General features: G+C 45.8%; 2 protein-coding genes and 1 long non-coding RNA gene across 3 annotated transcripts; 2 read left to right on the forward strand and 1 right to left on the reverse strand.

Moving 5' to 3' along the window:
* Positions 1–3,370: 3,370 nt before the first annotated feature.
* Positions 3,371–17,982, forward strand: LOC125943495 (uncharacterized). Its single transcript, XM_049662839.1, has 5 exons — positions 3,371–3,451; positions 4,006–4,378; positions 5,552–5,626; positions 7,937–8,307; positions 16,240–17,982. The coding sequence occupies exons 1-5, from the start codon at positions 3,371–3,373 to the stop codon at positions 17,698–17,700; spliced, it is 2,361 nt and encodes a 786-aa protein (XP_049518796.1). The 3' UTR covers positions 17,701–17,982.
* Positions 17,983–30,267: 12,285 nt separating this feature from the next.
* LOC125942378 (uncharacterized) lies at positions 30,268–41,769 on the forward strand. The gene is made up of 4 exons (XR_007465052.1): positions 30,268–30,771; positions 32,146–32,258; positions 36,110–36,166; positions 40,833–41,769. It is a non-coding gene; the product is annotated as an uncharacterized LOC125942378 (long non-coding RNA).
* A 7,619-nt stretch (positions 41,770–49,388) lies between these two features.
* On the reverse strand, positions 49,389–60,268 carry LOC119445048 (monocarboxylate transporter 9). Its single transcript, XM_037709378.2, has 5 exons — positions 60,167–60,268; positions 58,195–58,457; positions 52,430–52,573; positions 50,791–51,636; positions 49,389–49,642 (listed from the first exon to the last, which is right to left on the reverse strand). Exons 2-5 carry the CDS (start codon positions 58,448–58,450, stop codon positions 49,389–49,391), a joined length of 1,500 nt encoding a protein of 499 aa, XP_037565306.1. The 5' UTR covers positions 58,451–58,457; positions 60,167–60,268.
* Between the last annotated feature and the right edge of the window lie 2,439 nt (positions 60,269–62,707).

A 62,707-nucleotide genomic window follows, 5' to 3' on the forward strand; every position in this document is an offset into this window, starting at 1 on the left:
TGTTAACAGTCATCCCACTCATTTGTTCTAATCAGTATTCCCTCTTGCACAGAATTCTGGGAATGAAAACTTTAAGGCCGACCACGCTTCAGCTATTTCCATAATTTACAGCGCTGATCTCTACATCACGAAGACTGGTTCTCGACGTATTACAGGGAAGATAAACACAATATCGTTGTTAGAATGAGTGAGTACCCGTCTTTGTGCATTAATATATGTGATCCTAAACTGATAATTCTGCTGGGGGACGTGCGAAATCATTACATAACATACACAATGTTGCAGTTGTGAAAAATATTTCATTTCTGCTCAATAAATGAAGTTCATGCAGTTCCCTTTGAATAATCGTTATTCTACATTTACTGTAAGACATAATGATGGTGCGAGAAGTTACTCTTACATAGGATAATATCAGTCTAAAACCTGAAGACGAAAGAAACCACGGCAACATCGCTACCGTTTGTAGAATTATACGTACAGCGACAAAATAACATTTATCAAATCATGCCCGTCGAACGAAGACTAGGGCACTCACCAAAACCATGGTAACACTTTTATGCAAGTATGTTGCAAAAGAAAGATCAGTTCAAAGTCTCAAATTGGAAGTACAACGTATAGCAGCGGCATAATTATTTCATTTCATTTATTGAGCATTCTTTTTCACACAGTGATATGTTAAAATACAATGCTGCAATATTCATGCAATGATAGCGGTTACACAAAAACAAATGCAATGAAACAAAGAAAAAGACTCAAGGACAGGAATTAAAAGCTGCTTAAATGGCAGCTTGACAGGATTCCTGACCCTAACATTTTAAAGCAGTTTTGGCAGCAAACAGTGCGAGGTAACAATACATATTACATAGAATATACATAGAACAATACATCAATACATAGAACAATCATCCCACTTTAGTACTTGATATTAATGCTACATAGTTAACATCATGGCTGCGCAAAGACAAAATCCCCCCAAAATTTGACAACATAATTCAAATAGTGATTATACGTCTCAGTAACTGCAGCTCGGGGTACGAAACCAACGTGTAACTATAGCTACGCCATCCGACTCTCCAGCAGCAATTCGATATGTATGTCTCATTTGACTGAAATTGAAATAGTATGCGAAGATCACGAAAACAATGGAAATCGTTGTTGACGTACACCTAAAGATATATTCGTGCCCTTCCTCAAAATTGACAATCAGAGAGGACATGCGAAAATGCATAAACACGAAGCCTTATTTCGAATCAAAATATTAAAATGCCAATTCATGTACTGGACTGCGTAAAAATAATACTGAAACAAAATTCATCACCAGAGAACGAGGATGTCACCTTGTTAGACCTAGGAAGTTCTACAAGAAGTCCGTTTGAAGTGGCGAATAGCAAGCTAGAATTACACCACGAATTTCAACCTCCGTCGTCCACAACTTCCGTTGCCGAAGCAATCGATACTTTTGTCCCACTCAACAGGGTTGTCTCTGTGCGTATGTAGCAAGGCCAGGCAGGTTTCACTCATCTGTGATCGCAGCCATATTTTTAAGTGACAGAAAGTGGACAAAGACATTTCGATGCAGGCAACGCTGGCATAGAGAGTCGCCTGTATTTGCAACAGTGTCTTGATCGAAGGGAAGAGGTCACCGTCGCACAGCAGTTGCAGTATGGCCGCTCCTTCGCTTTAGCCCTTCCACTTTTCCCGCCATAGCCACAGTTCGGCTTCAATAACAGTAGCAGTTATCGGGGCATGCGTTTCAATGAGTCACCCATACCGCGGGGCAGTACTCCGTTACTATTTTCGCCTCGTCTTCTGTTCCGACGGTATACAGCTGATACGGCACCAAGACAAAGAGCCCGCAGACTCCAAAAGTCTCTTCGTCAAACCTTGATTTGAGGTCTGCCAACACATTATGCGGTGGTGGTGACGCGGAGCGTCCTCGCTTTTGCAGCAATTTTGGCATGACGTTGTCGCAAGTCATGCCAAAGTGGGACTAACTTGGAGCAGCTACTCCGCGTGGTAGCTACTCCGCCTGGCAGCTACTCCTCCTGGTAGGACCTATCAGGAGCTTTACGGGCGCGCAAACGCTTCAGCACGACATTGAGCCGGGTGTTTTGGTCGTCACACCATCCTGCTGTCATGACGCTGAGCCGCGTACAACTTCCGGCAAAACTACTGAGACGGAGAGGCGGAAAGAGACGGCCACTCACAGTCGAATCAACACCGGCATCAACGGTGGCTGGCGTACCTGCAAGGTGTCATCCCCCCCCCCCTTGCCTGCGGTCCCAGGGCCTCAGACAAATGGTGAGCACTTTGCTGTCCACCTTCAGTCTCCTTAATGCCCACATTGATAAAGGCTCATTCACACTAGGCCGACACGACACCGATTTTGGTCTGCCGACTGTTGGCGACAGCAGTTTACAGGACGGAAAATGCTGTGGCCAACGGTTTAAAGGAAGGAAATTGCTGTCGCCAGCAGTCGGCAGACCAAAATCGGTGTCGTGTCGGCTTAGTGTGAATGGGCCTTAACGAACCATTGGTGGCGGTAGGAATGGCCGCTCTACAAGTGCCTGCTATTTTAGACACCGGCTCAGCTATTTCTGTTTTCGGCCATTGTGTCAAAAACACCTGCGAGACGAAACGTCGACAGTTACGAAGTGTAAACACGAATCTTCGCATGGCTTCTACTCACGCTACGTCTGCTACCTCAGCAGCACGTTTAACGGATACCATCAGCGGTCGAAAACTCCGGCAATGATTCCTACACCTTCCCGGATTTTCCTGGTCAGAGATTTTGGTCCGTAACTTCATAGCCATAGCAGGAGTCCTGCTCGATCTCTATAGAGGTACCTACTGGTACGACATGCATGCATATCCACTCAACTTCATGACTAAGCCACTGGAACCACAGTCAAATCTGTTTACCACAAATATATCTCCTGTCTGCGAGACCGGTAGTGGTATTCTGACTGTTCTGCAGTCTTTCACAGGGTTGCCAGCGGGAAAAGCCATAATCGAGACCGAACTTATGTCCTTTGCCGCAATGTTCACGGATGTTCCTGACACCACTTTTTTTTCGTGCTCACGTTGGTTTCGACGGGAATTCAGGGCGCAGGCTCCTTTCCCAAGCGTATCACCCCTGAGGGAAGCCGAACGCCAGGCCGGGGTACGCTTGTACCCTTTTGAACCAGTGGGTGCCCGGCGGCGGTGGGAATCGAACCCACAGCCTCCCGCAGCCGAGGCGGGCGTTCTACCACTAGGCCACGGCCTTGCTGACACAAGGATCGACACCAGCTGCGCCGGCCCAATCCGTGTCCACCCGCGGCCCCTGAGCGTCCACAAGCGAGCAGTACTTGACATCGCTCTGGACGAAATGGTCGCCGCCGGTAAAGTAAGACCATCCAAAAGCCCCTGGGCGTTTACAACTGTTCTGGCACCTAAGAAAGATGGCAAGGTGCGGTTATGTGTCGACTTCCGTCGGTAGAATGCTGTCACATTTCGAGACTGGTACCTCTTTCAATCAATCGAGTCTGTGATGTACTCACTTGGGTCTGCAAAGTCTTTTACTACTCTTGACTGTACTTTCATAGTCACGCGTCAGTTAACTCACCGATAATTCCGTTCTTTCCTTCCCTCCTCTCTCTCTCTGTCATCTTTGTATTCCCCTTTCCCATTCCTCCGGTGTAGGGTAGCTAACCGGACGTTATTCTGGTTAACCTCCATGCTTTCTGCCTTTCTCTTTCCTCCCACCTTGACTGTAGCAGGGGCTTTCTGCAAATTGCGAAGAATGCGAAGACTGCATTCACTTGTCATTCGCGATTGTTCAAATTTGTTCGATTGGCCTTCGGTTTGTGCAATTCACCCGCGACGTTATAGCGTGTAATGGATATTGTGCTTCGGGACGCCAAATTCATCTGTGCGGTGGCCTACGTGAAAGACGTGGTAGGGTTCTTGGAAAGCCTGGATGAGCATCTCATTCACCTAACCACTGTTTTACAATGAATGCAGGACACAGGCGTCACCATCAACCCCCGGGAGGTTCAAATTGTTTCAACCAGAATCAACCACCTCGGTTTCATTGTCGAGCAAGGCACAGTGCGGTCAGACGAGGAGAAACTCCAGGCCATACTGCAGCTTTCACCACCAACAGATGTCAAGAGCCTGCAGGGGTTTTCAGGCATGGTGGCCTTCTACCGCCACTTCATCCCTAACTGCGCTGACCTGGCAAGGCCCCTCCATGAGCTCCTCAGGAAAGGTGCCTGTTGGCACTGGACTGACGTGGAGCAGGGATCAAATCAGGCTCTGTCAACGGCTATCGCGGATACCGCACGTCTGCGGCTTCCCAACCTCAACCTGTCCTTCTCCGTGCAGACGGATGCAAGTGAGTATGGCATTGTTGCAGTTTAACTTCAGGAGCATCAAGAAAAACTTTGCCCTCTGGCGTTTGCGAGCCCCGCTCTCACGGGAGCAGAACGGAAATACCGTAACAGTGAAAGAGTGCTGGCAATTGTATTTGCACTAAAGAAATTTGACATGTATCTGTATGGGGCTGAGTTTACTATTCAAACTGATCACCAGGGGCCGACGTTGCTATCAAAGTTGCAAAACCCAGCCGGACGCTTATTCCACTGGGCTCTCGCTCTTCAGAAGTGTAATTACAGGATGGAATGCAAGACGTTCACCAAAGTAGCCGACACCCTGTCCTGAGTGCCACTATCCGGGGCTGGCGAGCCGGCACCCGAAGTCCTTGCTGTGGCAGTGCCTGTAGACGCCTGGGGCACACTGGTCTCCCGCCAGCAGCTACTCGACGCTCAGGTAAGCGACGACCAGTGCAATCAGGCACGCAAGGCCTTGGGCAGCACCAACCCTGCCGGGAGCATAGTGCCTACCGGCAGCTACGACTGCTACTTGAACGCAGACGATGGCCTGCTCTTGCGGTAGATACCTGCTACCGGTATGGATTGTGGTGAGTTCCCATTCCGTGTCGGTGTGCCTAGGAGCCTGCGCAAACTGGAGTACTTTCGCGACACATGCCTCACTGGTCATAGCGACGGCAAGAAAACACTTGAGAAGTGGTGTCGCGTCGCAATATGGCCGCAATTGAGAAAGGATGCCTTGAAATACGTTCACACTTATCCTACCTGCCAGGCTGTGAAAACGAGGGGAACGAAACCACTGGGGTTAATGCAACCCGTGGAGAGCCGACACCCATGGAAAATTTTGGCCTGTGATGTAATTAGCCCATGCCCCAGACCAGCTAAGGAGAATCAGTACTTGTTAGCGGTCACTGATCATTTCTCGAAAGGGCTAGGACGGTGCCCGTTACGCAAACTAGATTCTAAGATAATCTGGGATAGTCTGGTGAAAACCTTCGTCCGTTTCGGTTTCCCTGCGCAGCTTATCACCGATAATGCCACATAGTTCCCGGGTAGGACATTCATTGGCACTTTCAAAGCTCTTGGCCTGCATCACAAAAGGACGACGCCCTACCACCCTCCAGCCAACATTACAGAACGTGTCATCTGAAACCTTAAGACACAATTTGCTTGCACAGAGTGGCACAAAGACTGGGACGTTCGTATCCAGGAGATGGCCTTCGCCACGAGGACCACGGTAAACCGGTCGACAGGTATTACGCCGGCGGCTATTCTCGGTCGTGAGCTCCGGTTTCCTATTGAGCATGCTTTCACACAAGCATCTGTATTACCAGCTTGCAATTGCTCTTACGTTCACTCAAAACCTTTCCAGACCCACACTCTAAAGGAGGCCAGGGAAAGCTTGGACCTTTCCCGACTGGAACATGGCAACCAATACAACAAGGGCAGGCGGCCCCTGGAGTTCGCGGTCGGCGACGAAGCGCTCCGCCGCACGCACCCACTCAGCGATGCAGCAAAAGGGTTTGCTGTCTCCCTCGCGCCACGATGGGATGGCCCTTTCGTGATCGCGAAATGCATTTCTAGCTTGGTGTACCTTCTACGGAAAAAAACATGGCGGTAGATCAATAGGGCCCGTAAGAGTATACGACCTCAGAGCTACTACGAGCGCCCATCAAGCGCCTAGCCAAACTTCAGTCATTACACAAGTTCAAAACGTCAGCTCGGCTGAGCCCTTCATCCGTTGTCTATTATTCTCGACATTTTTACACACGCTACCTCCGATATGCTCGCCTTACGCAGAATTCCAAGCTACAACAGGCGTGGCCATCCTGGCTGCTACGGCGGCTCCCCGGTCCATCACTACCGCCATCGTCGACCTCTCCCCGAGGAGGCCATTTGTACGCTAGTGCCGGTTGTGTGAAGCGTGCATCACCTCTGAAAGAGGGCTCGCTTCGAGCTCAAGTCACCTCGAGCGGTCACATGGAGCTCCAAACGACGCCAGACACCGCATGCGGGCCCCGTCATTGCAGCCCTCACTGAGAACCATCACGTGCCAACAGCCCCGAACGTTTCGGCTAGCCATACCCCTGACCTACTCGATTTGGACGATGCAAGATGTTGTTGGACATTATGTTCTTGGATATGATGTTGTTGGACACCCAGGGGCATGTCCAGTCTTGTGAGCGTGTCTGTGAGGGGGGGGGGGGGCGAAGTATCGGGCATTTGGGCTCTCCTCTGCAGCACGCGTGGTAGATACCCTTGAAAAGCGCCACAACAGCACGTGCCGCATAGACCATGCGCACCAATCGGCTTAGCTTAGGAAGAACTCACGCGGGGGGCTGCCGGGAAGGCGCCTGCTCGATAAATAAGGCAACGGAGAATGCATGCATGGGCGTTTGAGGGTGGGCCTGGTGAGGCGCTGGTGGGCGTGACCTGTCTATAGGGTTTTTTCCAAGCGTGCTGCGGAGCGAGGGAAAACACTTTGCTGAGTGTCCGCGAAAACGAGGGCTTTGTTTTTCGCCTTTGCCAACTACCCGTGTTTGCCTGGCCGGTTGGGCGCTTGATTTTTCGCCTTGACAGTTCTGGGATGTATTCTGCGACGATCGCCTCGGCGATACTACCGCCTTCGCGTGGAATAGGGCTCAACCAGCCAATCAGCTCATCTGATTTTGCTCAATCAGCCAATCAGCGTGCGCCTGACTGCGAGAGAGAGAGAGAGAGAGAGAGAGAAGCATACACTCTAAAAAAAGTTTACATCCTTTGGGTGGTTTCTTGTCCCGAAACAATAATCGTCATCTGTCTTGTCCGCATTTCCTTTCTTTAACGCGGCGAGCCCGGTACTTCCTAGTCCCGAACGGCACGCGCGTTATCAACGTGACAATGCATTCTCGACAGGAAAGTAGCGAGCGCCGAGTTTTCAAGAAAGGAAACGCAAGCAAGGCAAATGACGATTATTGTTTGGGGGGGGTGACAAGATACAAACAACCCAAAGGGTGTAAACTTTTTTAGAGTGTATCCTGTGGCGATTTCACAGGAACTTGCGATCGGGATGTTGCTAAATTCTAAAGTCGTGTAGTTGATTGTAAAGAACACGCCATGCATATTCAAAAGCTCGTCTTAGGTTTCATTGCAGTGCTCAAAGAATGGGCGATGGCAGTGATTGAACTTCTAGCGCTTATCATAAATGAAGTTACATATCCAAGACTGAAACAATTCAATTCTGCTTGTAATCAAAGTTATATTTTCCTGATGTAGGCCTGCTGTAAACTGTTCCTCTTGAATTAGGCGTTATCGTACCAATTACACTTATGGGGATGACATTGGCGTACGATCAGCGGAGATCGGCAACCTTTTTGCCGGTATCGCTGCTGTAGTAGTTTTACTTTGTGGGCACAAGTTCGCACAACTGACGAGTTTACACCTCTCAGCTTTGTGGTCACCTGACTTTGTCTACGTGACAATGTTTCTCTTGGAGAAAAAGATTTTGCGTAAATTTAACATAATACGTCTTAGACGTGAACTAATACTTCCTTCTGACTTCTTCTTTTTTGATAACTTTTCAGGGGAAGGCATCGTGGAGCAGGCGACACTCGTCTTCCCGGTCCAGGACGTACGGTGGTTGCTGCAGCCGCGACACAGCAACCAGGTCTCATCGCTCCTGTGGAAATGGCACAAGGAACTTCCAACAAGATTGAAGCTGGCGCAGCGTGTGTTCCCAGGCGCTGGTGCTGCTTGTGGCGTGCGCGAGTTCCTCGCCATATCCCCACGTAAAACTTCCATGTGGTTGGCTTACCATGTGCCTTCGAGAATAGTCTCAGTCATCAACATCAGCGCTGGCGGCGGTGGTAAAGGAGTCCAACGGAATTCAGCTGCACTGTTGCCTTGTCTCACCGTCAAGGCCAAGCTCACCACGCCTTCCGTCCACGGGTACGCGGTATTCCACGGGCCCACACACTCTGTCGGTGGCCCAACTTGGCAGAATGATGGTCTCGGAGCGTCTTGTAATTCGCTGTGAGTTAGCGAACGCCCTGATATTCCTGTCAACCTCATAAGACTCTACAAAGTCGACTGTGCTATAGACTCGGGGTTGGAAATTTGCTCGGCCGCGCACAAGCAGTATATGCTTGTGCATGCAACAAGCACATGCTGACTCTCGACGACCCTATGGAAACGAGCGTAGCTTGACATTGACGGGGACATTTGTTGCTTCTGTCGCTGTAATTAGTTTATTAGATTGTATTTTTCTACTTTAGTGATAACGTTAGAGGTTTCGTCGCATACGTTGCAATTTATTACTTATTCTAAGTGAATATTATACGTGCCTAATGTAGCCATCTCCTAGCTTATTTAGGGAATACATAAGGAAGAACGAACTATAAGCTCCGTCACAATGATATGTGCGTATTAGCAGTACAAGTGGAATTTCATTAGATGGACGAACGCCTGAGCTTTCTCTAGATACTGTACAACTCAACAAAGAAATTTGATAATGTAAACATGTTTAGGGTTATTGGTAACTATTCTTATAGCATTATCACATTAATTATGGACGGCCGTGAGCAAGAGCGTAATGGCCATGGTTCGGGGAAAAGAGAGAACTATTGCGTAGATTAAGCATGTAACCTGAAATACTACTGCATAAACTTGGCATCGAGAATTGTTGGTGAAATAAATACATCTAGTGAACCACACTGTGGCGTGCATTTGCATCTTTTTCCATGCCTCGTCGGGCAGATGCATCAGTAGACAAATAGCGAAGCTGTTTGGGGGAAAACGACGACGAAGCGATCACTGTTGCAAGTTTATACCCTTGTTACACGAGCGGCATCAACCGCGGTTTCTGCCTAGAGACTTGTGTAATGTCCGCGGAAAAAGCCTGAATTTATATGCGATGCTATCGCATTAATATTGCTTTTAATTCTATGGCATTATTTTAATGTGATTCTATCTATCTACTTGTCTATCTATCCTTTTACGCCGGTCAAGTATCCCAAGTTCCCTAGCAGCTTCAGCCACTAGCTATGTGCTTGTGGTCGTGATCGAGTCATGGTTATTGCATCGTTGTCATTCTAGCTTTGTCATCCGACTGTGGTCATGCCATCGTACTTACGCCATCCTCTTCACACAGCCATCATGCATTCGCTGTCTCACCGTCGTCGTGAGGCCGTCTTGGTCGTTCCATCGTCATCAATCTGATTTCTTCCTCCGACGTCGTGGTCACGCAGTCGCCTACTTGCCTTTGTCATTATGTCGTCGTCATCACACTGTCATATTACTATCGTCATGACTTCATAAACGTCATCCCCACCATTGTCATGTCATCGTCGTCACACAGCCTTCGTAATTCGATTGACGTCATTTCTCGTTCGTCATTCTATTGTAATCATGCTGTCGTATTTAATCGTAATTATGTCACCGCTGACCTCGTCATTTCGTCATCGTCAAACAGTCGGTGTCATGCATACATTGTCATACCATCGTCGTCATGTTGTCATTATATCACTTTTATCGTTCAAGCGGCGTCACTCATTCTTCGTCATTCTATCGTCATCACACTGCGCCGTCAACAGTCGTCTTCATGGTCATTAGTGACCTTGGCAAGAGAGTGCCCCAGCAAAGTGGTCTGATAACGGATGCAACGTATGTCGCATGTAGAACGAAGCGGCAGAAGTCTCAGAATGACCACTACAGTTATTAAAGAAATTATTAATTAAGGTATACAGTATATCGCCATATTGCACGAATGCTAATCGGATTACCGTGAACAGTCATCGAGAGATGAGGTCTGGAGTCGCTTCATAGACCTCCTGCGGAATCCACGAAAGTTCTCGGCGACAGAGCATTTTCCAGACTCGTGGTTAGGCGAAAGAAAACTAGTCCTTGCGCGATGTAATTTAGTGCAGAGAACAAGTAGGGCAGCCGTCAGTTTTTGCGCTATGGTCCAAACTAAGCTCGGCACGCCTAAACTTGCAGAAACATGACTGAGCGACTGAATAATTCAGTGACCCCGCATGGGAAGCGTATGTAACAGTCTGAAGAACGCACGCATACAAGAGGTATGGTGAGAGACTTGTGCAGAGGAGGCTGACATTGGTACTTCATCGGCCGGGCCGGGCCGGCGATATGCATAATGGCTAGAAGACAGTATACCAAAACATGACCCACGGACCCACATAGCTATCGCACTCCAGCACACAGTTGAAGGCCTTGGTCGCAGCGGTAGTGAAGGTGTTGTGTATCAAAGCTAGAGCCACATCCATGCAGGAACACCGAGGAAGAAGCGCAGCGTTATGTATTCCTTTAAATGCATGCCGGCTAATCTTGTGGAATGGAACTTACAGCTAGCAAACAGTGGTGTGCAGGCCTGCTTCTCAAAATCGGAACTCATTGCATTCTTACCTTGTCAAGCAGAGTATACTACTATTAGAAAGCTTTCCGAGCAATAGACACAATAAACACAGCAGCGACCAGTACCTGTGTCCTACGTCTACGGCGTCTACGACGGCGACAGGCGGGAGTCAAGACTTGGCAGCCGGAATGGAAGTGGGTCGATGCAAAAATCCGATGCGAAAAAAAATTGCCGTGTGACAAGTTGGATCTCATCATGTACAGCGCACCACTGGCGTCTGTCGGGCACATGCGATGCACAGCATGCAAATTCTTCCTCGTTTATACTTCATCAAAGAGTGGTCAAGTTAATTCTAGGTTGTTAGTACCGACACCACGGTATGATTATTGTGCACGGTGTCGCTGGGGAATATTTTTGACCACCTGGGGTTCTTTAACCTGCATGCGATGCACGGTGCATGACCGTTTTTGCATTTCGCCCCCATCTAAATGTGGCCACCGTGGCCAGGACTCGAACCCGCGCCCTCGGGCTTAGCAGCCTAACGCCAAACCCAGTACACCACCACGGCGGGTCATCAAAGAGTGGCACGTCGCAGATGCATAGAGCCAACCATGTGACGCCTCGGAGCCCGCTGAAAACGCAAATATTACTATGTTTACAACGCGCACATGCGAACCTAGGTGTTTCAAGGACTGTAAAATAACATTTGTAGCTGAGCATAGAGAAACGCTTATGCGCTCAATATTTATGCCCTTACGACGTCGGTATTGCGGATTTAGTTCAATAACTACATCCATGAGTCTATAAAAGTAGGGGAAATTCTCCCTCACCGAATGGCAGTCGCGAGAAAAATTGCAGAACTTGTCGGTAATGTTAGATGACCCCTAGCGCCTGGTATTCTGGCAGTCATAAGCGACAGTCGATGAGAGCTAACGAGAGATGTGTAGACAGATGATTACCGAAAACTCCATACACGACCGTTACCACTCATTACATCGACGACCAATCGAAGTGGCTCTCGCACGTGCTCTTTGTATGCGATAGTCCAAGCGAGAAGTGCTGAGAGAACATCGCGAAAAAGTTACTGTAAGTATGCCCAATTTAGTATCCACAGTGAGAGGTCTACGTACAACTCAAGACTGTATGTTTGTCACCGACCAGTGCGGGAAAATTTTGGGACAGTTCAGATAAGGAGAGGGGGGTTGCCAACAACTTTTCTAATTTCAACGAAATCTTTATATCACACAGTAAAATCCTTCTGCACATCAGGACCAAGCTTATTTTTTTCAGCACACGTCTTCCTTTTCAGCATGAAAAATAACTTGGTCATGTTGGGAAATGTGGCCTGCGCAGTTGCGCAACGTTCCCGACTTTGAGGGAGTCTAAAACCATAATTAAAATTGTCTGTGCGTTAATGCTTTTTATGCCTACGTTACAAAGCGTTTTCTAACGAAAATAAAATACACTGTATTGTCTGGGCAAGCCGCCCAAAAAATGCCAGACACAAACAAAAAAAACTGACTTTGCTTTCAACAATAGGCTAAAAATTAGCCATATTTGGCAATTTTTTCATACGTCTTAGGGCGTGATTCTATCGAAACCTTTTCTGTGCATACCTTGCTACATGCTAGATGTGCATGATAGTGTATTTATTGTCTTTTACGTACTGGTACCTTTAATTTTGGCGGTGAAAGTTAAGAGATCGCAAAAGTTCGTAAATGTCACAGTTTTCGTGCACCAACTTAAAAAATAAGTTATCTTCAATTTCAATCCAATTTTCCCCAGGACAATTTACTGCCACAGGTTATCAGTTATATGCAAAAACAAGTTTCGTTGTTTTGTTTTGAGCACAAAAGAAAGTAAATAATAGGCTGTGGTGCTACACCATGCAGCCTGTCTTCTTGAATGTCGCGCCGCGCAAGCGACAGGTTTTATTATAACTTCCGTTTGCGTCACGAACTAATAAGCAACTTTATTGCTAGAGAGAGAACACAAGTTCTTTTTTATAAGAAATACAAAGGCATGAGTAGTTCTAATTATGGCGCATTGGATATGGCGTTCTGCGTCTGAAAACGATATCGCGGGTTCAACTTTCTGCCGCGGCCGCGGTATTCAAATGGAAAAAATTCAAAGACACCCAAGTACTTTGATTTAGATAAACGCAAGTAGGGCAGGTGCTTTATTACAATCCACAGCCATCTACTGCGGCGTTTCTCATAGCCCCATTGTTGCTATGCGACAATGAAAACGTTCTATGAACCAAACAATCAACCATAAATATTAAATATATCAGTCGATTGTTCTTGTAACATCGTGTATAATTAGTCTTAGCATGATGCAAATGAAATGAATCTTAACAACATGAAAAGAGACTGGCGGGGAATGGCGGAGGCCCTTGAAACGCAGCAAACGTTGTCACGTCTCGTGCACAGCGTTGTGGCATAGAAGCACCGTGTCTTGCAATGGCTGCTACTTGATGTATTGAGAAGCAATTCTCAATGGTCAAATAAAAAAGAAGAAAATAGATTTAAGCACTTAAAAAAGTAAAGGTGTGGCTAATGGTCGTAGAAATTCACCTGAAACGTCTAACACTGGCTAACTTGAAACGCGTGGAAATCCGTGTTAGTCACCATACGACCCGATCTAACGCTATAGATAAAAAAGAAATATGTCAAAGTTTATTTACGCTGCCTTTCTTCTTCTTCTGCTTCTTTTTTTATGCTGTTGCTCTATAAGTAGCAGTAAGCTGTTGCTCTGTAAGTGCTTTTTTTTCTGCTGCTACGTAAGTGCCCAATCGGTCTGAAGTGGGCAGGCCTATAGGCAAGCTAGGTTCCGCCGTGACAGGCGATGACACAATTTTCTTTGCATCGTGCAACGGAAGTCTTCGGAAGACTTTGAAGCGGTTGCACAGAGTGTGCAGATCATAATGCCGCCACCATGTCATATTCGTGGTGCGTATGCACCATGCTAATCTACATAGGAGAGCATGCGTCGAAACCACGAGCGCAGATAAGAGATTAAGAGCAGCAACAAATTAAGAATGCCGAGTTGAAGTTTTCTTTTTTGCTGCCACTCATTTTTTATCGGCACGCATGGTTTCGACACGTGGTGTCATGTGTATCTTTGCACAACACGATTGTGACATACTGATGCAATTATGAGTGAAAACTGATATCGCGCTGTGGGAGGACAGCACCGATCCCATGTCCACTAGCGTCGGTGTGCAAACAAGTTGTTGCATTCTCACCGAAGTGACAACGGACGGGGTCGGATGTTAAGGCTTCCTTCAGGGCTTGGAAAGAACGTTTGCAGTCGTCTGTCCAACTGAAAGCAGTGCCCGACGTCAGCAACTTGTGCAGTGGCGACGCCATGGCAGCAAAATGACAGATGAAGCGGCGGAAGAAGGATGCCAGCCCCAAGAAACTCCTTAATTGTTTTTGATTTTCGGGGAGAGGGAACCGAATCACGGACGCAACCTTGTCAGGATCTGGTCGAACACCGTCTTTACTGATAAGGTGGACCAACACTTTCATGTTCTTTCTGGCAAAATGACATTTTTTTGTGTTGAGTTGGAGTCCAGTGTTGAAAATGCAAGTCAAAATTTCGTCCAGACACTCAGGTGCTGACGAAAAGTTGGAGAAAAAATAAACATGTCATCTAAGTAACACAAAGAGGTATTCCACTTAAGGCCGCGTAAAACTGGGTCTATCATGCGTTCAAATGTGCCAGGAGCATTACATAAACCGATGGGCATTACGTTAAACTAATCAAGTCCGTCTGGTGTTGCAAAGACTGTCTTGTCCTTGTCCGCTTCGTGCATAGGCCTGTATTTGCCAATACACGGACCAGAGGTCTAGACTTCAGAAATATACAGCGCCTTGGAGGGTCAATAGCTTCGTCGATTCTTGGCATCGGATGTACGTCTTTGCGCGTGACCTTATTAAGGGCTCGATAAGCGATGAAAAATTGTACAGAGATGTCTTCCGTACCAACACAACAGGGGACGACCAAGAATTGGACGACGGCCGAATGATGTCTCTTTTGAGCATGCCATCAACGTTGTCCGTAATGACTTTACTTTCTGCGGAAGACAGGCGATATGGGTAGCGGCGTACAATCGAACTGCCTTTGGTTTCGATGCGAAGCACTATAGAGGGTTCGACGCGTGATGTGTATCCTTGCGCACCCCGATTTTGACATATTTGTGTAATTATGAGTGTATATACACTCCGAGCAAGCATTTTCTAATAAAACTTGTCGAAAAATAGCGCTGTCTCTGTCTACTCCTGTCTGTCTCGTGCTCCTTGCGCTGTACCTACGAACCAGCATGAACTAATCTAGCGTTCCTCTTTAGTACCCTTTCCAACGAACTACAGCATGACACTATCTTGAAAGAAGGGCCGTCGTGCCACAAGGTGGGTACAAGAGCATACCTCTGCAAGCAAGCATCCATTGTGCACGCATAACGCCATTGTCAATGGGCAGCTCCTGTAAACGTGACTGCATCAGAATGAAAACGGCGACGAAAGAGATGACAATAATTAAGACGACTACAGTCACGACACGAAAATAAGGATGCCTGCACGTTGCCGATGGTGAAGCCGACGGCGCCACGACCGCTCACAGGTTTGCGGGCGGAATCGAATACTGTATGGGGTTAAGCAGAGTTTTCTGGTGACTTAGAAGGCACCATAAAACTCTGCTAAACTATGCCCCCCAAAAAACATCTCGAGATCTACATGAGCCCACCTGTCACTGTAGAATGTCACTACAATATGCGCGAATTCACAATACAGTTTCTTGCCCGTTCAAAGCAAGAAACGGTTCCATTTTGCTAAGTGCACCCCCTCCCCAACCCGCTCTCTTTTTTATACCAAAAAAAAAGACGAAGCGCATCGCTCGCACGAAGCAATGCCTAAAATCAATTGTTCGTCAAGGATAAGCACGTGCATAACATAACCGCTCATTTATCACAGTTATGCAAGACAATACAGGGGCCAGGCCGGGCACGCTGGCCTGCCAGGGATGTGCCAAGTGCCACTCCGCGCTCTATCCTTGCTGGGAGTGCCCCCCACAGTGCTTCCCCCACATTCTACGCCATTCCAGCACGCTACTTTCACTACGCTACATCTGGGAGAGCTCTACCTCTGCTAAACAGCAAGAGTCATTCCCGACACGGCTGGGGGACCACATAAAGCACGTTAAGTGATCTAGTAATCTGCACTGAGCACCCCAACTCTACACCAAGCTGAACCTGCACTCCAACAGTGTAGTGACTCGGAATGTGCAGTGACTATCATATCGTAGTGGCTTAGACAGCCTCCACTCGGGCTAAGAGTCGCTTAGATATAAATAGGTTCAAATTGCGTCGCAGCGCCGAACAACAAGACGCGTTGTAGTCACATCGATATGCATTAATGCCACGTTCTCCTGCAGGAAGGACTGTAGCCGTGGACTGCGCTGGATAGCATTGGTAAACAGGATTTCTGGAGCGCTTGCAAAATATTCCAAGAATAGTCGAGGAGGAAGAAGAGGCGGCTGGCCCCCGAACCTGGAGCAGCAGTCGTGGCGCCACTGCCACGAGTCGTGCCGCGGTCCGCGTCCGCGCAAGCGGGCGAGGAGGACCGCATCGGAGGCGGCAACATGGCCCACGCCAACACCATGCTCTATGTCACGCGTGTGAGCTTTTGCATCTTTGTTTTGTTCGCCATGTACCTCCTGGGCATGCTGTTCTACGCGAGGACCACGGCACGTCCATCGGCACCCGTGATCGTCTACCAGAAGGCCGCACCGTGCCCATCCGCTGCTCCGTTGAAGGCGCTCGCTGACATGCCTTCTTCGACGCCACCAGCTCCACCCAGCACTTCGAGTAGCACAGCTAAGACGGCCCGCGCGTCGTTCGCTGCACCCGAGACAGCCGAAACAGAGGTGCAGCAGCAGCAGCAGCATTATCACCTGTTCTGCTTCTTCAACCAGTCGGCGCAACAAGGTCCGTCCACCATGAGCCTCGACGTGTCCCAGATACCGGTGGGTCTGTGCACTCACCTGGTCTACAGCTCTCTCGGCATAAACTCTAGGGGCTTCACGCTTAGCCTAGAAGGCCATGACGTGGAACAGGGTGCAATCGAGCGGTTCGCCGCATTTGGACAGCCCAGCAAGGTGCTCGTCGCAGTGGGAGGGTCGCGCCATGACTGGCGAGCCTACCAGGACATAGCCTCAGACCGCCGCATTGCCAGGGATTTTGGGCACAAATTGCGGCGCTGGTTTCAAGACCAAAATTTTGACGGCGCCGTCATCGACTGGCCGGTTCCCGCTAAGCAGCGAGACGCGACCGAGCTTGTGCAGGAGGTGAAGCGGGCACTGAATGGTGAGCAGCTACTCGCCGTTCTCCTGCCACACGACCAGAGGAGACGCCGCAAGATGTTCGACGTGCGACGTCTGGTCGCGATTGCAGACTTCCTCCTCTTCCGTATGTACGGATCGCACGGGCCCCACCGCACGGAGTATCCGATCACAGAGCAGGACATCTCGCTCTTCCCCAAGGCAGCGCGCTCGGAGACCGGCCGCGACGGGTTCGAGAAGGCTTGCATGGTTCTGCCATTGTCGGGGTTGAGCTTCGTGCGCGCCATCTCCTCGGCGTCGCTGAGTCCCGGAGCTCCGGCCAGAGGCCTGGGCCCCGCGGGCCGATACTCCCGGCAAGCTGGTAGCCTCGCCTACCACGAGCTGTGCGCCGCCAACTGGACGAAGGTTCACGCGGGCCACTACGGCACGGCGGCCTCCCGTGGCTCAATCTGGGTCGGCTACCACGACGCCACCCAGCTCGCCCGGATCGTCCACGTCGCGCGGCGACGCCACGGCGCCAGATGCTTCGGCCTGTGGGCGCTCGGGGACGACGACTATCGCGGTTCGTGCGGCGCCACCAAGTTCCCGCTCGTACGGGCCGTCGCGGCCGAGTGCAAAGCCGCCATTACAACCTAGCGTCTCTTACTTTGCGGCCACGCCACGCTGCACAGACTGCGCTCTCTTCCGGACACACACCTAACGGGGCGCGAACGCGCATGGACGTCGATGCTGAGCATAGTTGGCACGTGTCCTGTGGACGAGCATCACTCTGTTCTGCGTCCGTGATGCGACACATATCTAACGCTGTGAAACTGAACGGACATGAACTGGCATTTTGCGGAGAACAAAGAACAATCCCACCCCTTTGTAGCACTTTTCTGCTTTCCTCTACCGCAGCGTTTGTCTTCCAGTTCTCCACATAAAATGGTCATAATGCATGTGTGGCTAATGTAATAATGAATGTGGCACAGTTGTTATAAAATTCGATTATTCATGGAACTTGTGCGTACAACTTAGGCTGCTTACAATCATGTGTCTACTACATTTCCCTGCAATGTTATTGCTCACAGAATTCTGGCAATATCGTGATTACGAAGCGGAAGGTAAGATAGCAAAGTGCAAGCATTCGGTCTTTGTTAAGCACTGTCCAACTTCCTAAAACTGCAAAACATATGTCAATGCACAGCAGTTGTGCATGCCCTTCGACACCACGTCCTTGCACCATTACTACAGCTCAGCCCCCATGATACAGGAGGCCCGGATTTTGGCGTACTGCTAAGTTTCCTCTAGTTTTCGGTCAATCGGTGTGCTCGGCGCACACGTTTAACTACATAGGAAACCTGCGTTCAGTCTACTGCACTGTGGAAAGCGCCGGTCGCCAAGGGCACAGACCAAAACACCCGATGGTGCCAGCTCACGACGGCGGCCACCTTCTAGAATCGGTGACGGTATCTGTGATTTATATTAATGCGCAAGCATTACATGTCCCATGAGGCGGAAAAGGCGGCGTTCTTGCCCGCAACGAGTGGTACCAAAAATCAAAGTGACGTCATCAGCGCCTTGTATGAGATCAGTAGTAATGAAGAAGATAGCAAATGGTATAACAACGTTAATTAGTAGCATATATGCAAATATTGTGAATTAAAGTGAATTAAGGTGAATTACAGTGAAGTAAAGTGAATTAAAGTTAGAACAAGTTAGAGTAAGATGACTTAAGATGGAGTAAAGTGAATTAAGGTGAAGGATGAAGGTCAAATAAAGTGGAATAATGTGGATTAAGGTAGAGTTGTGAAGGACACGTGACGATGTATGATGTCACGTATTATGGACGCAACCACTTAAATAGAGAAGTAATAATGCTTTCACATTCAAATCACGTAAGGGTACTTAAGTGACCATAAAGTTTTTGGACACCACCTATTGATGCGCCGTTTTTCATGGAAAATTCGCTATCCTCCGAAATTCATCATGAAATTGAGCAAATATAAGTGTGACGTCTTAGAGGAAAACAACGCATTTCTTTTTCAGCAGTCTCCTTTTTTGTGCTCGTGCCTTAAAGGGTCGCTAAACTTAAATAATAAATCAAGCTAAAGCTATAGATTAATTCTCGAGAACGTCCAAGACGTCCAGTTCCATCGCGAACAGAGCTTTAGTAATCTAAAAATTGAGATAAGTGCCGGACACGATTAGACTCCACGGGGACATTGGAGTACTAGCCCGACGATGAAGGCACTCCTGATTACAATTCTGTCACTAGTGCTCAACTACTCGTAATAAAGACATAATTGTATTGCAGTATAGGAGGAAAGAAAATGCTACTTGTGCAGTTCTGTTTGATTTTTAGAAAAAGGAACACCTTGACAACGTCGCGGGCGGTCGAAAGGTTTCGTTTTCTCCACTCTGTTCCACCCGGATTTTCCTGTTGCAGAAGTTTCGTTATCGCGTAGTGCTGCGCTGGTTTCGCTTGCGTGCGAAACTGACACAAACTGCAAGTAGCAGTTAATTCCACGTCCATGTGAAGTCGCGGCATTCCCGAACGGTCCACGCCACATCACCAAAACCAGCTGCAGCTGCGAATCAAACGCTCCGCTTTGGCTCGCTTTCTCCATGGCGACGCGTTTGCGTTTTGTGAAAAATCTGTACCGCCGTCTGTCGGGCGCCGTTTTACTCACTGATGGCAGAAAAAGGTGGGGATGGCGTATGCAACGTCACTATTGCCCTCTCGGCGGTGGCTGACCTAAATTGCGCTAAAAGTGTGCGGACCTTGAGACGCGATTTTCTATTAAACTAAATCTTTTCTGGACACGAAACAAGCCCTGCGAGGCTTCCTCAATGGTATTTTAATAGACCACGCCGACTTAGTATTTAGCTTATGTTGGCGCTATTTTTTCCACTCTGAATCATCATGAACACAAAGGAAATGAAAACACCATCCAACGCATGTTCGGCATAACCCTTTCGGCGAAAAATCAGGTATTCGTCACTGGCCTCACTGGGGACTGAAATCAACGCCACAGCGACAGCATCAGCTGAATGACAGCAAAGTGAAAACCACGCGTTAGATTGTGTTGTCTAAATGTGGACCATACTTTACATCCGTCATCACCTGGTACTCATTTACAATGCAGAAGATGTGCGGTGGCTGCCCTAAAAGGCCCAAATCGCTGGCCCTTTTAGGGCAGATACAAGGCGTTCTCTTAGCGTTAGGAATATCACTTCGCGCTTGTTTGGAAGTTCGACCTACATATGATCACTACCGCCAACAAATGGGCCAATCTCGTTACCCACACAGTCTTCCTTCCCCTGGCGTACCGCGCTGTGGCCTTCCCAGAAATCAAAATTCACATCGCGCATAATTAGGAACATAGCAAAAATACCGACGGAAAAAGACGCGCCTTTCTCGTGTTTCGCATCTTGCCCTTTTCACCGTCCCTCTTCATTGTGGTGTTCCTAATTGTGAACCAATAGCAACTTGCTCACTTACTCTTCTCACAAATGAAACTTTAAGATTGCGCGTTTTCCAGCGCGCGGCTTGAATTCACGGTAATTCCGTTATTCGTCATTTTTGGTTCTGTTGCGCAGAATAAGTCAACCTCTTGGCCAATTCCCGTGAGTGGGTATGTACCAAAGACGTTAAAGTCATCATCATATACATCATCAACTCAACCTCGCGTCTCGGGAAGGATTCCCGAGACAGCGTGCCACGAGCAAGGCGTGCCCGCGAAATCGCGCAGATGCTCACGTGAACCACGCGACGCTCGATCAAGTTCGGTTAAAGGGATTTCGCCCAGCACTGCGTCCAAACCTAGAGGCGGCCCAGCTACGCGGTGGAAGATGCCGATGGACCTGACTCGACGGCGAAGCTACAAAGAAAGCGTAAGGCCCTTCGTTCTCTCACTCATCGTCGCTGAATGTGGCAAAGAAAAGCTTTGTCACACGTCGTGGTGGCTTAGTAGCTGTATCGCGCTCTCCTTCTCAGCACGAGGTCGAGGGTTAGATCGTCCCTCGAGATAGCCGCATTATAATGGTAGCCTCATTACTATAATGCGATACGCGGAAGACGTAGCGGAATAAATGCAATTGCGAACAAGAGAACATAATCAGAACGCCCTTTCTATGTAAAAATACATGACTATTATCTGCACTCGGTCCGTAGCCGGTCTTTAACTTAAGCATGCTGTCCACCGAAATTCACATTGCGGTGCATGGATTATACGCCACTGTTAAAAATGCACGTGGAGGAAGAAACGCAATAACGTAGCCTAGTAGCTTTCCATGTGTTCGCGTTTGAATTTATGCTGTTCGTACCTAATAATATAGCCACGTCTGAACCGAAGAACGTATCACGTCACAGCAAGACATCGGAAAACGCATAACTATACTGCTTCTAGTCATTTCTTTGTGTTTTTCACTTCACATACTGTTGAGGCGTTCATTCTGTGAGGCTCGCTCGCACCTCACAAACGCCTCGCCAGTGTTTGCTCCGACGCCTGGACTACTGTCTACTATCACGTTTGTTTCCTGTAGTGCAATACATCGACGGCAGCCAACTACGGCTGTACAGACGCAACACATACACCAGGTGTACATGGATATGCAACGCTTGTGTTATGTAGTGGTGTAGTGAAAGACAACCTACGCTGTAATATTTCCCCCATATACCATGCCTATTCCCATCTAATACATCAGCCAGCAGCTCTACTTACCTGTATTCATTCGTTGTTGAATAAGGCCATTTATATAGAAAAATTCAGCTGAGGTTTTGCTTTGGGAAATGACGTAGACATTGTGCGTGAAGAAATGAAGGTTAGTGATATCACTAAGTAGGGTTTCGCAATTGTGCCGGCTACGAAGCGCTCGCTGGCACTCGAGACTGCCCCCGAGAAGGAGCAGAATGCGCTTTGAGATTCTGGGGCACACTGCACGAGGTCACTTAATTACGCGTGGTTCTCACTCCTCATTTGGGTGACTCCAGTGGTAGTTTCAATCCTGATGCCGCATTACCGTAAATCACAGCTTCTAAGTAGAGAAGCTGCATGGACATCATGACGTCATTAACACCTGGCCGACTGCGGTCAGTTTCAGTATAGGCATTGGGGTTTATCAACAAACTTCAAACACGTTAGCTTTCTGTAAATATGAGAGGAATATTCACCTAGCTTTCTGATGTTACTTGGCAATACTTACTCTTCAAAGAGGCAGAAACCACGCATTAGCGTTGTGCAATCTGAATAGCTGAGTAGAGTACGATCACTACACGTTTTTGTCTACAGGTCTGCAAGATGGGACCAAGGAGCGGCCGCCTACGAGAGTCCGGTGGGCACCTTGTCGGCAGCTATCCCAGCGCGTGCCCGTCGGTAAACCAGCTCTTCTCCATCCTTCGCTGGATGCGGAGCGTCATGTTCCATCCCCGGGTGGACCTCAACAAGTCATGCACGGCCAGCGTAGTCGACGGCTGCTTCCACCTTATGGAGCTGTCCCTATGGAAAGACTTCCTCTGGGTCATCAACATCGAGCTGCGCGATGGGCGGCTGGCCCTGGCTTGCCTGCGCGGACGAGTGGTTCCTTTGCCCTCCAACGTGCAGCGCAGCGCCTCGTTCATTCTGGTTCACTGGCTGCTGATGCAGCACCGCTCCAGCGAGATCGTGGAGCTGCGCGTGTCACGTGGGCCAGCAAAGCAGTTCCGGAGCGGCCTCGAGCTTAGCGGCAACCTGAGGCACGTCACGCTCGGCTACCACTTGCTGGGCTACCCGCCCCGCGACTTGAGGGACGAGCTCCGCTCCACAGGGACCGCGCTCGACACGCTGGAGATCATGAGCGTGCGCTTCTCGAGCGTGGGCCTGAGCATGCTGGGCGAGCTCCTCGACAGGTGCAACGCCATGGGAACGGTCGACTTCCTCGAGAACTGCATCGACGTGCGCGAGGCTCAGGCGCCGATGCGATGATGCGCCGTGCGCCACTGCAGCCCCAGATCCACGTCGACGAGCTGTTCGCGACGGTAGAGTCCTGCTGCATGCTGGTTGACCTGGTGTGTTGCTGCGATGTCATCGAGCAAGTCGTCATTAGCCGCAGTGCGAAAGGCACATACGGGACTCTGCACTGTTTTGCAGCCTTGCTCGTCCTTGTAGCCGGTCGGCGCTCGAAGCTCGAGACGTTCGAGAAGGGCAACTTTGAAGTGAGCGAGGTCGACTTCGGCGGCCTGTCCATAGCGTTGAGCGAATAGATCAATGACTTTGTGTGTATGGCTGCTTTCCAGTTTAGCGCGAGCATATCGTGCATTTCAATGTATTAAAGCGATAACTTTCTTAAGCTACTTTGGCCTCTTTGGATGGTTGATGATGTCGCAAGATAGACAATGCGATATAAAGAGTGACCCAAATTGCGTACTAGCTTGAGCCATTAGGTATGTCCTAGCTGCGTTCCATCCGAGCATATATACTACCTGTGCGGCTTGGTATATCCATGAATTAGGCTTGTATGTAATTATTAAAAAGGAATTGATTAACGGCAATTAATTGCTCTTTTTACTCGTTAACGATCACTGTATGTAATTTCTATAGTAACAAATTTCATGTAACTAGTTATTTACGAAACAAGCCGTAACACGCGACGCAGCATTGAGCGCAGTGAATTTGGCAGTAACTGCATTTTAACCCTTTCAGCCCTGAATTTTTTTTAACGTGCAGAAAATTTTTTTCGTTTTGTAATGATTTACTACGACCCAAGAAGCACAAAATATTTATTTTATTCGGAGCACCACATCAGCATAAGATATGGCGTCATGTCCTATATATAGGACACCAGGGCTTAGTGGATGTAAAGAGCAATATGAAGTATTTCGAAGTTGCATATTATTCTCAGCTGTATCACACATTTAAATGTATAAGAACTTGCATGATGGTCATTTGACAGTGGTTCTTTTGCATCAGAGGCATCAAAAGTATTCTTCGTGCTGGTTATACACGTCTCATCATTGCACTTCAATGGCCTCTATCTTTGACAGTCGCTTTATCAGATGTATTTTCGCCATAGATGGCCAAATCTATGTCTATTGTGCAGCAATTACTGTTCCCCAAGCCTGCAAAAGCAAACTGTGTGTAGCGCCCACCGACGCCACAACGCGGCGACGCTATGGTCGGCACTCTCGGCGGGTTCCTTGGTGCCGGCTGCAAAAGACGACGAAAATAAAATTGGGCGGCGCGTGCTCGATGCGTAAGCATGGCACGCGCTAGTCTGTTCTAAAAGAATGCTGCACTGGTCCTCTTGTTCTAGCGCTCCGCTGCGACCCCTCGGTTCCGGACTTGTGTATCCTGGTTTTCATCGTCATCTACCTGCAACACGCCCACTTCCTTCATTATTGCACTTGAATGGCCTCCATTTACTTGATAGTCACTTTGTCAGATGTATTTTCGCCATATATTGCAAGTTCTTCGTCTACTGTGTAGCAATTACTGTTCCCCTAGCCTGCAAAGGCAAACTGTATATCCTGCTTTTCATCGTCATCGTCTTCTACCTCTAACACGCACACTTCCTATAGTGCAGCAAACATATTTGCGTCCTTGACACACATCCTTATTACTATAGGAGTGCCCTTTACCCTGAATGCAGAAGTTCAGGCTGACTTACCGCCTTGGGAATAATAACACAAGAAATCGGAAGCTGTTACAAGCAACAGCGTCATCACTGTACATTCAACTTATTCAGGGCCCTTTACAACGTTTGAGCCCTGGTGTGCTATATTTAGGACACGCAGATCATGGCGTGCTGTGGGCTATGCGCAAATAAGAGGCAAAAGTTCCCGATATAAATACACTCTTAACCATATCAGAAACAACACACAAAATTATGATTGCTACCGAGACAATAGGTATTGAGTAAAATATTATCAAAAGATGTGGAAACTGCTGCAGTCGTGATTCTTGCCTTCCGCCATTTTATTTCACCTTTAGAGCTTTCTGAGAAAGACAAGGAAAAAGAAACTGTCACCTATGCTGGCGGAGGTGTATGGAGAATAGCTCAAATTTTTTTTTTGAGTTTGTTAACCATTTGCGAAACGATTGAGAACAATTTCTTTTCGTGTCCTTTTTATAGGACGCCAGGGCCTAAAGGGTTAAGGCCCGAAGTCGCTGCCGCACAGAAACCTCTAGGACTGTCGTGTTCAAACTGGCAAACACAAGAGATCAGTATTTCTTTCATCATGAAGCTTCACCAGATGGTGGCCGACGATTTGCACCGGCGTTGCTATGGCTCGATGGCGATGACAACTTAGGACGATGATGCCAGGAAATTGCCTATATACGGACGATCTTTCCCGTCTTCATTGGCCCTATGCGGATCAGCTTCCCCGATCGCTAGCAACAATGTAGGGCTGTGCTTCACAAAGGACTAGACTCGGACGCGAGCTCTGGAGCATTGATTAACAACAATCTTCCGCGCGCACATGAGCCAGTTTTTATTGTCGCTATTACCAAAAAGTTTGAAAAGCAGTTATTAGAGAAGATCAACGACTGGTGAAGGACTGGTGGTGAAGAGCAAGGCCAGCTCGCTCTATTTGCTATGTTTCTGCAATCATGATAAAAGTTAAGCGGACAGTAAGGTAATTGAAATCCTGGACATTTCCGTAACAGCTCAATAATTTTCGTGGAGCAGTAATTAGCGTAATCAGCTACATTTTAATAGAGTAACTCGTGATTGCCATCAGTTACATTTTTTCTGTAACGTGCCCAAGTCTGGCCCAAAATGCCAACTTGCTGCTTACTGCTGTTTGGCCTGCTAGACAACATGGGCAATGTGTGCTCAACATAGACAATATGTGCCCGAACACATACCTCGGCAGTGCGTGTGCAATATCGGTATCGCCCATTCTCGGCCAATCTCCCGTAATGGATCTGCCAAGGTGATCGCAACGGTATGTACGCTTAAATATGTGAAAGCGATATCGCCGCATACGCAACAAACGCCTCCGCGTCGGGCACGACAGCTTAATCAATAGCCATTGCCACAAAGTTGGAGCCAGCATACTTGGGATAGTTTGTGTGTATCGTCGTATCATTAGGCATTGCAATTGGCAGTGAGATTGCCACTGCTGATGTCGTCCAAGGTTTCGTCATTTACGGATTGCAACGGGATATGCAGCAGGTTACACGATAAAGCTATCGCTGATTTTGACAATCATTTTCGCTGGTCTCGGCCACAATTACTTCTAGCTTTTTCATGGCTCTCCGCCAAGAAGGAAGTGCATTTTTCTGTCTGACAGTGCTGGTTATCAAATAAGTACGATGCTAGATGGCACACAGAGAACAATATTAGTACCTGCAACTAATTTCTAAACACCGAGGACTATATGAGCTATATTGGAGTATTGTCGAACAAGATTGGTAACTTTTTCTGGTCCATTACATACGAGTTTCTAGCTTATATTCTCAAAATAGTTATTTTTTGAAGACTCGAGAATGGAAATTCGCTCAACAGTTAGTGCAGTGTTCGTATTGCACAACCTTGGGTGTTGGTTTTGCGCCCTGCAATTCTGAAATATTGTCATCTTCATCCACGCTTATATTTTGTGCCAATCAGAGTGGGCGTAGCCACCTTTTGAGTCAATCAAAGCTGAGAAAAAGGCGAATTCAACAATGAGGCATAATTTCACTCCGTAAAACAGCACCGCACGGTACACTGAACAATGGCGAGGATATTAAATATCCGTGCGAAAGAATTAGTGAACCTAAGAACTCTATGGTAGGTGTCCCCTAGCGTGCATGAGAGTAATACTTGGCTCAATTGTTCACGACAGCAATTGTCTCGCGTCTATGTCATCAATAATTTTGAACAGTGCGTTAAAAAAGTTTCTCATTTGCCTTTTAACGAATTTCCGACGCACTCCTATAACTACGAATATCGAAGTGACCTTATTCATAGGCCAGCTCAGGTCACTTCATTGTCTCAATGACTCACTGGGAGGACAGCTACTTCTCTTTATCAGTCTATCTTACGTCCAACGCTGAACGAAGGCTTCTCCCAGGGATTTCCAATTACCCTGGTTCTGTATGCGCCGAACCCACTTTATACCAACAAATTTGCTCATCTCTTCTTAATCATTTGCAGCCATTTACTCGATTTTCCTCCCCACGAAACACGTTCTCTAACTCTGAATATTACACCACCATATTACGTAGCCCGCCACTTCTTTTTAATTGCATCAGCGAATGTAATATGCACTTATATTTTATCCTCGATGCACAACGATGTCTTCCTGTCGCTTAACGTTCAACTTATCTGTTTTCGAGCGACGGCTTCTTGCGCGATACTTACCCCCTTGTCAAGATCATTCGCTATGATGTAGAGGAATTTCGTACATTGTCCCTACGGGATTCTGTAGAACTTCCCAGCAATACACCTGCGCAAATGAATGGGCACAATTGTTAGAAAATCATATTTCAAGATAGTGGCCGAGTGTCCACAAGTTTAAACTTACGACGCCGAGGGGTTACTCGCTTCCAACAACATATGCATTTACGGCACTTAGCCCGAACACTCAGGCTGCGTTAAAAACTACCAGGACGCTTAACCTTCGCCTGTAAGAATGGTACGCGATAGCATTCAAAGATCCCTGATTGATTCTTACGCTTCCCGGCAACTGCAGCTTATATAACCATAATGTTTACCGGGAAACGCTGGCGGTGAACGCTATGCACGAAGGCGAGCTTTCTCGTAGGAACGAGGCCTCTTGTGTGGGCCGATCCCGGATGTAGTGCACAGCTGCCCCAAAGAAAATTGGAATTTTTTGAGGTTCCCGTTATTGTTTTACATATTTAATATTTCAGTCTGAGGAGAGTTAACATAAAATGCATGCACTGCATGTCGGTGTTTTGTTTTAAGACATTTGTTCGTGGGCTGTTATTCTAAAAAATTCCGAGCAATAACTCTGTCAAGAATGTAAAACAAGGTATGAGCAACTTTAGTGATAGAATGATGTGGCAGTAAAGCCCGAATATACCGGATATCATATAGCAAGGCTTGGCATATACTTGTACCTAAATATATATGGAAATTTTAGCTCACGGACAACGAAGCCGACGCCGACACCGGATTTTCTGCGACGCGGGGCCCTTAACACTCTCGCGTTAAAACATTGTTTCGGTCAATGGTGAGCGGTGAAGTCAAACGACAGGAGCTCATCGTTTTGAACCCGCCAGGCAGAGCGCACATCGATGGTGTGTGTAGGTAACGTACACCGTAGGTAACGTACACCTTCCAGAAGCGCTTGAGTTTAAGGTGGACGGAAGCATCAACCGGTCAGCAGTTGAGATAAGCAAGACAAAATTTGGAGTGTGGGTGGAGCAAAAGCAAGGAAGAGATTGATACGACCGGATCTCTTACAGAAATAGGTAGCGGTTCAATGCATATTTCGAAGGGACGAAAAAGATTAAGGAGATGTGTACAAAAATGCTAGGTAATAAACATGTATACCCTACCTGAATAAATCAAGCGGGCTAGGTGACTATTACAGCGAAAGCTGTATATGGTTAGGCGAAACGAAAAGCCGTTCGTCCCATGTTTCTCTTAACGTCTTCATTGGCTGCGCCGTCAGTTACGTCGTTCTCTACGGTCGCACCAAAGCGCGCGCGCCATTGGCAGCGCCGTCAGTGACCGCAACGCCGGCTCCTCGGCACGCCGTTGCCCCATGCGTTCGATATCTCGAGTTAGCTCGGCGTCGTGGTTAGCAGCGTCCGCCCGCCATTGGCACTTGCGTTCCACTTCGCGATTTCAACGTGGACGTTCCGTGGCAGCTGAAACCAAAGTGCCGCTCGAGAAACTCCCGCCGAAAGTGGGCGTTGTCCCCGGCGAACGCGTTCCCGACATTGGCACGTTGACGCTGCCCTTGCCGCAACGCCTCCTTCTCGGCTCGCCGTTGTCGCATGCGTTCGAAATCTCGAATTAGCTCGGCGTCGTGGTTAGCAGCATCCGCCCGCCATTGGCGCTTGCGTTCCACTAGAAACACAAACATGTAACCACTGTTTGAGAAACGCTTCAATACAGCGTCGGGGTTAACCCACTGCTAAAGACCGGGACCTTTACACTGGTACTCATTTAAAATGCAGAAGATGTGCGGTGGCTGCCCTAAAGGGGCCAAATCGTTGAATTATACAGATACAAGGCATTCTCTTGGCGTTAGGAATATCACTTCGCGCTTGTTTGGAAGTTCCACCTTGATATGATCCCCATCGTAAACTGGGCCCATTCGTATTATGAACGCACTATTTACCATGAAATAATCTATGCTACCAAAGGGTATCATTATCTACTGTCTTATTCGTGGAGATTGCCTGTTTGGTAAAGTGTACTCTTTGCGTATTTAATTACTCCGGAATGTGTCAGTAATTTTTTTCCTGAAGGTGTTGCGTTATTAGTACTTTTTTTCGATGCCTACTTTTCTTCTCTGTACAGTGAATTCTTAGAACTGATTGTGTAGTTTTACCCTTACATTGTATTCTCCCCCCTCCACTCTGAAATGTTCTACAATGTACCTTGAGGGTCTAAGAAATAAATAAATAAATAAGATCTGGTCGTCCACACAGTCTTCCTTTTCTTGGCGTCTAACGTTGTATCCTGACAAAAAAATATCGCAGGCACACTTAAGGTGGGAATGCGATGTGTGTGGGAATGCGAAAGCACTGAAGTGCCTTTGGTGTAATGTTTTTTTTTTCCGCGTGTTCCTTCTCCGCGCAAGCTCTCCCTTGCGTTCTAAACTGCACTTCGGTAAGGCCAAATGAAAAACACGCCAAGCTCAGCGGCATTGAATTGGACATTGATAATTTTTATTTCACACACTCATTTCGTACACTCATGATGTGACACCACCTCCTCCCCATTAGGCCTCATTCACACAGCCGTCAAACGCTCCGTCACGTCACCAGTCACGGCATCTGTTTTCGTCGGGGGAGAGGGTTTCCGAGAGGGTTTCCGTCACCGTGCTGGCGACGTAAAGGTAGAGCACCGCTCTGCGTCGCCAGCAAGCCGTTTTTGAGGGGAAAACGACTCGGAAACCCTGTCCCCTGACGAAAACGGACGCCGTGACGGTGACGTGACGGAGCGTTTGACGGCTGTGTGAATGAGGCCTTAGCTGCACCGTCACGTCCGCAATGACGCACGCACTAGGCACACCTTTATCACTGTAAAAAATTTCCGTAATTTCACAGCAAAAACCTACGTAAAATTTACGTAGACCATTCTGTTTTATGAAAAACGGCGGGATTCTACGTAAAAAAGACGGACGTGAGCTCCGTTTATGAAAAACGGCGGGATTCTACGTAAAAAAGACGGACGTGAGCTCCGTTTTTGAAATACGGAGAGCCGTCCGTAATTTCATGAGGAGGGCAACTGAACATGTTACTAGTGAAAAATGAACACGCAAAGAATATAACGAAAAGACACTGTCTACTCTCACTGCCAGTTACATATATCACCATAGATAACGCTGTTTGAACATTATTCGCGTGCGAGCATAGTAAACACACAAAAAGAAGCAGGTAGGGTTTGAGCGGTGGCGCTGCTTACCACCCCTTCATCGCGCCTACACGCTGGGTTGGATTCCTCCAGCACAAACAACTGTACGAGTACTCGCTAATGGCGGACGGTGGAGGTGGTGTTCCTGTCGCATTTGTGATTTCACACTAAATAGGAAGGAATCGGCGCTGGATTGTTACACAAGTAAGTGATTTAAGTGTCCTTTTTTCGTTGTTGGTGCACGTCGCGCGTGCGAAATGCTCCGCGATGGCCGGTGATGGGCTCAATTGTGTTGTCTGAGCACGCTCTTTAACGAGATTCCTTGGCCATGAGGATTGACAAAGCGACATTGCGAGTCTGTGATAAAGGGGTGTTTCATTTGCTGTGTTGAATGCATACTCACTACAACTGAGACGTGTAGGCAATATTAGCGGCGTTGACGCCTCTAGTAGCTCCTTTGTCGTCTAATGTGGCCGCTGGTTTACGGACGTTAGCATTCCAGTTAGTACTGTGTTGTGCTGTGTTCTCGGCGTTCCAAAATTAAGTGAAGGCGTTGTACCCGTTAGTATCTCTCTCGACGCGCTGCAACGTTATGTTACCAATATTCGGTGACGCACTGCATCACAGTGAAATTTTTAGCCATTATTATAAGCTTCGGACGCAGTGCCTTGGCTGGGCGTGCATAATCGCAGTGTTCACGCCCGGGATTGGAAGATTGCTCATGTATGAAGACCTCATTGAGCATGTTCGATGTGCATGCCCCTTCATTACAATCAAATGACGGTGGAGCGTGCTTACTGCCATAACCTTGTGCCACCTGCAGTGGTAGGGAACACGGGTGTCACACGGTGCCCTTTCGTTTGTAGTAGAGCCCGAGCAATCGTGCACGATCGCAATTGAAAGTTGTCCGTGTGATACCCGTTAAGAGTCATTGCAAAGGAAATGGATTATTTTCTACCTGGCAATCTGTATTCGTTTTTTTTTTTTTGACAGCTACCAGGCTGACGATTAACGTTCTGACGCAGTACGTCAGCATATCACGTATTCTGGGAGGGAGGATTGCCGCTTAAGTTCTGCCCATATGCGGCCGTAATTGTAAAACAAATGCATGCGAAAAGTATTTTTAACTTAACCTTGACATAGAATAGTGGTGGCCAAACGTGCATTACGGACATTCCAAAGTTATATATATTCCTAACAAGTGTAAAAACAAACCAAACTATATGTCAACACTGATGTTGAAGGGAAGTTCACACTTACTGTCTCGAGTTGCATAGACTAATTTTCAGCTTACACGCATCATTGCAATAATTATAAAATGCGTGCATGTGTTGTAAGTTATGCAGGGCAAAATTTTTGTCAGCTCATTTTTCTAATAGAAAGTGCTTCATAAAGTTTTTTTTGCAAAAAGTTAAACGAGGCCATTAGCACTTTATAAAATACTGTGAGCTATCTCACAGCAATAACAGTAATTCAGTGACAAGCTTATATGCAATAGTGTAATTGTATATAAAAATGTTTGTGCTTTGCTTTGGATGACCGGTCAGAAAGTAACTGATATCAGTATTTCATTTGCAGCTGTTGCACCAGTGAAGGATGTCTGTGTGCCGCCTTGCATTCAGTTTCTCAGTCATGGGGGCCTGCTTGCAACACCAGTGGTAATGCAGTCTTGCATTGTGCTATTTGTTCTGGTAAGCTGTGCCATTCTATCGTATATCAGTCATGCATATGCAGTCCTAATGGACATTGACTGCAAATGTTGGTTGAATGACAATGCCTATACAAGTATAATAATTCTTGCAGATGTATCCAAAAGATAAATGATGTTTTGTTCTTCCTGGGGCAACCAATTGGTTCAGCATGAGGACGTCGACTTGAAAGTGGGATTGTTTCATACTTGTCTCGGTTGCACATGAGTTGTGTTCAAAAAACACTAATAGCACCAGATTTCGGGATATGAGGCAACAGATAAAACATGCACCAATAAAAATTCTTCGTTTAGTTTGCCTCTATGAGTATGCAAAAACACCTGCATACTGACCTCTAACACTGTCATGCATGGGCTCCATGGTAACTAAGTGTAGCCACTGCTCAGCTTACTATAATAGGTGAAGATGCCTCGATGGATTTGCGTGTGACATTGGAAGGTATCATAACAAGGTAAAATATAGCTTCAGCACACAGCTGTGTCACGTGGTCAGATGACCAAAATATATGAATATTTTGAAGGGAATGAACAGCACTACTGCCAGAATGAAGTGAAGGTGAAGGGCACAGCAACACATTCTCTTTATCCTGTCTATGGCACCATTCAGTTCCTTCCTACACATGCACCAACCAGCCCAGTTCAGAACGCTCTAGCAGTTCATCTGAAATACCTTAATTTGTCTAGAAGATTAAGTGTATACACACTAGCATATGTGGGGGCTATTCTGCGAGTTTTGTATGTTTTGAACATGTGCCATGAGGATTCTTCATTGCTCAAAACTTGATATACAACTGCACAAAGCAGCATCAATAGCTACGTTGCTTCCCCATCTTGTGTCGAGGGTCTGTGCGTGTTTCCTAAGATAGTCCTTGTGTCGTCATCCTGTTTGTCCTACATAATTGCTGCTGCAGGGCAGTAGGATGTTGTAAACAGCACCAACTGCACTTCCTATGATCTCCAGCACATACTTCTTGATGCAAACTTCTTGTCTTGACCTGGTCCGGTTGACATTTTCGTACCTGACCAGTTTGTTGGCCCTGAAAATAAAAAGGTAGTTCCAACTCTCCCTAGCAATTTGCTTGAATTCACAGCTTCCTTTGTGTACCTATTGTATAGCAGTGATAGGCCTTGGCTTCCTTGAAGTACTCCGACTGAAGACTTCACCTATGTTCAGCTCCGTTAAATGCTTCTTGGCAACGCATGGCGAAAGGCAGTGCGAACACACTGTTAAAAGCAACCATACTTGGGTCTTGAAGCTCCCCTCCACTTCGTGGTAGTGCCCTTGTGTTCCTGTAGCAACAACACGCTTCAGTGTTCAAGTGCGCTAATAGGAAAGGCCAAGACACTTTTGAGTGTGGGGCATAGATCTGGCACGATGCTCACCACAGAAAACCTTCAAGCCAGATATTGGAGCTTGCCTTCCAGCAGTTTTACTTCCATGAGCACACCTGGCACTGTGGAGGAGACATTAAAAAATGGCTGAACTCCTTGAGTAGCCTTGCGTGGTAACTTCTCAGACAAAAACACTGTCAGGTAACCGTAAAACTCTAGCTAATGTGGGCACCAGTGTAGTAAAGTTATTTTGCTTCATTGGCAACTTTCTCCTCTATATTAGGTGAAGTAAGGCTACTAAATGGGTAGAGTGATTTTCTTCCTGTCTTCTCTGCAGTGCTAGATGAGTTCACGTACGGGGAAGAACTACCACTAGACAGTGATCTTCCATATCTGGACCGCAGGGTTTTCTTTGGTTAGTGTTATGTATGCTGGAGCTATGCTCAATGTTTGGAGGAGGGTATTCTGCCTTCCGCATCGGCACACTCTTTCGCTGTGAAGCTCATCACAGGAACACCAAAAGGCGTCCTCAAGAAATCGAGGCATCACCAAGTGGAGGAGAGCTTCTGAACCCATGTCTAACATTTCCTTAAAGTGTGGTGGCCACTGTTATATCATATTCACAAGGTCAGTCATAATGTCAAAGAGACTGTTGGGAAAGCTGGAACTTTCCTTTTATTTTTCACGTCGAGCAATCGGGGTACATTGTGCGAAAAGGGTGACTCGGATCTAGCCTTGACGCAAAGTGTAGCAAAAGGCAGAACAGCAGTTCATCAACTGTGCGGTTGTTGTTTACATTATCCCGCTATCCAGCAGCTGCAACTACGCAGGACAACAAGCCTAGTATATATATGTTTGTCTTTAAACAAAATTCTTTGCCTGCATTCATGTTGTCTAGCCTTCTCCCGTCTTTTCGTGCTGTCCCCAAGTAATCGCATAGGTACACTCTTACATAACTTGCAATTATAAGATTCATGCTTGGGAATATAATCGGAAACTGTGCCATATGGATGACATAATTCATTACACGTGGTGTTAAAGTGGCTGTGCAGTCTGGGTAGGGGCTTCAAATCTGCTTGTTATAGCAATTCATAAGTTGCTTCCAAAACTTGAGATACAAAGATTCAAGCTATGTCTGTGAAAACAGTGCATCATGTTACAAGGAACTGTTAGAACACTCATGGGAAATAGCTCGGTATTGCGAGAGGTTGTAGAAACTTGCTTCAACTTGCTTTCTACAGCATTTTATAAAGATGCTTTTTTAACTCCCGCATCTGTCGTGTTGTCTCATCACAAAACTGTAAACAAATATGAGTATTATGCCTTGAATTTCAGTAAAGATTACATGAATATGATTAATCCTTTCCGACGCTATGCACACAATTCAATACACCAAGATAGTGCATTAATAGCAATGGCATTGATTAAAGTAAGGATATTTAAAATGTGTCCCGTACATCTTCAAACTCTTCTAATTGAAATAGTGCTGCATGTTTGAATTACACAGGCAAATTGTTTTAGTAAAGGAAGTATGCAGGTAGATGGTTGGGTACTTTGCTTGGTGTATGTAATTGTATGTATGTCACTTCTTTCATCGTTTTTCACAGTGTGTTGCACCAGTCCTAATTTTCGAATGGCTGGATAGGTGCTATTCAAGCCTGGTAGACATCAAATAGTTGATGTTTGCAAATCTGATGTACTTGCACTGAGTTTTTGCATGGAGTGCACATTCCATAAACTTGACAAACTCACTAAAGAACTGAAAACTCCTAATCTATTGTACTTCTGTAAGCATTTTATGAATATGAAGATGTAAGAAATGCGGTGAAGCTAAGTTTTCAATCAACACAACTAATTGGCATGTGAAAGGGTTAAGGAAAGAGGCTCCTTGAAACAATTTCTCGAAACATTGCAACATACCACCTGAGGGTCTCCAAGCTTAACCTCTTACTACTGTTTTGCAAATCACAATATTGACTGAATGCAATATTTTTCTGACCATGATTTTCATGTAATGTAAAGAAAGTTAACACGCCTAGTCTTACATGAAGATAAATTCGAAATCATTTATTTATAGCACTCACTTAGCAGCAGTTCTGAACTTTTCTTTATCAGTATAGTACTTGTGATTCACCTTTGTATTGCTGAGTACAGGTAGAGATATGGTTAGTTTACTAGAAAGGATCCCGAATTTTCCACCTTCTGATTGTAGCTTAGACCGTCACTTGTACTTCACAAGGAGTGGACTGTGGTAGCTAGGAAATATAGTTTTCCTGAGAATTTCCATGCATGCAATTTTGATTCTGTCTGCTAGCATGTTTGTATTACAGCATGAATTTCATAGATTAGAGGCTCCATGAAGGTACATTCTGTCGTTGAATGTCTATGAGATGGTTAAGCAGGTTGACTGTATCTAGTTACAACTCCTCATGTCCTGTGGCAGTTACGTTTGTGTGGTTTGGTGCTGTCAGTGTAAGCTTAACATTTCTTTCCTTCTCCCAGGAAGGACACAAGCATTGAGGAGCCATTTGACCTGCCACTACACTGATACGGTATTTGGTAGGTTCTATTACAGGTTTTCTTTCGTGTAGTAGTACCTGCTATAATTCTGTATAACGTGTTCAGACCTTTAGTCAGCAGGCTGTTTGACAACAGGTATTTACAAATGAATAACTAACAAGATTTTCAAGGTCATTAGTGATACAATCGTTGCACACTGCTGCATTTTTCTGCAAATTAATTGATGAGCCATCCAGCAAGTGCTGCTCTCCTGCCTTAATGCACAAACCTTCAAATACTGTTAACCCTATATCACAAGTGTACAGCAAATGGAGATGACTGTTCACAGCGACAAGTTCATAATGTTTACTTACATGCAAAAGGGAGTCAAACGTCAGGTACACATTTGAAGTTTTCCAAAACAAGTTCGTCATCATAGTGCATAAATGAACAAGTAACTTAGCGCAATAAAAATACACAGGCACAAGAAAGGGAGACAAAGACAAGCGCTTGGTGACTCAGAAGTGTGTGACATATATGTTCCAACCAATTATTATTTTCTAAATTTTCTTCTACTGATCCAGGATTCCTGTGACTACTTGCCTTAGGTAACATACTCTGTTGCCTTCTTGCCCTAGAAAACATAACTAGTGCCTTCTTGCAGCCCTTTAAACTGGCAACATCTTCACCACCGACAGTAGAGCATGTTCAGATAAATTCAACTAGACATGCCTGGTGACCACTTAATTTTGGTGAACAAATTTTATTTTGTGCCCGAGCCTGACGACAATGAAATCAATGATATCTTCTATTTTGTTGTAGCGCAAGCTGAACGACAAGGACAACAGAAAGGCAAATTTGAGGCACAGCCAGCGCTAACGTTCAACAACAGATTCGTTTCCAGTTCTCATCACTATATATACCCTGAAAACGTCATACAACACGTGTAAAAGCTCGGTAAACATGAACTAAAAAAAAACGGGAACCACACGCATGCAGTTTTTTAGCCACATAGATTGACAGACATGTAGACGTTTAACGCGAACAAAGATCGCATCATCTTCCACCTGCTTCTACTCATGATAACTGTTTTTTTTAATCTAGGTTTGCGCTTGCATCTTTGGCAATGAAGGGCAAGAAAACCATCAGCAGCCAGGTATTTACTTTGTTATTGTGTTCTCGTAGCCTGTCATTTACACATCTACCAGTTTGACCAATGTAGGACCGTCCACACTCAAAGGAATGTCGTATAAAACACACGTGATGCAATCAATGAATTTGTTTTTATGTTCATTTTCGCATGCAGTATCCGCAATTCTTTCTGGCTTTGTCTTCCTACACAGGCTCCCCAATTTATTAGGAGCTGAAAAAACTATGTTGATATCAGACCTTCCAGCAATCTTTATTCTGTGGGAGAAACTATGTATGTAGGGGATGACAGCAACCTTTCTTTTCTTTATGTCGGTGTTTGTACCATTCACTTGCTCGGAACCTTTTTTCACTTGGCTCGGGTAACCAGCGCCGCTTAAACGTGAGACTTGCCATCTGAAGCTATTGTGCATTAGGTGCCGGCATGGCTTCTTGAGCGCTTCACTGAAACACACCTTCATGATTCCCCCTCTTCAAGTTTTGTATGCACGGAATGAAATGGTAAAAGTGGCTTACTTGCCCAAATGGTAAAAGTGGCTTACTTGCCCTAGGTTCTTAACCCCAGCAGGTTTTGTTATCGGTGAGCACAAAATTAATGTGAAGGAATCCAAACTTCCCGTCACATGCCTATCCTGCGCCTAATGCACGATTGCTTCGAACGGCAAGTCTCACGTTTAAGCGGCTTTGTTTACCCGAGCCACGTGCTCATGTCAGTCGCAGCAGGACTGCTTAAAAAGGCACAGCAAAAAGGTTCTGAGCAGGTATATGGTACAAGTACCGATATAAAGAAAAAGATTGCTGCCATGCCCTACATACATAGTTTCTCCCACAGATTAAAGATTGCTGGAAGGAGTGACATCAATGTTGTTTTTTCGACGCCTACTAAATTAATGAGCCTGTGTGGGAAGTCAAGGCCAGAAAGAATTTTGGATACTGCATGCGAGAAGGAACATAAAAGCAAATTCATTGATTATATCGCGTGTGTTGTATACCGCATTCCTCTTGGGTGTGGAGGGTCCTACATTGGCCAAACTGTTAGATGTATAAATGACAGGCTATGAGAACACAATGACAAATTAAATACCCTGGCTGCTGACGGTTTTCTTGCCCTTCATTGCCAAAGATAAGTGCAAACCTAGATTCAAAAAAGCAGTCATCATGAATAGAAGCAGGTGCAAGATAATGTGCTGAACTATAGACACTAGAAACATATCAATATTTGGTGACACATCAGTAAGCCTTCAATTTCATTATCCTCGAAAGAGCTTGATTATCTTTGTTCGCGTTAAACGTGTACATGTGTCAATCTGTGTGGCTTAAAAAACTGCATGCGTGTGGTTCCTGGTTTTCTTTAGTTCATGTTTACCGTGCCTTCACACGTGTTGTATGACGTTTTGAGGGTATATATAGTGACGAGAACAGGAAATAAATCTGATGTTGGAAGTTAACACTGTGTGCATGTCAAATGTGCCTTTCTGTTGTACCTGTTGTTCAGCCTTGCGCTGCAATAAAATAAAAGATGCCATACAAACAAGCCCCTATAGCTACCCTCATTGTTAGTTTCGCAAGAAAAAGAATTGTCTTTGAAAATAAAATATAGAAGCACCTGTTCAGTTGGAAGCATTTTTTTCTGGATTCTGCCAAATCCGTATTTTGATTAATCCCAAAGAAAAAGTGTTGTGGCTATGGCTCTAAGAATATTTTGGCACAGACTGCAGGCAAATAGCATGAATTCCAACTAATTACCACGGAGTATCCCTGCTACGATATAAAGTAAAACTTTGAAAACACATCATTGCACATGTTTTAAGTTCAGTGTGTTTTTCTCTGCATCTATTAACAGCACGGAATTTGGCCATCCTGTTGCCATTGAAGTCGCAGACATTTGGGCAAATAGCTCTGCCCTCGTTGACTCTCAAAATCCACGAGAAGCGCTCATATTTGGACATTGCTTTAGTTTGAGCTTTACTTTAAAATTTCTTTAGGAGAGGCGGAATTCCCAAATTAAGCACGTCACCCAAGTAATGCTGTCTGGAACGACATGTTGCATTATTTGTTTGGTTCTGGGGTTGCCAGTCAAGGAATGGACAGAATAAACGGTACTGCCTGTAGCTGCCACATATGGGGTCCATGTGTACTTGTTGCAGGTTCATTTACGTCGCGAAAGTGCTACAGGTTACTTCGAAAAGCACAGACTGACAAAACGGCAAATTTTTGGGGGAACACAGCGACTTATGTGGATTGACCTTGGGTGGTGTGTCTATAATTATAACTTTTTAAGGGGGTGGAGATAGTATGTTGACGCACTGACGACCATAACTTTCAATTATCATTGCTTAAGTAAAAAGTATATTGCACATTGATACTTTCATGACAAAAACCAACCAAATCTGAAAGAGGCTGAAAGGCACACATGTTGTATTGCAAGGCATGCTTTCTTCATATTGTTGCTAATTTATAAGCTGGTCATCTGGACAGTACCTCTGGCTTGGTTGTTTTGCATCGGAATTGTACAACATGAGTGGTTTGAGCTCGTTTTAAGAGTGCTTCATTGTTTTGGGAAAACAGTGGAATCTGCAAGGTTTTCTATTAGAGCAGTGAAAGTTGAAAGCCATGGTCCGCAGTATGGTGGGGGTCGTGGTAGCTCTACCTACATGCAGAAAATGTAATCTCTGACTGTCAATGTGCACATGAGAGTTTTGCCTGTTCCAAGTGAGCCATCAAATAACTTGGGTAGATTTCATCTGAAGTTTTTCATGTTATAAGGCTAGGAACATATACTAACAAGGCAGAGTATGACATTTTTTTAGAGCACTGGTAGTTACATTTGTGACTTGGAAATCATTTATTGTTGATGTATCTGACTAAAAACGGTGATGATGGTGGTACAGTAAACCTTGTTACAAGAGGCACCCAAGGGACTCGGGAAACATGTCTCTTGTAACCAAGGTCTCTTGTAACCAAAATTCTAAAAACACTGAGGAGTCGAACTAGACCACTTTATTATACATGAGCACCAAAGTGTGTTTAAACTCATCTTTGATGCGAACAGAGCTGTCTCATGGAAACATGGCTATGGCTCCGGAGTTTGATTACCGGCATACAAAGTGACCAGCACCGTATACGCTGTGACAGAAATCCAACTCAATGGTACTCTGTCACAGAGTCGGTGTGGGAGCGCGACGATTATAGAAGCATAATGGCAGAAAATTCAGTGAAATTGGTAGTCTCAACCATGTGAGGAATGACAGCCGGCTGCGGAACAAAACAAAATAGAGCCAAGGGAGTGAAAATTGCAGCGCATACCGGTTAGTACGACGTTAGCCGCATTACGTGAGCGTGTCTGGGTTGTGTCTTATAAATAGTGAAGAATTTGCTCTAGGGACATAAAAAAAGTTGTCCTTAGTAACCGAGTGTCTCTTGTAACCATGTCTCTTGTATGCAATGTTGTTAACATGGCGAACATAGGAAAACCAGCAAAACCATTTTGAAATGTCTCTCATAACCGAGTGTCTCTTGTAACGAGATTTTACTACTAATAAAGAGTCTTAATTGATTGTTTTTTTTTCCTTTTCAGGCAAAGGCAGGAGGCATCTGCAAGCAACCAGTCATTCCGATTCTCAACCAATCCTTCTAGTCAGCCGATTTCTAGTGTCTTATCTTGCAAGTTTTTTTCAGTAAAGCACAATAAACACGCAGTTTCGTTCAGATTCAGGTGGCTTGTTGCTTTTTGGGCACGAATTTGTATGTATGCTTTGTACACGTCATGTACAGAACTCAAATGCAACATGGCAACACTGACACGAAGATGAAGCGGTGTAGAAGACAGTTACACAAGGAGGAAACGTGCACACACAGCATTTTCAGTGTGGTGTATGTCCACTTATGTGCATTGATTTCTGCCCCATTTCAAGCTATATCTGATGTGAGTTAGCCATGTTGTAATGTACAACTTGGTATAACTTATTTCAATGAAACAAACAATTTTCTCATTTGCTGGAGATATACACCTGCATCATCATTTACAAAACAAATTTTGCACCTGTTGATACGAAGCAAGATAAAGCTGAACAAGTTCGTACGTATTCATGGTACAGGCACGCAAGCATAGAAGACATGGACACAAGAAGAACAAAAATAAAGGTGTTTCTGTCTTCCTTTCTGTTCTTTTTGTGTGTTTTATGTGCATACCTTTCCTCAGTACGGTCTGTCCGTTTTTAATTGGGAAAGTACGGTGCTCAAGTTACAGAATTTCCGTTCTACGGAGCTCACCGTTTTGTATTTGCAAAATACAGACAATTCCGTGATCACAACTACGGAAATAACCATTTTCCATTCGACGGAAATCACCGTTTTCCATTCGACGGAACTCTCCGTTTTCCATTCGACGGAAATCACCGTTTTCCATTTGACGGAACTCTCCGTTTTCCATTCAACGGAAAAAATTTTTACAGACTATCCGTTTGACGGAAACGCTGTTTTTCATTTACGGAAAAGTGTCCGGCAACGTTTTACCTTCAACTTTCACCGTAAACTGAAGAAATTTTTTTACAGTGTAGCTAGAATTGTATTTTAACGAGTTCTTTATATTTTCTTAATCGTGTACGTTATGATCGATGAAATTGTGTGAAAAGCGTGTTACAAACCTGTTTCATCCTGTTCTCTTGTGTATATAATCGTGTGTATTCTGCTCACTCTGCTTGGACTTGTTGACCGCAGTATAATTCACACTAATATAACTTTGTATTGGTTCTGTGTAATACCCTCAACAAGAGGTCCTTTAAGGGCAGCTTTAATAAATAAATGCCTGACGTTAGTTATCGTTTTTTTTTCTGCTTGTCGTGTCACAGTACTCAGTCCTGAATAACAAAAATTTCGACGCAAAAAAGTTTCACGCTGGTCTCGGTACGCAAAACAGTGGCACACTCATGCCAACCCCGAGTAAATTCCTGCCACAAGCAACTTTTCTTAATTTAGTACATAATATTTAGATGTTAGCTGCTTTAAGTGGCGTCAGCTACTCCTTTACACACGGTATGGATGCCCACTAAAACCGATCGAACAAGTCCACACTTAACAAGGGGAAGGTAACAATGAAAAAGTCCAACGAAGCCAGGTGATATAGATGCCCTAAGGAAGCTTACCAGAGAGGTCACATAAGCGGCATTGGAATATAAAATCAGGTTTCATAGACACACTAAATACAAGAAGTAACGCAAGTGGAAAATTGCGCGAACAATAAATTGTGTGAGCATAAAATGTCGTGCGCACTGCCTGTACACCGAGACCGGTGTGGGTAGAGGCGTATGTTGAAAAGAAACGCAAGGTTTTTACTGCAGTAAGAATATGCATGCACCATAAACAAGAATGTAGACACCGCGATAAGCTGAGTGTAAATCATGGTGCATGATGCTGATGTTTTGTACACTTATGGTTGATTATAGTAGTCTGTACACTGATTCGTGTATTATCGCATTGTCAGGCGCATGCATATTGTTCCTGTCATGGATGCTTTCCCAATAAAAACTCAGTTGCGAGTCAGCGACCGTATTGCGTCTCGCACCATCCCTTGCTTTGTCCCTTGCGTGCTGCTACTAGTTTTACAGTGAAGACGAAGTCAGCTCTCAGAAAGCACATGCATTCAATCACAGATTTGAACACAAAATGAGCCCAAATAAAACTCAGACAGCGTACAGCGGACGGCAGAACTCTACTCAATTATAGCGAAACACACACAGTTGCTTCCTCCCAGAAATATTTATTTATTATTTATTTATTTATTTATTTATTTATTTATTTATTTATTTAACTTTTATTTATTTATTTAACTATTTATTTATTTATTTATGTATTTATTTTCGTGCTCTCAGTCGCGCGAAGGCTTTACAGAGATCAGGGGCCAGAACAAATGTTAGTTTTAGTGGCTGTCTGGAAATCCTTGGCGTAAGAGATATCAGCGATGGAGGCAAGGAGGTGGTTGCAGTCTTCAGATGTTCTTGGTATAAATGAGTTTGAGTAAATTTTTGTGCGACAAAGGGGTGCACCAACTTTTTGGGAATAATCTACAGGGTGTTCAAAATTAAGCTTTATGGTTGTCTTAAAATAACGCACTGGGAGGCACGCGAAGACCACCTGTTCAAATAAGTTATGTGGCCAGGAGTACACAAAGTCAGATCATAATTATCGCTATCAGCAGCCCGATTAACTAAAATTGAATAATTCACTTTTTGTTGACTGCCGTAAGTGGGTATGTTTGTATTGAACAGTTAGAGGGGTAGTGGTGTTTCTACGGAGTTTCACTTGGAAGACTTCTTCTAGCATGTCTGTGCTCCGAGATATCAGACTCCAAATTTTAATTGTCACCCATGCAAGAGAGTGAGGATCGGCGCAAAGCTCCCCCCTGATGTGACGCGGCTGTCTGACAACGGGACGAAGGGCGCCACCTGCATACTTGTGAGGCAGTCGGGGCCTCCGTGATGCTTAGAATATTAACCAATAGATAGGTTGCACGGACGTCATCGCAGACGTCAACTTTGGGCAGAAGCAGGTCGAGAAGCGGCTTAAGGGCAAGAAACATGACAGCATGACCGCAACGACAGGCGCGTCTTGTGTCGTCAGAGCGATAACACTGATAAGCCGGTGAAAAACAATCGCCGTCAAAAAGCGAAACAGTGTGGGCGTGATAATACGCTGCACTGACGTCATCGCAGACGCCATCTTTGGGTACCAGCGCGGTGAGAGATGGCTCCGTGACGTTACAAGAATGCTATCTATACACTCATGTTTAGTGCCGTGTTGTGCCCAACTACGTATAGATGTTGCGAGACAAAACAAACCACCGAAAAGTCTATATTTTACGCTATAGTTTATCGTAGAAAGAACATTTATGACGTATTTTCAATTTTGAATCGCTTCTCGCATCTGCAGCCAGCAAAAGCATGGCCTTTGAGATCAGGCTATGGGATCCTTTTAAAGCCGTCGCTGTGCCGTGACTTCAATTATTTGGACTATCCGGCGCCGTCACTTCCTTTTAGATAACTCCCTGCTGTCGTTAACATCTACTGCAACCTCAGTAACTGTAGTGCGATGTTTCAGTGCGCGTTGTAACTGTGTTAAGTCGGAAAGCATCGAATGTACGATGGTTTTTCGCTCGTGTGGCACAGGTTACACCCGTGTCGTCCGTATCTTGCTTTGGTATCGGTGTGCTTAATATGCGTGGGTTGAGCTCCTGTCATCCGTGCCTTCTGTGTTAATCTTGCGACCGGCGACGATTCCTCAAAAAAGCCACATGTCTCTGCAGCGTGCGTGTGTCCTATGTCAACAAGAACAACTCTTTTACTACGAAACAACTTTTTATGAAATATTGTATATATATATATATATATATATATATATATATATAAACACTTGTTGTATAGTTGGTGGTGCAATGAACTATCGAAACTAATTATCGTACAATTTCTGATATGGGTGCATTTTATAGTAATCCATGCGTGTCAGCAGAGCATTCTTTTTTTTAAGTTATTTCATCATTGCGTTCTCAGGATCTTTCAGACGTTGTCAGTTTTAATTGTTTAATTGCACAGATCAATGTATACCCTATGTGTCTACCAAACATTAATTATGGGGAGCTAAATTTAAATTAAAACTGTTGGCATGAGCGTCACCTTTGTTAACATATTATGTAATAGAAAACTTTAATATATACAATGCAGTAATAAATAAAAATATGTCCTTTTGATGAAATAAAAATGCAATGGGTGCCCGCGAAATAACTCTAGGTGGTGAAACTTGGACCCTTGCTGCACTACCACCAGGATCGGCTCACATGACAGATGTATGTGCCATTCAGTTTGGACCCTTTCTGCTCTGTTACCAGGATCGTCTCACTTGTTTTTTGTCGACATCTCGGACACGTGTTTTTATTTAGATCCTATGGCCATAGAGAGCTTCGCTGTAAAAAGGTAGGCGTCATACACACTTTTATGTGATGTGCTTTGACATTACCAGTAACAAAAAAAACTATGTCTATTCCTCTCATCAGAAATCTTATGATGCATTGTCATTTCAGTCTCTGATGTACTCGTGATGCTAAACAACATTAGACGATGCATTTCTGATGCCTGTCTGATAGCACATTAGGAATGCATAACGTTCTAATCAGAAAGTCATTGTTCATTTTCATAAGGGTATTTGCCTGCACCGGCGCATCACTGCTTCGCACTTCCCCAGGTCTCACGTTAGTGCAGTTGCATTAGAGTTGGATTTGATCTACACAAGCGTAGGAGTTCAGAAAAATTGGAGCTTCATTAAGCGCTCGATTGAAGCAGGGTTTGAGCTGGATTCGAACTGCATTTCAGCTACATTCTGCAAATGCATGGAGTTGTCACACATCGTCCGACCGCAGCCGAAGCCGCGGTTGCGCGGTGCAACCGTTTCGTGCGAGTTAGCGCAACGTGCTGTTTTGCTTCTCTCGCGTCCGCCTGCTGAGGACTTCGAGCCTGATTTTTGTTAATACTATTGTGAGGTTCTCAAGAACAGCGTAACCCTCCACTCGGCTGACCACCAAACGCTGACGATAAACCTGCAATTGGTGTACGTGCTCTCTGGTCAAGTTTCTTAACGTTGTGTGAACTTCCATGAAGATATGGAATAACTGCCTTCTTTGTGTTACCACGAGTTTGTCATTCTGTAACCTGTGTCCGTGCGTGACCAGCACATTTTACTTTCTTAAGTCTGCCTTCCGCGACACTAACCAGCGAACATGAGGCATATCCAGCGGCACTGAAGCGCTATACCTGAGACCGAATGCATTATTCCGCCTTGTGGACACAGGACTTCTTCCAGGCATTTGTAAGGCAAGAGACAACAATACTTCTCCTCACGAGTTTTGAGTGTACAGACCCAAATGGAAGTAATGGCTTGCCAGCCCTAGGCTCAAACTTCCAGCACACGTGTTGTCTCAAGTCTCAAAAAAGTGAACGCGCAGGCGCAGAAACCGGATGTTATTTTCTTCAGAAAGCTCATGCGTGACGGTTAGTGAGCACCTATCCCCACGTGGATCTACCTGAGGACGTGTGTGCAGCGGGTGCGTGCTTGGGCAAAAATACGTGCTACATAAAAGTGCTTTTCCGAGAGTGAAAGAAGCCCAAGAATACATGCTAAATCCCTCGAGCGACCTGTCGCGCGGCAATTTTGCGTCTATTAGCCGGCTGCTTTCACGCTCAGAAAAACACTTTTATGTGGCACGTTTTGAGCAACCGAAAGCTGTGTCGGGAGTTTTTCATGCTGTTCTGCAATTTTCTCATTGGCACTTTTCATCTAGTTATACTTGAGAAGTTGATCAATCAATTAAAACTGATGATCTAATTAGGCGGAATGCAAAAAATAATCTGAGTATCTCCAAACCACGGCAACCATCAGTACCTTGGATCTGTCCAGATACGTGGTATATTTGCATAATGTTCAACCGTGCTGCATGATAGTTGGGACACCGTATATATATATATATATATATATATATATATATATATATATATATATATGTGTGTGTGTGTGTCTACAGACAGACATAGCGCATCCAAGACATCGAGATAGCATGCACGCCAAGCTAAATACTCATCACATCTGCATGTACAAGCACTATCATTATTTCCATCATCATAGCGACCCAATAATTGTCACTACAAATATAAATAAACATTTACTATGGGCTGTCCAGAGGGCCCACGATGCGGCGGTCGGGCATGGCCTGACTGTCCCAACGTGGGAGCGGCCCGCTGCGCGCTGAGTCGCGTACCTCAGGACGTTCATTAAACTTTTACATCCATCCATCCATCCATTTACCGCCGAGCCTCTTGCATGGTGAATGTCGGTACTAATGCGAAAATTTCGCGACACACTCTCTTACCATTGCCGAAATGCGTCAGGTTTAAAGCCTGTATGTCGCCGGGTTCTTCTACGGGGTATCAAAGATGACGATGATGACGCTGATTATTAGTGACATCCGCTTTCAGGCGGCGCGGTGACAAATAGTTACCTTTTTTTTCAACCAATACTCTAAACTTCTTTTCTCGATCTCGAGTGCTGACCAGTAACCATTTCTATTCGTTTGGAATCCCAATGCTTCTCGGAGGGGGATGTTCCCCACAGGTATCTCGGCATTGCATAGCGATGTGCTGAGTCGTTCCCGCACGGTTGCTTTGACTGGAGCAGGCACGTGCCTTATTCTGTGGCACATATTTGCTCCGGTACGTTTTCGCCCTGCGACAACCAGTACGGGCTGTAAATGTCAACGTAGTGCCCTTTGTGTTATGGTACAGAGTTCCTCTCCCGATTACTTTCTTGCCGCATCTGGAAATGTCTATGATCGTTTTTTTTTTGGTTCCACCCTTTCTATGCAATGCATTGTATCTGTTTCTCTCATTTTCTTTTTGATGACCCCCAGTTGTCTACGTACGCTTTCGAATACTCTCTACTTGGCTTCGAGTTTTGTTTACCTCTTCGTCCATCCCATCTCGACGCTTTGGAGCTACAGGTAGTTGGCCCTTTAGTCGACTATTTCTTTTCATTCATGTTCCTGAGACTTTTTTCACTGACTTCGAAAGAATCCCAACCCCCGGTGACCCTGCGCTGCTCATTGTGGTTTTTCGCCAGTGCAGACAGTGCAGATTCCGGGGAGCCTCATTAAATCCCTGTAAGAGCCAGCCGCTTCCTATAGCTGACCACTGTACTCCCGTCTTGTGAGAGTAAAAGATTCGCTTACAACCAGTGCATTCCAGTTCTAGCGCGTCCAATGCTTAGTGGCATCGTCCTATAGTGGTATCCGGGGAACGCAAGTACCCTGAGTGCTATCACGTGTCAAACGGCGCGTTGCTTTCACGCTCAGGGGCAGTGAAAAACGTTGGCTATCGTATAACACTGATTTCTCGGTAGGCAACAAGCATTGCGGAAGAAGGCGCAGTGCGCACAAGCTGATATACCTGCTCTGATAATGACAATTAAGAGACGTTTCTCGCGAGCATAAAACAATAAACACGGATGAGGTAGCGTGGTGACAGTGCACAGAGATGGAATTCTCGTCTCTGCTATGCTCTGCCTTATGTGCGACTTTTATGAAACCTAAAAAATACAAAAAAACGCCACTGCAATACAGGGCAGTGTGAAGGTTCAGATTGACAAAAAATAAATAAAGGCAGTGCCAGCGTGTTCTGGCGATAATGCCGAAACTAAGAAATTATATCGAAGAATATGAACATCTGTCATAGAGGCGCACGATTTTATTCGTTTGAATTCATCACAGTCATAATGATTGTGTAAGAAGGCACCACGTAGTATACAAGTGTCATTAGTGCAGTTCAGAACATGGGATGACGTGCAATCCTCGAAAGCAACTATACGTTAGATTGTGCTCCATTGTACAGACAAACATAGCTCGTCAACAATTTAGAGGGTATTCAAAATTTAATATCGAGGTTCACAGAGATTTCTGTAACAAAACAAAAACGTGAGGAACTTCGGATGACACAAGAAGCAAAATGACGGCTGAAGTAACTGATTTTATTGGGCCCCAGCATGGTCCAGCATGCGTGTCTACAAGGCACGTCTGCGGTCAACTTCACTGGAAAGTTATAAATCAGCCTATCCCAAAGTTAGGTTCAAGTGTAATAATCGCGGCCTGCTACCTGCATGCAAGAGGAAGGCTTTGCTAGAAGCTAGGATGTTATGGTAATGACGCATGGGTAGTGGCGGTAGTGTAACAGTATTCTTAGGCCTCTGCGTGGGGTAGACCTGCGCTTCTCCAGATTTAGCGATTTTTAGCAACGATCGAATGACAGCGTCAGAATGAACGAAACTAGAATGCAATAAATGGAGGGTGCGTTGGAGCATTGATCAGTTATCATTACTGTTTCTATTTCCATTGTGTCTATTTCTGCATACCGATTATTTATTCACTCCTTGAGCTCGGTAGCATGTGACAGATAGCATCAGGTTGAGTCGCTCCACGCTATGTGTGCTGGAATCTTAGCTTGCTACAACATAGAGATTATTCTTTACTTTCTTGTGACAGTGGCATTTCATATGCACCGGTAATATGAGTATTTCGCCTTACACAACACTGATAAATGCAATGTCATGTTACATAATAGGTCGGTCCCTCTGTCCTGTTGGCACAAGCAGATGTCTTGAATTCTCCCGTAAACTGACAGCGGTTAGCACCCGCGGCAAGCGAGTCATCCATGGTGCCCTTATGCTCCAGCCTCCAGGTTCCTTTTTTCTTGTTTTCAGCGCAGACGACCACAAGCCAAATGAGTGCCAGTACAATGAGTGCAGACGCCAGAAGTGTGTACAAGCTGTCGTAGGCGCCTATGTTGTCCCTGAAGTAACCTGTAAGGATAACGTATTAATGATATCAGTGATGGCACTGGAGTAATAACGAGAATGTACAGTGGTGGTGTCGCAACGTTTTCTAAGGGTAGAGAATATTTTGTTGCTTCCAGTCACACAACGTAAGAGAAAAACCGCAGATACTTATTGAATCGAAATTTCAGTCTTTGCGTCTGTATGTGTCAGTGTAACACTTTCATTTCTTTGGTTATATGCGGCGGTAATAGATTTATATATTGAGTAATTTAATAGGAGTAGCGCACGAACGTTCTACGCCAAGTCTAAGTACTGCCGTCGATATTCTTGTGATCACTATGGCAGTCCAGTTGCCTAACAAACTGTTCACTACACTGACTGTATTTCGCATTCAAGAAAAAGTAAAAACAAACATCATAACTAATGTGTAACGAGTTTCTGGTTTATTTTCGCGCAGAGTTTCTATGTTATCAACATTTTATTTCGCCCATATTTCTACCCCAACGTCCGTTGCCTGACTCAAAGCACCGCACCACAACATTTATGGTAACTCATGGACTAAATTCAGCCGGCTATGACGAAATTCGCCAAAGAGGCTCAACGCTGCGACCTCTTAAAAGCCGGCCACATTACTTAGTGAATTTTCTTATTGCTCTGATCCTGCGTTAGCCATTTACTAGCTGCACATGGGTTTCGCGCCACGGTCGGTCGTTATCGGTACCACCTTATGCTAAATAAAGTAGTAGAAAGCTCTTAATAGCTGACACGTTCCAATACGTCATACAATTATGCATGCCAGATTGTCTTGACACATAACTTGTTGCCAGAAGTTTGTCATCTGCGTATTTTTCACGCTTTAACAGCCGTTGACCTTTCCTTGTTACACACTTTCCTACACAGATATTTAGGTTTTTACTCACATATAGTGCAGCTGCAATTTAGGGCTATAGCTGGAGTGGGAGTCGTTACGCAACTGTTTATCAAATGAAAGAATTCAACCAAGTGTCATTGAAAAGCAAACACATACAAAAAAGAGCAATAATGCAGATGAATCAATTTACATGTGTGCAAGGTATGTTGCTATGCATCCCGATCATTTAACGATCAATCCAGCTTTGCAATTACTGGTACTGACGCTCAAAACCTCACGATAAACAAAAAAAACATCTTGCCTATGAGAAATGGTTTCAGCAGGAACAAAGGACCAGCCACCGTTCCCACAATTCCATAGCTGATGGGCAGCCTTTCCAAGCCCACGTACTCGGCCATGATAGCAGGATACATCGTCATTCCACAACCGACGAAAGTGGCCACGCACAGGCAGATGGCTAGTATCGACACGTAGGAGGTAGACCACGGGAGGGCGAGCAAGCACAGCCCCATGAGCAGATAATTAATCATGACGAGCGTGCTGCGCTTCAGGTAGCCACGATCCGCCAGCACCGGAAGTCCAAGTCGCCCGACGGTGTCAGTGATTGAAAAGAGAGGAACCAAGCCGACGGCTGCCGTCACAGATGTGCCTCGATCAACGGCAAAGTCTGGCACAGTTGTCATGAAGATATCGAAGTTGTAGTTGTAGATGATGTACGTCACCATTATTACATAGAACATCGGACATTTCAAGACAGTGAGGCCATAGCGCAAGCTTCTCGGGTCAGGTGCTGGTTTATCAGTTAAGGTCTTTTCAGCGATAATTTTCATGTCTCCGCTCTCGATGGTGAAAATCAATGCCTTAGCCTTCTGGGCGGCTACTTTCTCTTGGTGTTTCTTTCGGCGAATCCAAACAGGTTCCTTAAGGACGAGGCTGATCGCCGTTACGTGCATCACAATGGCACCAAAGATCATAACGCTGGTGCGGAAGTTGTACGTTTCTTTGAGGAACAGGAGAAGCCTCGGGAACACGAAAGCCGAGCTTGTAGAACCGGTGTACATGATCCCGAGAGCGAGGCCCTTATACTTGTCAAAGTACTGGTTGATGAAGACGAACAGCATCATGAATACAATTCCAGAGCCGAAACCTGCGCAAAAGACAAAACGAAAGCACTTAGGGAAGGCTATTTTAGGCATCCCCGTCAAAAGCACGCTTTCAAAGACAGTAACCACGAATGATATAAACACAAAGTGCTAGTGTATGTATCTGGGTCCATTTTCTCATCCTTTACAGGACGGGATCACATAATATGTGAGCTGCTGTGCTGTACTGTAACACTCATTTTCTGTCTTTCTTGGGAGTGGTGTAGCGACAATTTCCAATAGTAGTAATATCAATTTATAACAGATATTGTTATGGTTCATTATGTAAACGACTAGGCACTGCCTATATAGCTTCAAGTAATATGGAAAGTGTCATTCTTTTTACGAAAATGTTTCTGCTGAAGTTAGGAAGGATTGTTTTCTTGCTCCTAAGAGCGGCGAAAAAGACGCGAGAAAAGATACAAAAACATCACGAAATATACTCCGCTATTATAAATCCACTAAAGTTGTGTTGACCGCTGGTTCGGACCTGTGGCCGAGAGACGTAGCACATTTAGAGCATAAACTAAAAATAACTGATAGCATATTTAGCGCCAGCGGACAAGGACCGGAGGGAGACGACGCTATATACCTCAATAGACCAGGCGCTAAGTACGCTTTTAGTTTACCAACACGCCCAGCATATGGCAATGAAAAATAACCAGTTTTATAACAGGAAGTAGTTATCCCTAAGATTCAACAACAACAAAAAAATAAAAATACCTGCCTACCTCTTGCCACAGACAGTTTTTTTCGGGTGTTTTTGATAAAGGCGCCCACGTAAGATCGAGTACTCACCGAACAGGATACCAAGAGTTGCTGTCATCCACGATATGTTCGGTGAAAAACTGCTCGTGATTAGGCCCATCCACATCGTGACGCTGCCCGCGTACATCACCGGCACGGGTCCGAACCTCTGGCACAGAGGGCCAGCAACAATTCCTGGGTAAGCATGAATACATACTTTTAAAGGCTACTGTTGGGACCGCGATAAAAGCTTGCAATACAACAGGGAATACTTCCTGCTATTTAATTTTATACTTCGCGCCTTCTCAACATCATTTTGCATGAAGCCAATTCGGCGCACGGCCGCGATGGCCGCTTTCTTTTGCAAGAAGCTCAGTGGTTCATGTAAGGGTAGGAGCTCTACAATGTAGATTGTCACGAGTAGAACTATCTAATCGAAAGGTTAATTAATCAAATGGTGTTAATCTCATGGCAGATTATAGAGCCTTGGCATTGCCTGCACAAAAATGAGAAACGTTTAGTTACCTTTCAACTATATATAGTTATGTGCACATCGCTAATTCACATGGATCCGAACAGTCCTTAGCAGGTCTTCGGACCTGCTATACCTGTGCACATGCGACACGCATGCGCGTCAATACAGAGAAAGCACGACGGCGCCAAAGCCAACGGTGACATTTCGAATGCACCTTGAGTGTCCGTATAGTTGCTGCCACGACAAAATACACAGTACGTCGCACAAACGTGTGGCTGAATAAAGATTGTCACAGTATCAGTGTAAAGACTGTCGCCCATTTGAAACATTCACCATATAAAGGTGTTGTCATATTTGTACGAGTTATAGAGTAAATCTTAGTGGAATTGATTAACAAATGATAAGTAAATAACGTTATTGCACGCTTGTCACTACGGCAGCTGTATAAATGGACTATAATATTCACAAGCGGCGCCACATACGTGAAATATGTTGTCACCCGAATCAAGCACATGGAGTTATCACCCCAGTGTGTATGACAATGCGTATCGTCATGCTGACATGTCATTAAAGAACTGGACATTGAAGGTATAAGCCACGTTAATTTTACGCACCAGATGTCACAGCGAATGATTATTCGTATCCACGGTCAAGCAATAGAAAAACCTCGGCGTATACATAAACGCAGGAAACAATTACTGAGAAACCCACAAAGATAATCTGAAAATGAAAGAGAAGCGCTATGCAGCAACATTTAAACATAGAGCACTGTGGGGACACAATAAGTATGAGGTGGTGCGCGGAATCTGGAAAGGCGTAATGGTGCCAGCGCTAACGTTCACAGATGCTATACTATGCTTACAATAGTATATCATGTCGTGGCTAGAAGTTAAGCAAACATTGGTAGGCCGGTTGGCCTTTCGAGCCCACGGTAAAACCACAAATGGGGATAGTGCAGGGTGGCATGGTTTGGGTCTCTTTTGAAGTCAGAGAAGCACAGAGCAAAATTAGTTTTGAAGAAAGACTCAGGAACATGAATAAAAGTAAATGGGCATATAAAGTGCACAACTATCTGTACCTGAAAACGTGGCCAAAGAATGAAGGAAGAGGTCAAAGAAGTTGGCAACCAAGTACAGGGTAATTGAAACTGTAAATAGACACCCAGGAGTAATCAGAAAGAAAGTGAGAGAAACAGAGACAGTTAAATGGATTCAAAGAATGGAAGCCATCAGGACCATGGAGATTTACAAGAATGAGAAAAAAAGAAATCACAAGAGAAAATCTGTAAGATAACAAAAAGGGCAGTGCCTTGCTATTTGAGTCTCCAGTCGGTTGCCTAAGGACAATAACGTACTGGAGCAAATATTCGGAACTAGATGAGGCATGTGTATGCTGAAGCAAAAACCCGGAGACCACTCGGCACATCCTAATTGAATGCGAAGGGTTTCACCCAGTCAGACCCGTAGGGGTCAGACGCCTCCCGGATGATCTTGAATTTAAAGTGGATGGAAATATAAGCCAGTCAGCAGTCGAGATAAGGAAGAGACGTGTAGAGTATCGGTGGAAAAAAGCAGGGAAGAGATTGATACGGCCGGATCTGTCACATGCATTGGTAGCGGTACAAGGTAGATAATGAAGGGGGGGAAAAGGTTAAGGAGATGTATCCCGAGATGCTAGAAAAAACATATAGAGCATACTACAGGTATGCTCTACATAACATGTAGAGCATACTTGTAGAGCATACTTGATGAAGCAGGCTAGGTGACTATTTTTCACCACCCCGTTTAAAAGAGGCTGTTTATAAACTGAGCAAAAAAACGAAGACACAAGAAAGAAAACACACAAGACACCAAAACACACACGACACCACTGCGCTCGTGGTGTCGTGTGTGTTTACTTTCTTGTGTCTTGATTTTTTTTGCGCAGTTTATAAACGTCTAAAAGCTATGAACCAACTAGCCCGCCAGAACGTCCTACAAAAGAGGATGCCAAAAACCATAACCATCCAGAACGTCCTACAAAAGAGGATGCCAAAAAACCATAACCATCATTCCATATTTGAACCGGCCAAAAAGGCACAAGCAGAAAGAAGTTCGGTCAGATGAAAAATTACTCCATCTCCCGCTAAAGGGAACCATGTGTGGATGCGAAGCAGCGGGGAGATGGCAGCGGGGACCGCGAACTGCCATGGCGCCCCCAGCGGAGTATGCAGCTGTCGCACCACCTGTCGTGCGTGCCGCTCCGGAATCCTAGAGGAGAGAAAGGGGGGAGCGTAGGAGAGGAGAGAGAGGGGGAGGGGACGCGAATGCGCTGTGGGGGTGTGGCACGCGGGACCGACGGACAGAGCCGCCGGCAAGAAATGCTTCTCATTTTAAAGTACACCCAGCTGTGCATGTGCATGAGTGGTTCCGCAGCCAAGCAATAATGTTACCCCGGAAGTTCAGGCATTTTGCAAGCGTTGGAAGCATATATTGAATGACGGGTTGTTGAAGTAGAAATATAATGCGAGAGGTGTTTCTTATTCAGTCAATGAATTATTTTTATTGCGATAGCAATTATATGGACACTCCAAAGCAGATTTCTGCCGTCAGCGTCGCCGTCGCCGTGAGGTTCCGTATGACGTCAATGGAGATGAAATCGTCGCCGCGCGCCGCCGAACGCTGTATGTGCGAGTGAAAGGGCGCGAGGGACGCGCGCTTTCACGGGGAGTGAACCCACGGCGGAGAACAAACGCGCGTTCTGCGCCGTGCTCCCTTAAGGGCTGCAGAAGTAGGCGTCTCTTTCCTCCTTTACAATCACCATATATGTCGAGCAAACGCGCCTTGTTCCGACGCGCGAAAAGCAGTGGAGGGAGGTGGAGGGAAGGGAGGCGATGTTTAGCTGCGGCACCAAGTGCCTATTATTGCGATAGCAATTAAAGTTGTCGCAGTTTCACCTGAAAGGTGAAGCATCAATTGCGATAGCAAATTTGTAGAGAGATATACGGAGTAATGATATTAGCTTTATCAGCTGTATAAACTTGGACATGCAGCAGCACCGGCAACGCGCCGAACTGTTGTCGACGCCGTCGGCATTTTGCCCGCGTTTCGCTCAAAATGCGTGCGGCGTTGGTGACTGTTGCCGGAGCCTCTGATATAAATAGGCACTTGGTGCCGCAGCTAAACGTCGCCTCCCTTCCCTCCCCCTTCCCCCCCTCCCCACGGCCTCTCGCGCATCGGAAGAAGGCGCGTTTGCTCTACATATATGGTGATTGTAAAGGAGGAAAGAGACGCCTACTTCTGCAGCCCTTAAGGAAGCACGGCGCAGAACGCGCGTTTCGGCGGCGCGCGGCCACGATTTCATCTCCATTGACGTCATACGGAACCTCACTGCGACGGCGACGGCGACGGCGCGACGGCGACCGCCGACGGCAGAAATCTGCTTTTGAGTGTCCCATATAATTGCTATCGCAATATGGACACTCAAAAGCAGATTTCTGCCGTCGGCGTCGCCGTCGCCGTCGCCGTGAGGTTTCCGTATGACGTCAATGGAGATGAAATTGACGCCGCGCGCCACCGAACGCTGCATGTGCGAGTGAAAGGGCGCGAGACGCGCGCTTTCACGGGGAGTGAACGCACGGCGGAGAACAAACGCGCGGTTCTGCGCCGGGCTCGCTAAGGCTGCAGAAGTAGGCGTCTCTTTCCTCCTTTACAAGCACCATATATGTAGGCAAACGCGCCTTCATCCGACGCGCGAGAGACCGTGGGTGAGGGGGGGAGGGGGAGGGAAGGGAGGCGACGTTTAACTGCGGCACCAAGTGCCTATTTATATCAGAGGCTCCGGCAACAGTCACCAACGCCGCACGCATTTTTAGCGAACGCGGACAAAACGCCAAGGGTGTCGACAACAGTTCCGCGTGTTGCCGGTGCTGCTGCATGTCCAAGTTTATACAGCTGATAAAGCTAATATAATTACTCCGTATAGCTCTCTACAAATTGGCTATCGCAATTGATGCTTCGCCTTTCAGGTGAAACTGCGACAACTTTTTTGAACATCATTTAGATGTTTAATCTTACCGATGTTGATATGTTGTATACGTGAGAACACTGATTGCTACGCTGTAAATATAATTTATGTATAATGTTTTATAATAATACAATTGTCATTGAATGTGAACGCATTTCTTGCAGTCCTACATTGTCATGCAGTTAGATTGTCCTTCAGCTTTCCTTTTCTTTTGTCTTCTTGTGCTCTTTCTAAGTTTAATATGTCTTGTTTTGTTTTATGTATCTAATAATGTTACTATTTGTTACTTTTTCCCGGTTATTGTGGATCTCTCGGTCGTATGCAACTGCTGCGCCAACTGACATGCTGGCTTTGCTAGGTGCGGCAGACATTGCAAAGGTGAATTAAAAGGCAATACACATTATCATTAAAATAGCGGGCATATGATGGTATTGAGGTATTTGATGAGTTTAAAGCAAAGATCTTCTGTGCGCCGAGGTAGAAGTGCTCAGGCAATGTAATATTTCCTTCACGTTCCTAACGGTTATAGCCTTGACGATCTTGAAACACTTTCTTTGCTAAATGTAGCTATAGTTATGTTTGCAAGTGCACAGATCACTCCTTATGCTTTTAGAATTGACGACTGTCGTGAAGCATCCCCATTTGGAAACTATTTAAGGAATATTATTTCAGCAATCTTATCTCATCTCGAAGTGATTTCCGCGATTGGCCATCGCCGCGGTGATTAGGATAGCGATAGCCCGTTATGCGAGCGATCGTTATCATGAGCAGTGGGTGCCCCAACCGAAGACAATGAGGAAACGATCCTTCTGAGAGGAGCTTTCTCAATACGAGAATTGTAAATTACCTACAGTAGTCGGTGTGGCTGATAAAGCATACCGATCGTGGTCAAAGAAGAAAGCTTGCGATAACAGTTACTTTAGCGCATTTTAGACTGATTGCCCCAAAACGAAAAAACCTTACAGCGTTCTCGACGTAAGTAACGACGCTACCTGTACTCCCAGAAAGGAGAGAGAGAAAGAGATTATTAAATGTGTGCTGGAAATGTTTGCAGGATCATGAGCCTGACATTCTACTGCAGAATGAGATTAGTGATGCATGAAATGACCCACTCATACTCAGACTGTACCCCTACTCCTGTACTGGTGCACTGGCCTGTTGCCGAGGTTAGCGTGACCAGAAAAAAAGGAGCACGCTTGAAGCTGGTGTGATCTTGCGTGGCTATTGGAGCCTTGTAGATAAACCTGCAACTACTGAAAATCCCCGTCTTACGGAATCCATGGGATCCCAACGCGGCAGAACCGACACCAAAATACACCACGTTGCGTTCGCTCACCAGCTAGATTGCTGACGGCACCGAAGAGGCAAATGGGCCACGCGGCCTGTCCGCGATCGACGCGGAACTCTTCCATCATGCCGATGTACAGGAAGCCAGAGGACCGGATCGTCGCCGATGTCATGAATGTGACAAGTGCGCAGAGGCCAGCCATGTACCAGCAAGTATCCACTCCAGGCTCTCTGTGCGGCTGCTTAGGTGGCGGCAGCTTGTTCACCACGCCGTCTTCTTTGCTTTGTTCGAACTTGTAAGCCATTTTTCAACTGCACGGAGTGTAAAATAATAGTAAAGCCTTTTGCTTTCTCTGTTCAACGTGTCAAGAGTCTGTTATGTGCAAGGAATCCCCTCTGAAATCATCATCACTAAGATCATAATTTATTCTGCCTTAAAGGCCCCCAAAAGGACATTGCATAAGAGTGTCTGTGTGGGGCGGGGGGAATGAAGCACTTACAGTGCGTGCCACATCAAGTAAAACAAAGGACACGGCTGCAAAGACACTAGCAGAAAATTGCCGCAAAGACAGACAGGGTGAAGGATACCGTCAGAGCAAAATTTAGTGAATTGAGATGTCATGAGCCTTCTGATACTCTAAATCCGAATGATACTTGAAAACTATGGATGGAAGAAAGAACACGTCAGCTGGAAAGACCTATGCGCTTTCACCAGCAAACCGTATTCATGAACTCGAGCGAATCTATTGCACAATTCAAAAAAAATTACCGTTGCACTCAACAACCACAGCGTTTACAGACAACACTTTTTACGCCAGACCGCCTGCCACGGCATGCGTCTACCATCGACTACGACGTTTATAAACCTTTTCCATTGAGCTTCGTTTGCCCATTGCAATGCTAAAACACTATAGATACGCATTTTGCGAGCATGACAACATTTTGCATTGTCCATCAGTGCCTCGACAAATTTATATGTGGCTGTAGGATATTGAGATTACGGAAACTATTCCATGTGGCATCTCAGTCTCTTAAAGCACTACAAACAGGCGAGCGATGTGTCATGAGACATATTTCGCTACATATCGGTGTTCTTAAATAGTAAGAGAAATAATAGTAATAATCAATGAAATGAAGTGTTTTGTTGTAAAATTTGCATTGGTTAAAAGAAACGGCGCCTTTCCTTCCCGTGCGAAGTGCAGCTAAGATAATACTGTGAGCAACTTTTAATAAAGCGAAAGCCTTATTTCTATTATCGTTCAGTGGACCTTTAAAGTCCTTGAGCGAAAACGCGTCGACGACATAAAAGGAACAAAAGCTATCACCATCAATGGTCCATACGCCCGTAAGCAAACAAGATGGATGATACGGCAAATTAAGTGGATGAAACAGGCGAGTCAAACGCAATAGAATTAAGATTGATGACTTAGCGATTGAAGAGAATTACTAAGCGAATTAGACTAACCGTATTAAGAGGATGAGTAGGCGAATTAAGAGGATGAGCAAGCGAATTAGGAGGAATGACTAAGCGAAGTAGACAAAGCGAATTAAGGGGGATGTGTAATTCATGGGTCCGTCTTTAATGCATCGGCACTTGGGCTTTCGCCTTGAAATCGTCTTAAGGATAACATAAGAGACCCTGTGGATGTTTTACTGACGGCTGCGCAACTGTTACTTATCTTTATCCACAATTCTAGGATGCTGATCTCGGTGCCAGTATACAGCCATTAATATATACTATTGATCTAAGCCAACATCTTTAGGGTACGGAAGCAATTATAAGACATTGTTGGCGTCGAATTACGTATTAGGTATAGCTTATAGTAAGTGTCGTAGTTCAAGAGCTACCAGTCATTTCTTCCCTTTACATTGACTACAGAGCTCTGCATTCTAAGCACTGTCCCTGCCTCTTCGTAAACCATAACTTATCGATGCACAGCAAAGTGCACGCCAGCATAACGGGAGAAAGAAAGCCGTTAAGTATAGAATAAATGCCGCGCCTAGATTTTTTGTGGGCTTACTTGATCGTGGAGCCGTGTCTTCAACGGTGGGCACTTATTTATTCGAGTGCCTCCGGACCACCAACCGAGCAATGCAGACGACAGAAAGCACTGGCACCTGTGGAGTGCAACGATGAGACGACGTTTGCACGTGCTGCTAATTTCCTTGCACTCCTTATATGTTGACATTTATCACTGACCTACGTCTCGTAGCTGGGCGAGAGAGGTTAAAAGAAGGCGAGAGGTTTTTGTCTTCTAGGAAGAATATTGCCAATTTTGGACGAGAATGTTCTATGCTGGTTTGGTCCGCCACCGCCCACGGGGAAAGGAGACGAAGGAAAGGGACAGCCTGCTACTCCCTCCTTTGTTCGCTTACCCGGAAACTACCGTTAGCTGGAGGCAATGAAAAGGAGAGGAGCACTCTTGTTTAATGACTTAACAGCTTGACTCAGCGACAAGGTGAAGATAGCAAGAAATAATAAAAATACGTCTTCGAGCGACCTCTTGGTGCTGTCGGCTTTCGGATCAGATGTCAGAAACCTCGCAGCGGTGGGGAGTGTAGGTTGCAGAGACCGATGGCGACGTAAAATTCAGTCGCTACAGTTACGTTGCATTTTGAAAGCATGTGGAAACATCGAGAATGATAATGTCAAACCTGGAGTGAGCTGCTGCTGAGTGACTTGCAGTTGCTTTATCGTAAACAAGCTGATGCATGTTCTTTGTGCAAGGCAGGCCGGTCGACGAAGAAGGCGTTCTAAAACGACGAAGCTTTTCGTTTTAAATTCTTAGCAGATCCTTTTTGACGACTTCGTAATAATTACAGAAGAAAAATAACGACCGCATACATACGGTGCTTTTCTGCTGAAGGCTATTCTTATCTTGAACTCACCCATGTCTGTTTCTGAATTCTTTTTCAGTATAAGATTTGAGGAATCAACCATTTTAAGGATATGCTGGTTGTTCACTTTTAGAAAGGAAGCATCTACTTTTGGTTCTTTCTTTGCTTTCTTGTATGGGGTAAGTGGTCTTGTGTAGTAATCATATCATGTTTTGCTTCAATTTACTGAGGCAATAAACAAGCCAGTTCAAGTACAGGACTTTCTTTTTTAATTATTCAGTTTGCTATGAATCTCCAGTAAAGATGCTAGGAAACGCGACAGGAAGTTGTAATCACTCATTTGTTTTTCCAAACCAATAAGAAGCTTGAAGTATATGATTCCATTATATTTTGCCTTTCTGATGCAATAAATTGTCGCTTATTCCAAGCAAATTTCTTATTTTCCCAGGCTGTTGTGAACACATGCTGTTGTGATTGAAGACGCAGTTTAGTTTTCCGCCCGGCAGGCTTTCGAGGACAGGCGGCGTGGTTGGGTGACGGGGCGCGACGGCGTTGAGGCGACGGCGATCGCACGGAGGAGCGTCTGTCAGGTGCATCAGAAGTAGGGTACAGGCGGCGAGGTGAATAACGGCGAGCGTCGGCTTCTGGGCGAGGAGTATGGCGGCATTCATGTGGTGCGGCAGTGGCGGGATACGTGATAAACTCGGTGGCACCAGAAGAATATCGGTTTGTCGTCTGGGGTTTGCCATTCAGCAGGATTGCGTGGTCTGGGAGCGAAATACTGGTAATATCAGGTTGTGTCCAAGAGAATTGGTCCCAAATCAGTTCGGGAGACATAGCAGGCGGAGGGAATGCCATGGTTTGCATTTTCCTGCCGCACAACTGCCTGAAGAAAGACGTGCCTTTTACGTGGGGTTGCTCTCAGGCTGCCGCGTTTTCACGCCTTATCACGATTCTCACCAATCAACCGATCTTGGTCCACTTCGACCCGTCAGCACCTGCAGAGTTCCGAACCGATGCCAGTGGTTGTAGGATCGAAGTCGTGTTAGCCCAATGCCAACATACATATAGCCTACGCTAGCTGGCTCCTGACAACTGCAGAGTGCAACTATTCCATTACCGAGCGCGAATGTCTTGCTCAAATCTGGGCTGTTTCAAAGTCCCGCCCATATTTATATAGCAAGGCCTTCTAAGTAATCACATACCATTATGCGCTCTGTTGGCTTTCTTCGCTCAAGTATCCTACTGGCCGGCTCGGTCGTTGGGCCCTCCGACTACAAGAATGTCCCTACACAGTGACTTACAAGTCGGGACGCCAACACCAGAGCAGACTTTCTTATCTCGCTACCCATCGAAGACCCGACTGCTACGTCTGATACTGATACCGATGCCTGCGTTCTCACGCAAGGGAAATTGCCCGCGCCCGCCTTCTGAACTCCTAAGAGAGTCAAAGGCGTTTGTATGACCGGCGACACCGAGACGTGCACTTCCCGCCTGGTTCTTTGGTGCTTTAGTGGTCTCCGTCGCGTCAGGTCGGCCTGTCAGAAAACTGCTGCTCGCTACACAGGCCCATACCGAATGCTTCGTGCCATGACTCCCATCACCGACGAAATCGCCCCTGACGCCCCATCTGCTTCCCAGTCCAGTGATATCGTGGACGTTACACCGACTGAAGTATCACCCTCCCAAAGTGATGGACGTTTTAGCGCGTCCGAGAGGTCGCC

Source organism: Dermacentor silvarum, chromosome 1 (genome assembly GCF_013339745.2).
Source record: "Dermacentor silvarum isolate Dsil-2018 chromosome 1, BIME_Dsil_1.4, whole genome shotgun sequence".
Classification (NCBI taxonomy): Eukaryota; Metazoa; Arthropoda; class Arachnida; order Ixodida; family Ixodidae; genus Dermacentor; species Dermacentor silvarum.

Bases quoted from the DNA above. Each gene is read 5' to 3' on its own strand.
- LOC125943495 (XM_049662839.1), top strand. From the start codon at position 3,371: ATGGTCGCCGCCGGTAAAGTAAGACCATCCAAAAGCCCCTGGGCGTTT. The intron at 3,452-4,005 runs GTGCGGTTATGT...CAATGAATGCAG, and splicing joins CACCTAAGAAAGATGGCAAG to GACACAGGCGTCACCATCAA. The intron at 5,627-7,936 runs GTATTACGCCGG...ATAACTTTTCAG, and splicing joins CACGGTAAACCGGTCGACAG to GGGAAGGCATCGTGGAGCAG.
- LOC119445048 (XM_037709378.2), bottom strand. From the start codon at position 58,450: ATGGCTTACAAGTTCGAACAAAGCAAAGAAGACGGCGTGGTGAACAAG. The intron at 52,574-58,194 runs GTGAGCGAACGC...ATGCTTACCCAG, and splicing joins TGCCGTCAGCAATCTAGCTG to GAATTGTTGCTGGCCCTCTG. The intron at 49,643-50,790 runs GCAAGATGTTTT...TTATCCTTACAG, and splicing joins GCTGAAACCATTTCTCATAG to GTTACTTCAGGGACAACATA.